The 67,518-nt window shown below is 59.5% G+C and overlaps 4 protein-coding genes across 17 annotated transcripts; 2 read left to right on the top strand and 2 right to left on the bottom strand.

The window, feature by feature from the left end:
* Positions 1–37,876: 37,876 nt before the first annotated feature.
* On the bottom strand, positions 37,877–41,848 carry LOC105607199 (uncharacterized). Its single transcript, XM_042245431.2, has 4 exons — positions 41,210–41,848; positions 39,978–40,188; positions 38,889–38,947; positions 37,877–38,805 (listed from the first exon to the last, which is right to left on the bottom strand). The coding sequence occupies exons 2-4, from the start codon at positions 40,059–40,061 to the stop codon at positions 38,319–38,321; spliced, it is 630 nt and encodes a 209-aa protein (XP_042101365.1). The 5' UTR covers positions 40,062–40,188; positions 41,210–41,848; the 3' UTR covers positions 37,877–38,318.
* Positions 41,693–50,220, top strand: PPP1R26 (protein phosphatase 1 regulatory subunit 26). 12 transcript variants are annotated; one of them, XM_027966116.2, is made up of 4 exons: positions 41,693–41,904; positions 43,304–43,381; positions 43,941–44,064; positions 44,874–50,220. In XM_027966116.2, the coding sequence occupies exon 4, from the start codon at positions 45,307–45,309 to the stop codon at positions 48,808–48,810; it is 3,504 nt and encodes a 1,167-aa protein (XP_027821917.2). In that variant the 5' UTR covers positions 41,693–41,904; positions 43,304–43,381; positions 43,941–44,064; positions 44,874–45,306; the 3' UTR covers positions 48,811–50,220. The 12 variants fall into 12 exon arrangements, with proteins under 12 accessions (XP_027821917.2, XP_042101354.1, XP_042101351.1 ...); XM_042245420.1 differs by having other exon boundaries at positions 43,742–44,064; XM_042245417.1 differs by having other exon boundaries at positions 43,557–44,064.
* Positions 50,221–54,867: 4,647 nt separating this feature from the next.
* On the bottom strand, positions 54,868–59,990 carry PIERCE1 (piercer of microtubule wall 1). Of its 3 annotated transcripts, none has more exons than XM_042245428.2 (4): positions 59,703–59,990; positions 59,056–59,257; positions 58,036–58,114; positions 54,868–57,726 (listed from the first exon to the last, which is right to left on the bottom strand). In XM_042245428.2, the coding sequence occupies exons 1-4, from the start codon at positions 59,725–59,727 to the stop codon at positions 57,346–57,348; spliced, it is 687 nt and encodes a 228-aa protein (XP_042101362.1). In that variant the 5' UTR covers positions 59,728–59,990; the 3' UTR covers positions 54,868–57,345. The 3 variants fall into 3 exon arrangements, with proteins under 3 accessions (XP_042101362.1, XP_042101364.1, XP_042101363.1); XM_042245430.1 differs by having other exon boundaries at positions 54,868–55,265; XM_042245429.2 differs by having other exon boundaries at positions 59,056–59,220.
* Positions 59,991–60,176: 186 nt separating this feature from the next.
* On the top strand, positions 60,177–63,420 carry MRPS2 (mitochondrial ribosomal protein S2). Its single transcript, XM_060413719.1, has 4 exons — positions 60,177–60,247; positions 60,337–60,432; positions 60,932–61,061; positions 62,382–63,420. Exons 1-4 carry the CDS (start codon positions 60,199–60,201, stop codon positions 62,980–62,982), a joined length of 876 nt encoding a protein of 291 aa, XP_060269702.1. The 5' UTR covers positions 60,177–60,198; the 3' UTR covers positions 62,983–63,420.
* Positions 63,421–67,518: the final 4,098 nt, after the last annotated feature.

Here is a 67,518-nt window from a genome sequence, read left to right as displayed (position 1 = left end):
ATTGGACTCCGGCTCTCAACAGGAAGGTAAAAGAAGAATTGGCAGTCACCTTTAACTGACCCCGAGTAGCTCGGGCAGGCCAGGGTTCCCCGCCCATCAGGGGAACCCCCCAAAGCACAGGAGGGTCCCTGGACCCTGGGCCTCCAGGCTCTCTGCTGGCTTCCCAGCAGCCGAGGACACAGCGCTTTCCCCTCCCACCCGCCGACCTGACCACGTACCTCTCTGGGTTTGTGGAGCAGGGAATCCCCGGAGTGAAGGCCTTGGGCTTCTCCTCTGCTCCCCCCGGGGAAGGAGGGCCTCCAGCCCCGCTCTGCGGAGACCACAACGATTCCCGCCTCACCCCCACACTGCTCAGCACATCCGTGCAGAGGGGCATAGGCATCGCCGCCCGGAGCCCAGCTCCCACATCCACCTGGGCGAGCTGAACTGATAGCTCTAAACCTGGCCCTGCCCGACGGCTCTTTCCCTGCAGAACACCTGTCGGGCTCTCCGAGGGCCCCTAACTTCCCTTCTGCAGACCCGCTCGTGACCCCTGCTATGCCCAGCACGGGGCGCACGCTGTGCCTCCTTCCCGAAGCAGGGCTGGCAGCAGGAGCCAGCAGGGGCCACGCCATGGTCGGCCGAGGCTCTCACACACAGCTGCCTCCCGACAGCTCCTCCACGCCCAGGAGCAGCGCCCACGGTGCACCTGCAGGCAGCGTCCTCGGGCCCATGTCCTCAGGCCCGTGTCCCCCAGGATCCGCTGACCCTGGAGGCATCTTCAGCCACTTGGCTGGACCTTTGCTGCCTGAGACACTCACGCGGGCTGCTCTCCCTTCCTAGTGCCCCTCTGGCCCCTGAGCGCTACTGCTCTTTGGCGAGGCGCTCCCCGAGAGAGACAGGAGGGTGCCCCTTCGCAGCTGGTGCCCACTCTGTGAGGCTGGCGGCTCCACTACACTCCTGGGGATGAGTGCCATCACCTGAATGCCCGTCTGAGACCTGCGACGTGTACACCCTAGTGCCAGACCCCCGGGGCAGGGTCCACCTGGAGGCTGGGGGGCAGCCCTGCTAGCACCCAGCCCTTCCAACCTTGAAAGGGGTTGTGGAGAGTCCACGAGAGGCTGGAGAGGCGGGATGGGCACTTCCCCAAAGAAAACACAGCCCCATGCTGTCTTCTGCCCCCGCCCCCACCCATGGCAGGAAGGTAAGGGATCCTCCCATCACTGCAGGTCAAGCGAGGGGACAAGGGCTGGGCCCCTGACCGTCCCAGGTGAGGGGCTATGCCTGGAGCATCCTGGGGACAGACGGGGAGTTGGCCCATGTGTGTCGGGGCCGTGGGGCAAGGACTCTGGAGGGCTTCTCTCCAGGAGGGCAGCTGGGCTCCGGTCATCTCGAAAGAGACCCCTCCTAGAGAGACCACTTGGAGTGGGGACAATGATGATCGGCTGGCCAGCAGACTCCCTACTCCGAGAGATGCTCAGAGATGAGGTCTCCAGACCCACACAAAGACTGCGAGGAGCCTGTCGTGGCCGACCGGCCCCGGCAGTAGTTACGAGGCACCGTCCAGGGCACTCCTCTGCCTCTGGTCCCTCTGGACTCAGCTGAAGCCAGGTGGGTGGGGGGGAGACCAGGTGGGGCTCAGACAGTCAGCTGGCACCCCCTCCTCTCTCAGGCAGCTCACCCGCGAAGACAAGGGCTTGACGTCAGATAAGGGTCTGGACGGACCGCTCGTTACCGTCAATCCCTCGTTGGCGATGAGAAGCAGGGCAGGAGAGGAGCACCCATGGGACAGAGTCCAGCCAGGAGGAGAAGGAACAGAGTGCCATCTGCTCCCCCTCCCGGCCCCGCTCCTCCCACAAGCCCGTGCCAGGCTCCGGCGGCCGATGGCGGATGAATGCAGAAGCTAGGCGTGGCCCGTCTGTGGCAGGAAAGTTATTCAGCCTTGCAGAATGAACTTCCGACCCAGGAGACACACCGCAGGTGAACCGTGACGACACTGTGTTCAGTGAAACGAGCCAGTCAGAGAAGGGCCAGCCCTGCAGGCCCCGCTCACGTGAGGTCCGAGAGGAGCCGGAGCCAGACAGCCAGGAGGCAGACGCGGCGCGGCGGGGAGGGCCGTGAGCGTCCAGCGGGCGCGGCGCAGGTTTGGGAAGGAGAGGGAAGCCTGGAGATGGGTGTGGCCGTGGCTGCGCCGCGGCGAGCCCCGCACGTGGAGGTGCTTGAGCCAGCGTCTGTCAGGCGGGCCTCACATGCTTTCATGGAGCTTCATGGAACTCGTGTTCAGAGTCAAACCAGCAATTCAGCCATGGTTTGACAGAATCAGGATGTGTATAAACGCTTGTGCCGTGTTGCGCTCAGTCACTTCGGTCGTGTCCGACTCTGTGCGACCCCACGGACTGTGGCCCGCCAGGCTCCTCTGTCCATGGGATTCTCCAGGCAAGAACACTGGAGTGGGTTGGCATGCCCTCCTCCAGGGGATCTTCCCGACCCAGGGATCAAACCCACGTTTCTCACATCTCCGACACTGGCGGGTGGGTTCTTTACCGCTAGCGCCACTTGGGAACCCCTTAAATGCCTGATTATTCTCCAGTGCAGCGAAGAAGGCGCTCATGTCTCTGAACAAGTGAGCACAGTTCCAGTGTGAACGTTGCTTGATATTTTCACTTGTTAAGGAGTAAGACAAAAGAGAAGCCACAAAGACGTGTATCAGAGCTTCGTCTGTTCATCGGGGACAAATTCCTTTGCTGGAACCGGTGGTGGTGTTTGAATGCTGAAAGGGTGTGTCCTCAGCTTTTTGCACCCACCACAGTGCCACAATTGTAAACACAACACGTGCTCAGATTCAGTTCAGTTCAGTCGCTCAGTCGTGTCCAACTCTTTGCAACCCCATGGGCTGCAGCATGTCAGGCCTCCCGGTCCATCACCGACTCCCAGAGCTTCCTCAAACTCATGTCCATTGAGTCGGTGATGCCGTCCAACCATCTCATCCTCTGTCGTCCCCTTCTCCTCCCGCCTTCATACTTTCCCAGCACCTGGGTCTTTTCCAAAGTTGAATCTGTAGTATTAACATTTTCTCCATCATTTTCTCAAGTCTCTGTGAGCAACAGTCCCCATGGTATAAATCCTCCCGCCATGGCTGACTTCAATCTACCGATGTTAAGTCACTGAATGTGAAGCTGGGAAGGGATGCAAGACAGCAAAACATTACATATAATATTTCCACCAAACAGACACAATAGACATGACTAACCTCAAGAGCACAGATGATAATAAAATGTAGTAAATAATTAGAAAGTGATGAGTTTTGAGTATATATTACCTTTGGTTTTATATAATTTGTTTCAGTATCAGTAAATAAAATTTTTTTATTTTGGCCATGCAGCGTGGTCCTCAGGGTCTTAGTCCCCCGACCAGGGATCAAACCCATGCCCCCTGCAGCTTATTTTACCACAGTTTTAAAAATTTTAATAAGCCTATTACATATGTATTTATTTTTATCAAAACTTCTGGGAAGTTCTGGAACTTCTGGAAGGGATCAAACCCATGCCCCCTGCAGCTTATTTTACCACAGTTTTAAAAATTTTAATAAGCCTATTACATATGTATTTATTTTTATCAAAACTTCTGGGAAGTTCTGGAACTTCTGGAAGGCCAGACACCCAGCCCATCTCTGGCTAAGATGCTGACAAGTAGCCACTCTTTTTTCATCTCAAGCACTTGTTTCTAAGTTTTGGTGGAAAAAAGTTACGTGAAGCCATCGACTCGGTGGACTGGGTAGGGGTACAGAAAGCCAGGCTGTCCGGTGGGATTCAGAGATGGAAGCTGGGGGACCGAGAGCACTCAGCCCGCAGGCTGGGGTCAGGTTTCTTCTGACTCTGGGTGTGACTCAGCACTTGCAGCAGAAGCGGGGAAGGTGGTTTCTGGTGTCAGAGAGCACGGTGAGGGGCAAGCAGCCCGGCCAGAGGGCAGCCCCCCGCATTGCTCTGTTCCCCCCCGCCCCGACCCCGAGTCAAAGCAAGAGTACCTGGTGCAGAGCCCACCACTCAGCAAGCCCACCAGTGGGAACAGAATCAGCAGATCACTGCCAGCGATTTGAGCAAGTGGGTTCTCAGGCCATCAGTAAATGATGAGTGGCTGCCACGGCGACAGCCCTGTCATATTTCGTCCCCTGGAGGCTCCGAAAGGCTCCCTCAGTGCTGCAGAGAGCTGGGCTGGCAGGGAGGGGCCTGGGCCCCCAGCCGGCCGCTGGCCCGGGGCCCTGAGCTGGGGGCAGGGTGGCAGACGCTGCGTGGATGAGGTGGGGGTTGGAAGGAATAGGAAGGAAGGGTTTAAGGCAAGAAGAGTAGTGAGCCACCCAGCTAAGGGGTGAAAGGAGCCAAATTCAGCTCCAGGTGGACTCTTGGTCTTTGCTGTGTCGTCCAGGTCATGTGACCTCTCCAAGCCTCAGTTTCCTGATCTGCAAAATGGAGAGGGAACATGGAATGTGGTACAATATGTGGAGGGCTGGCTGCAAATAAGTATTCAGTAAAAGGCATCTGACATCATCATCTCAGGCAAATAGATGCAGACTGTGTTTACACACGAAACTACCATTGTGGGGGGCCTTTGTTCCTCTGTGTGAATCCATAATTCCATTTTGCATCTCTTATTCCTGAAAAACAGCCTTCAGTGTTCCTTGTCGAGTGGATGGTTGGTGATATATTTTTAGAAAATCTTTTACTTCACCTTAGTTTTTGTGGAAAATGCTTCTGTAGGGTATAGAACTCTAGACTGACGCTTCTGTTTTCAGCACTTTAAAGCTCTAGCCCGTGTCTTGCTGATCCAGGGAGAACCCACTGCTCCCTTCGCCACTTTTCCTGAGTGTAACGTGTCCTTTTCCTTCGGCTGCTTCCCCACAGGTGCTGAGTGACTTTATTAAAACGTGCCTTCCTCTCGTCTTCTTCATGCAGTCTGTGCTCGGGGCTCACGGAGCACCCGGATCTGCAGGTTTACAGCTTTATTTAAATGTGGACGTGCATGAGCCGGCACTTCTTCCAGTGTTTCTCCGCTCTCCCTTTCTCTCCCTCAGGGTTCCGCGGGCTCACGTTTTGGGCTGAAATCTGCTCCGGGGCCCTCAGTGCGCTCCTCGACCCTGTGACGCTTCCTCCTCGGTGCGTCTCACTCCGGACATCGTGTAACGCTGTGTCTTCAAGGTCACATTTTGCTTCTGCAGTGTTTACCCCCATCCAGTGCATTCTCATCTCAGACTCTGCAGTTTCTCATTCTCACCCCTAGTAGTTTGACTTGGGTCTCTTTTACAGCTCCCATAAAGGAGATCAGTCCTCAGTGTTCATTGGAAGGACTGACGCTAAAGCTGAAACTCCAGTACTTTGGCCATCTCACTCGAAGTGCTGACTCATTGGAAAAGACTCTGACACTGGGAGGGATTGGGGGCAGGAGGAGAAGGGGACGACCCAGGATGAGATGGCTGGATGGCATCACGGACTCGATGGACGTGAGTCTGAGTGAACTCAGGGAGGTGGTGATGGACAGGGAGGCCTGGCGTGCTGCGATTCATGGGGTCGACTGAGCGACTGAACTGAACTGAGCTGTGCCTGCTAATGCGTGTGATTTGCGTGTGTGCATTTTGCGCAGTTATGGCACCTGTGTGAACACCCTCGTCTGCCAGCACTCACGTCTGTGCTAGTTCTGCGCGGCTTCAGTTCACTGACTTTCCTCCTCGAGGGTCGTGTTTTCCTGCTTTTTGCGTTCCGGGTAATTCTCTGCCGAACATCCAGCCTTGTGACGTTCACTTTGTTCGGCGCTGAGTCTTTCTTACTCAGGTGAGTAGTCTTGATCTTTGTCAGATGTTTTGTTTTTCAGACACTCAGTTGTGTCTGACTCTCTGTGACCCCATGGACTGCAGCTCGCCAGGCCTCCCTGTCCATCACCAACTCCCAGAGCTTGCTCAAACTCATGTCCATCAAGTCAGTGATGCCATCCATCCATCTCATCCTCCGTCGTCCCCTTCTCCTGCCCTCAATCTTTCCCAGCATTGGCATCTCTCCAATGAGTCAACTCTTTGCGTCAGATGGCCAGAGTGCTGGAGCTTGAGCTCCAGCATCAGTCCTTCCAGTGACAGAGTTCCAAAGTTCATAGTTGATTTCCTTTAAGATTGACTGGTTTGATCTCCTTGCTGTCCAAGGGACCCTCAAGAGTCTTCTCTAGCACCACAGTTCGAAAGCATCAATTCTTCAGAGCTTTGTTTGCGGATGAACTTAATTTGAAAGTTTTAACCTCCTGGGTCTTGTTTTTAAGCTTCATTATGCAGGACCAGACAGCGGCTAACCTGGTGTTAGTTATTCCTCGTAACCGAGGCCAGACCCTGCTGAGCGCTCCGCCCCCCCCCCCCCCCCGGCCCAGGGACCCGCGAATCGTGGTTTCTCCTCTGGTTGGTGGGAAGGACGCCCCTCCCAGCTCTGCCAGCCTGAGGACTGTTTCCTCTTGTCATTTTGGGTGGCTGGTCCTCTCCTAAACTTCAGGAGCCCTCCTCACTTGTGACACGAATACTTGGGGGCCCACATCTGCACCAGCTCTCTCCTCTGAGGCTCTGCCCTGTGACTAAATGCCTTGGTCTCTCTGGGCTCTTGGGTTCCTGAACCCAGGGCTTCCAGGATCCTCCCGCGGCCCCCTCCTGGCCACAGGCTGGGAGCAGCTGTGGGGCTCGCCCCGCCCGCCTCCACCTCTCAGCCGTCCTGTCCTCCTTGCCCTCGTGTGCAGGGTCCCGGAAACTGGTTTCATAGGTTGTGTCTAGATCTGGGGAGCAACAGAGGGGAACGCGAAGGCTCTGGGCAGACGTCCACTGGGACCTCAAGGCTTTGGGCAGACGCCCACTGGGACCTCAAGTGGGCCCTGAGCCCGAAGCAGGGGCACTGAGCTGGGCCCGCGCCTCGGCGGGAGTGCCAGCACCGTCATCGTCATCCTACGTTTAAGGGGAGACAAGAAACGGGAGGCGCCATACCCGCTGGGCCTCACCTTCCAGCCTCAGTCCCCACTGGTCAGTAGGAAAGAGAGCCCACAGGAAGGACAGAGCCCCACGGAGAGCTGGGCATCCCCCCCCCTGTGCCCCTGGGGTCGCAGCTCTGGGCTGGATCAGGAGCCGGGGAGAGTCTGGAAGCCCAGAGCGAAGGGAGGGGCTCCGCCAGGCTCTCGGGAATGTTCTTTCATCATCCTCAGCATCTTTGCCTGAGTATGCAGCCGCTATCACAAAAGGGCCTGCCTGACCTCCCCTCCGACTCCCGGCCTGGTCCCCACCTCTGCCTGGTCCGCAGAGTCGGGTCCCAGAGGCGGCTGTCTCAGAACAAAGGATCCCCCGGCTCTCCCTGGCTTCTCTGGGTCCCAGGAGAGACAAACGCAGCCAAGCCACTGACCTCCAGCCAATGGGCCTCTCTCATAAACATTTACCACCAGACCATGAAACATTTAAACACCATATTTCTCTGCTAAAAAAGGGGGCAGAAGCCAGCACCTTCTGAGCCAGGATTTTACTGGGGACAGACGGGCATTTTATAGACCAAAGTGACAGAGCAAGATAGAATGACTGTCTGGCTGTGAGGCCAGGAGCTCTGCCCAGGAGAGAGCCCAAGAGGTCAGCCCCTTGTGGGGGACAGGCCCCCAACACGTCCTGGCTCAGAGCGGGGCCCTTCAAGTCTCCAGTGCCCAGAGGAAGAGCCTGAGGTCCTAGAGGTCCCCTGACTTGCCTGGGCCCCAGCACCCTGTGGTGGAGACAGGTTTGAGCCTGTGTGAACCCCAACCCTGCCCCCCTCTTCATGAGCCCCACACCACCTGCTCCCAGAACGGTGCATCCTCGTTGCACACACAAGGAAGGCAGGGAGTGGGGTAGAGACACAGCGACCCTGGAGAGACACAGCAGCTTGTGGCCTGGGGATGGGGGGTGCTGGGCCGGCCCCTCCCTGCTCTGCAGGAGGGAGGAAGCCCTGAGCCTCTGTGGCTTCCACACAAGCAGGAGCCTGCAGTGGGTTCTCCCAGCCTCCCCCACCTAGGGGACCCCCAAGGTCTTCCCCAGCCCCTGCCCTGGGTGCCCCAGCCTCAGGGGTGCCCCAGCCTGCCGCAACCTGCTGAGCTGGGCAGGGTGGGGGAGGATTAACAACCAGACTCTTGCACCCAGGGCACACCCAGGGCACCGCCAGGCCGGACACAGCAGGAGGGGCCAGTCTGAGGGGCCAGTCGTCCACCCCTCCCGTCCATGCACAGCCACGCCCTGCACCTAGTGTGCCCTGGGGCACACAATGGGCACAGGGGTGTTCGGGGGCATCTGCAGGCAGTGGGCCCAGCCGTGCCCTGACGCACAGACCGGTGAGGGGCCGCATGACCAGTGGCCGCCATGGAAAGCCTCAGCCTCCAATGGGGTGAGAATGATGACGGACGAGGCTGCCTACTGGCCTGTGCCTTAGACAGTGAGCCCTCTGAGCCTGGAGGGCTTGGGGTTAGGAATCACGGGGCTCGGCCCAGAGTCGTGGGACCCCGACATGGGGGCTCCTGGCCCCTCCAAGGGCCACATCAAACTGGCTGACACAAGCCGCTGGGGTTGAACCCAGCCTCAGCTCCCGGGGACCCCCATCCCTCCCGAGGCCCAGGAGATACCCACTCCTGCCAGAGGCTCGCCTGCACGCTTCCGTGCCAGCATTTTCTGCTCCAAGTGGCTTCTCAGAGCCGCTACCGAAGCAGGTGGTCCCTCCCAAGGGCGCTGCTTGCCCTCCACTGTGTGTCTTTTACAAAACCCTAGAGCACCCCAATCAGCGAACTAAAATGGACTGGAATGGGTGGATTTAACTCAGATGACCATTATATCTACTACTGCGGGCAGGAATCCCTCAGAAGAAATGGAGTAGCCATCGTGGTCAACAGAAGAGTCTGAAATGCAGCACTTGGATGCAGTCTCAAAAAGGACAGAATGATCTCTGTTCGTCTCCAAGGCAAACCATTCAATATCACAGTTATCCAAGTCTATGCCCCAACCAGTAACACTGAAGCTGAAGTTGAAAGGTTTTATGAAGACCTACAAGACCTTCTAGAACTAACACACAAAAAAAAGATGTCCTTTTCATTATAGGGGACTGGAATGCAAAAGTAGGAAGTCAAGAAACACCTGGAGTAACAGGTAAATTTGGCCTTGAAATACGGAATGAAGCAGGGCAAAGACTAATAGTGTTTTGCCAAGAGATCGCGCTGGTCATAGCAAACACCCTCTTCCAACAACACAAGAGAAGACTCTACACATGGACATCACCAGATGGTCAACACCGAAATCAGATTGATTATATTCTTTGCAGCCAAAGATGGAGAAGTTCTATACAGTCAACAAAAACAAGACCAGGAGCTGCCTGTGGCTCAGATCATGAACTCCTTATTGCCAAATTCAGACTCAAATTGAAGAAAGTAGGGAAAACCGCTAGACCATTCAGGTATGACCTAAATCAAATCCCTTATGATTATACAGTGGAAGTGAGAAATAGATTTATGGGCCTAGATCTGATAGACAGAGTGCCTGATGAACTATGGAATGAGGTTCGTGACATTGTACAGGACGCAGGGATCAAGACCATCGCCATGGAAAAGAAATGCAAAGAAGCGAAATGGCTGTCTGAGAGGCCTTACAAATAGCTGTGAAAAGAAGAGAGGCGAAAAGCAAAGCAGACAAGGAAAGATATAAGCATCTGAATGCAGAGTTCCAAAGAATAGCAAGAAGAGATAAGAAAGCCTTCCTCAGCAATCAGTGCAAAGAAATAAAGGAAAACAACAGAATGGGAAAGACTAGAGATCTCTTCAAGAAAATTAGAGATACCAAGGGAACATTTCATGCAAAGATGGGCTCGATAAAGGACCTAACAGAAATGTTCCAGAAATGGTCTGGACCTAACAGAAGCAGAAGATATTAAGAAGAGGTGGCAAGAATACACAGAAGAACTGTACAAAAAAGATTGTCACGACCCAGACAATCACGATGGTGTGATCACTCACCTAGAGCCAGACATCCTGGAATGTGAAGTCAAGTGGGCCTTAGAAAGCATCACTATGAACAAAGCCAGTGGAGGTGATGGAATTCCAGTTGAGCTATTTCAAATCCTGAAAGATGATGCTGTGAAAGTGCTGCACTCAATATGCCAGCAAATTTGGAAAACTCAGCAGTGGCCACAGGACTGGAAAAGGTCAGTTTTCATTCCAATCCCAAAGAAACGCAATGCCAAAGAATGCTCAAACTACCGCACAATTGCACTCATCTCACATGCTAGTAAAGTCATGCTCAAAATTCTCCAAGCCAGGCTTCAGCAATGCGTGAACTGTGAACTTCCAGATGTTCAAGCTGGTTTTAGAAAAGGCAGAGGAACCAGAGATCAAATTGCCAACATCCACTGAATCATGGAAAAAGCAAGAGAGTTCCAGAAAAACATCTATTTCTGCTTTATTGACTATGCCAAAGCCTTTGACTGTGTGGATCACAATAAACTGTGGAAAATTCTGAGAGAGATGGGAATTCCAGACCACCTGACCTGCCTCTTGAGAAATCTGTATGCAGTTCAGGAAGCAACAGTTAGAACTGGACATGGAACAACAGACTGTTTCCAAATGGGAAAAGGAGTGTGTCAAGGCTGTATATTGTCACCCTGCTTATTTAACTTCTATGCAGAGTACATCATGAGAAACGCTGGACTGGAAGAAACACAAGCTGGAATCAAGATTGCTGGGAGAAATATCAGTAACCTCAGATATGCAGATGACACCACCCTTATGGCAGAAAGTGAAGAGGAACTAAAAAGCCTCTTGATGAAAGTGAAAGAGGAGAGTGAAAAAGTTGGCTTAAAGCTCAACATTCAGAAAACGAAGATCATGGCATCTGGTCCCATCACTTCATGGGAAATAGACGGGGAAACAGTGGGAACAGTGTCAGACTTTATTTTGGGGGGCTCCAAAATCACTGCAGATGGTGACTACAGCCATGAAATTAAAAGACGCTTACTCTTTGGAAGGAAAGTTATGACCAACCTAGATAGCATATTCAAAAGCAGAGACATTACTTTGTCGACTAAGGTCCATCAAGTCAAGGCTATGGTTTTTCCAGTGGTCATGTATGGATGTGAGAGTTGGACTGTGAAGAAGGCTGAGCGCCGAAGAATTGATGCTTTTGAACCATGGTGTTGGAGAAGACTCTTGAGAGTCCCTGGAACTGCAAGGAGATCCAACCAGTCCATTCTGAAGATCAGCCCTGAGATTTCTTTGGAAGGAATGATGCTAAAGCTGAAACTCCAGTACTTTGGCCACCTCATGTGAAGAGTTGACTCATTGGAAAAGACTCTGGTGCTGGGAGGGATTGGGGGCAGGAGGAGAAGGGGACGACCCAGGATGAGATGGCTGGATGGCATCACTGACTCGATGGACGTGAGTTTGAGTGAACTCCGGGAGTTGGTGATGGGCAGGGAGGCCTGGTGTGCTGCGATTCATGGGGTCGCAAAGAGTCGGATACGACTCTAACCCTAACTGAACTGAACTGAGAGCACCCCAGGGTCCCCACGAGCCAGACTCGGTCATGGTGAAATTCAACGACGAAGAGTCCAACAGGCAGAGTCAGTTAGCAAAAGAAACCCCGGCCTTTGTTTTTGCTTCTGAGAAAAGACAGAGCTGACCCAAATCAGAGCACAGAGACTCCTCATGGAGCCCTTCACCTTCTTCCTTTTCTGCCACAACCTACGGATGCTCCAGAAACTCCAGGAATGCCCATCCCTGAGTGAGACCTACCGCCCTCCTCTCCTGGGTCCCTCGGGGACCCAACCAGAGAAGGCCGTTTCCTTCTCTGTGTCCCCTCAAAGACTTTCAGCTCCATGAAGGTGGCAGGTGTCCCCTGCTGTGGACGAAAGGCCCCCAGGGGACCCTCACGAGGCCGGAGACCCTCGGCTGTGGCACTGCTGGGGGCGCTGCTGGTGGGCCGCATACCGCAGAGGAGAGGGCTTGGCCCTGCCCGGGGCTCTGTGCCCCGGGGTGGAGCACCGCCTCCCTTGAGCCTCCGTTTCCAGCAGTGACCAGCGCCTGGCCGCCCCCCAGGACGGTTCCGACAAAGGGCCGAAGCGCGGGCCCGGGAGCACGGTGCAGGGAGGCGCCGTGCCCCAGGAAGGCCATCGCTCCCGCCCCCTTGGCTCTCCAGGCCCAGCGCCTTCTCCTCCAGGGCGCCACCCCTGGGCATTTGTGCGGCTGGACTTCCAAGGCCCACATGTGCAGCTAGCAACCACGCGGGAGCCAGGCAGCCCACGGGCTCCAGCACGTCGCTCGGAGAAGGCAGGAGCCGGCAGATGGCTCGTGGGCAGGCTGGGGGCCCCACCCGTGTGGGAAGGCAACGCGGACGTCTGTGAGCTGCCTCCCCCACCCCTATCAGGAGACACGTGGGGAGAACTGGTCGGCCCGGGAGACAGGCCTCCAGGATCTCAGCCGGGCTGCCTGTCCTCCAGGAAGCCTTCCTTGATCACCCCTGCTCCCAGCAGGCAAGCTCTGTGGTGGTCTGAGCAGCTGAGCTTCCTCACCCTGCCCACTCCCCTCCACGGATGCAGAGGGCTTACCCATCGTCACCCTTCGGCTCCATGAGCGCAGAAACTGGTTTTCCCCTTTGGATCTCTCCCCGCCTGCCTGCTCCCAGCTTTAAACTGACTGTGTGACTTGCTCAAGGAGAGTATTTATAAAACAGGGGATGGATGGACGGATGGATGGAAAGATGGATGGATGGATGGACGGACGGACGGACGGACAGACGGACGGACGGACGGATGGATGGAAAGATGGGTGGTTGGCTGGATGAGTGGGCATATGCCTGGACAAGGAACACACCCCACACACCACTGGAGGCCTAACCAGAGAGGCAAAAGAGCAGGTGTACAGAGGCTGGGAGCCGAGGCAGGAGGCCCGGGGACAGCGGGCCTGGGGGAGCAGGGCTGCTTGCTGGGCCGAGCCAGGAGTCAGGGGTGGTTAAGTCCCCGGAGCCCAGCAGCCCCGCCGTCCTAAGGGTGTTGATCGAGGATGCCCGTGGGGGAGTCTGAGGTCTGCACGGCTCCCAGCCCCCACCCCGATCTTGGGGTCTCCCCAAGGTCCCAGGGTCACAAGCCCACCGAGAGTCTTCAGGAGACAAGAGCACCTTGAGCCCACAGACCCTGCTGAGGACGATTCCACCGACACCTTGGGGCCCCCACTTGCCCCTCCCTCCACCAAGGAAAATTCAAGGACCCAAATACCAAGGGCTTTAAGCTTCACCCAGCTCAGGCGGCCCGCAAGCACTCTAGAGGCCTCGGCCCTCACCCACAGCCCAGCCCCCCGTTTCTCCTTCCCGTCTGATCAGCTCGCCCTTCACATGCCCCATTCGCCCGAGCCCACACAAGGCTGTTTGTTCAGCCTCTGTCTCTCAGTCCCCAGAAGGGAGACTGAGGCTCCGAGGGGTGGGGTAACCTGCCTTGGCTCAGAGGGCAGAGGCTGGAGCTGACCCCAGCTGTGCCGTGGGCAGCTGAGTAACGTCCCTGCCTCCAAGCGCACGGCCACTGTGGAGGATCGCACGTCACCCACTGATGAACCTGGACAATCCTTTAGCCGAGGAGGCGGGAAGGAGGCTCAGGGACCCTCCAGAGCCGAGGGTGCGGTCCCAGAAGCCAGTGGGCAGCAGGAACACGTGGTCTCCCCACACTGGCACATCTGAGACCGGTGCGGTCAGCCCGGGACACACCCATCCTGCCCAGAGAAGTCTCAGTACCTGGCAGGGGAGGCTCAGCTCCAGCACCCCAAGGGGTCTCCACAAGCCCTCCGACTCTGCACCCCACCGTCATCTCCCCAAGAGGCAGGAGTGGAGACGACCCCCTCCTGAGGGCAGAGAGCTGCCTTCCTGGGCTGCCCTGCAGCTCCCCAAGGCCCGGCCATCTCTGGACCACCCTGAGCCCCGCGGGGACCGTCAGCATGCTAACAAGAACAGGGCCCTCGTGCAGGAAGGCCGGGGAGCTGGAGTCAGCCCAGCACGCCTTTGCTGGCGACCCAGTTTCTCGAGGTGGGGGTGGGGATTCCGTGCCAAGTGGGGACGAATTAAAACACATTCGTCATCCATTCGGAAGGCGTCCAGCCGGCAGGGAGGCCAGGCGCCACCTTCCTCCAGGTTGCCTGGAGCCACGTCAGCTGCAGGAGCCGCCCTTCTGGGGCACAGCTGTGGCGGATGGTGGGGGCTCCCCTGCCCCAAACAGAGCCCTGGCCCCGCCACCCGGGAGCCTGGTCCACACTCGGCCCTCGGCTAGGATGACACGCTTTCGGAGGACCCTGCCCGCTCCCTGGAGGCGCCTCCTGCTAAGGGGGCGAGAGCTGGCGAGGCCTGCAGGGGCTCAGCCCTGGTAGCCTGGGCGGCGGGCGGTGGGCAGCAGTCAGCTGGCGTGGGGGCAGCGCTGAGGCCCTGTGTGGGGGCCGCACCCAGACTTCTTCCCCAGAACTCGTGCACCTTCAGAGCAAGCCCATTCCCATCGGCATCCACCGAGCGGGCCCTGCTGGTCTGCCCCCTCAGGGTGGTGATCACGTCACCCTCGAGGCCACAGGCACACAGGTGCTGGCAGAGCAGGGGGGCTGGGACCTAAGCCCCGGCAGCGGCCCTAAGGCCGTGACTGTAGAGACCAGCCCCCAGGGCTGCAGAGGCCGGAGGGCCGGGAGGGCCAGGGGCCGCCAAGACGGCCGACCCGGGGCAGGACCAATGGCGGGGGGTCCTCAGGGTAAACCGGGGTCCTGGTGCAGGGAGCCAGGGGAGGGACGGGCTCGTCGTCTCCGAGGACAGGCGTGCCCCCGGGGGCCCTCCCCACGCCCTCAGCTGGAGAACACCCGGCCCAGCAGACCGCAGGCCGCACCCCGGCGGGCACCTGCGGTCACTGCTGCATGTGGGAGGGCCCTGAGCCTCCCGGGGCAGACCCCAGACCCGCCCCGAGGGTGAGCCCGCACCCCCGCCAGCTCCCAGTGTGGCCCCACCAAGCCTCCTCCACCCGATTCCCAGGGGCCCGCCACCCCTCACCCCCAAGCTCGCTCCATCTCACACCCACGGCCCCAGCGCCCTCGCCAGCCCCCAGCCCCCAACCCTCCGCTCCCTCAGGGTCCAGCTTCCCTTCCTCCTAGGGAGCTTGGTCTCAGCCCCAGAAAGACGCCCAGGTCTGCCTCTCACCTCTCTGCCCTACCCACCCCCACACCTTCCCAGCCCGTGTCCCCCTGGACCGTCCTTGGACGCCCCAGCCCTCCCCACCAGCTGGCCACCCTGGCCCACCACCCTCCTGCTGCAGAAGCCCCTCTACCCTCCTCACCCCGGCCCTGCCGTCTGTGTAGACGAGGGCACGCCTGCACTAGCCCACTCACAGCCGTGTAGACGCTCACAGCTGGGCCTCAGTTTCCTGCTCCCTCCTCCTGGCCCCCTCCCCAGGCCACCAACCACCTGGAAGGTCCCTGCACCCCCCGGGGACAGTCACGGGCTGGCCGTCATCCCCTATCCCAGGCGGAAGGCAGTGGTAGGGACCCCTCCCTTCCCCCCACAGGCAACTGGGTTACGAAGACTCTGGCCTCAGGAGGGCAGACGGAGGTCCGCAAGGGGACGCCACCCCCCGAGTGAGCCCGCCCTGCAGTGAGCTGCCCAACAGAGGCAGAAGCACCTCACAGGATGAAAGGTCAGGACCCCACTGAGGGATGAGCCCAGAGGTCCTCATCCAGGAGCAGCCGCTCTTCTGACCCTTTAGGGCCCAGGGGCTACATCCACTTACCTGCTTAACCCCCGTTTCACTGAGCGCCAACGTGTGCAGGGACCCCGCCAGGGCCCGGCTTGGGGGCCCGGCTCACGGAGCGCCCATGGGGGTGCTCACTAGTGACAGTGAGCCAGGGGTCTCCCACAGAAGGATGTGCATGGGGCCCCCCGGCCTGAGGAGGGGAGTGTCCCACAGGGCCATGGGCAGGGCAGGGGGCAGCAGGCTGGGCAGGCTGCAGGGTCTGGGAGAGGGCAGCTGGGGCCACTCTGGGCAGGCCTGGGCACGGCAGCTGAGGGGCTGTGAACAGAGGGCAAGCGTGGTCAGGCTGGCGAGGGGGAAGAACCCTGCCCGGGAGGGGGCTGTCCCAGGGTCCAGGGCAGGGTGGAGGCTGACCGCCTGGGGCGGTGGGAGGGGCAGGAGCAGACAGCTGAGCAGAGGCCGCGTGGGCAGGCCCAGTGACGGGGGACGCGGGGTGAGGGGCAGCTGGGGCCCCAGGCTGGCGGGGGGGGCCCAGGAGCAGAGATTTCTGGAGAAGATTTCTAGGGGATCAGGGACTGTTTGGGGGGCTCTGCAGTTTCGTGGGGGCTGGTTCCGGCCACCGGCGGGTGTGGGGGTAGGCACACCAGACGTGGCCAGAGGGGCCCCAGAGTGACCTGGGGGACATCAGGGCCTCAGCCATCTCCGCCTCATTACTGCCGGGTCACCCCTCCCTGCTGAGCACCCCAGGGTGAGGCCGGGCCCGCGCCTGCTCTGGGGCCATTTGGTGAAGGAAAGAGCAAGCTGAGAGAAGGCATGGGAAAGTCGTGGGATCCTTCCTCCCACAAAAGCAATGCTGTCGCTTCTGGTCGTTTCGCTTCAGCAAAGACAGAGCCCCCTCACCTTCAGGCTCTGGAAGCGTTTCCAGATCTTACAAAGGGACCCCCAGGGTGGATATGACCGGCTCTGTACCCTCCCCACCCCTCACTCACCTGTCCTCAAACTCTCTTTTCTCTGTTCAGAGACAGGAAATCGACTGACGAAGACACTTAGAGCCGTGTCCACGAGTAGGTCAGAACCAGATGCTCGCAAAATGGATTTTCTAGAAAGACAGAAGTTGGCAGTCTTCCCTCCAGCTCACATCGGGCGGGAAGAGCTGTGAGCGATTTCAGTAATGCCCGGAGAGGAAGCTCGCCAGCACCCCGGCTCCCCTCCCCGAGGCTGAACAAGGCCGAGCAACCCCGGGGAGACAACGCTGCCTCTCCGCCCAGCGCCTCTGCGCCCAGGAACTCACCACCGTCTTGTAAAGCAAGCGCAAAAGCAGCCTGGAAGGGCCAGGCAGGCGACCCCGGTGCGGCCTCAGGCCCCCGCCCACAGACACTGAGCTGGACTCCGGGAAACTGGGAAAGACGCACAGCAGGGTGGCATGGGCACGGCCTAGGTGACCTTGCTGGGAGTTTTAACTCTAAGCAGGTGCTTGCTTTGTGGGGCGGGGCGGGGCGGAGGGGGGGTACTTGTGTCCATTCACCGTCTGGACTCGGGCTCAGAGCAGATGAGACACACGCATGACGCGTCCACAGGGGCCCCCGCTACCGTACATACAGATCTCAACCACAGGAGTGTTGAGAATGCAGGGAGCACCCGTACCCCGTACCCCAAGACCTCACAGGCTCCACCCACCCTCGCTCCGCGCCTGCCTCCCCACCCCAGGGGTAACCACCAGCCTGAATGGGCCAGTGCTTGTTGCCTTTGCTGCTGCTGAACAGGACTGTCCACCCGGACGTGTGCGGAGGCCATCCAACACCCAGCCCGCAGTCGTGTGGATGACATGCCCGGGGCCCCTCCGCTGTCCCAGCGCCACGACCGGCCCGTCTTTCCCTGGGTGCTCAGCAGCACCTCACAAGCCGTGCTCCTGCGCGTGTGGCCTGCTATGGGACACATCAACGCTCAGCTTTACAACATGAGCCAAACTCTCCCAAAGTGATTGTCCAAATCTTTCCTGGTGGCTCAGACAGTGAAGAATCTGCCTGCAATGCAGGAGACCCAGGCTCGATCCCTCATCGGGAAGATCTCCTGTAGAAGGGAACGGTAACCCACTCCAGGATTCTTGCCTGGGAAATCTCACGGACAGAGGAGCCTGGTGGGCTATAGTCCATGGGGTCGCAGAGTCGGACAGGACTGAGCGACTAACGCTTTCCCTTTTGTCCTGCCCCCAGTGAGAGAAGGTCCTACAGACCAACCCCGTTCACCATCCGGCAGGCTCTAGACTGCATGTAAGACGGAGTCAGGGCTGTCAGCTGTCTCCCATGTCTGAGAGAGGCCGCCCACGGCTTCTGCACATCTTGCTATTGAGGCGTGTGTCCTTTTCTTCTCGGTCGGTCAGGACTGTTTACACATGCTGGGTCCCCATCCTTTGTCCGTTATCTGCAGCGAGAATCTCTTCACTCACTAGCTTGCTCTTTGTTCTCTTTAATCTGTCTCTTCATAGACAGGATTCTTTTTTTTTTCCACAATTGATTTATTAGGCTGTGCGGGTCTTAATAGCCGCACACAGGCTTTCCGGTCTTTGCTGTAGCGCGTGCCATGTTTAGCTGCGGCATGTAGGGTCTAGTTCCCTGACCGGGGATCGAACCAAGGCCCCTTGCTTTAGGAGCTCAGAGACTCAGCCACTGGCACCAGGGAAATCCCCATAGACAGGATTCTTAACTCTGACATCTTCCAATCAGCCCAGCTTTCCTCTAATGGCTAGTGATTGCAGTGTCTTGCCTACGAAATCTATCCCCCTCCTCCCACCCCAGCAGGCTGGGAGAGCTTGGGCTCTGAGAGGGAAGAGAGAGGATTCTACAGATGGGGTAGTCCAGCAGGCAGGAAGCTGCGGGGACCCTGAGACACCCCAGGGTGATGGGAGGGCTCTGAGCAGAGGGGCTTGGGCCCGGCTCTGGGCCGGGAGGGAGCAGCGTGACCCGGTGGACCCGCACACCTGGGCACTGGGGCCTCCATCCTCTCGGGGTGAAGCAGGTTGTGCCCACAGCTGGAGGGGGAGCAAAGGACTCATGCCCCGGCAGATGGGGGCAGACAGCAACTGGGGACTGCCCGCGCCACGTCTGAGGCTGGGTGACCCCACACCCCAGAACGCCCGCCCTCAGGAGAGGCTGAAGGGCAAGGGGAAGAATCGGCCTCAACGTCTCCCATCCCCATCTCCCGAGGAAAAGCCACCGGGAAAGGGCACGATTAGGCTCCCCAGCCCAGGCAGGCATAGGGACTTCAGAGCCCGGCGCACTCCCGGGGACACACTGAGATCCAGGCTTTCCGGCTGAAGTGTCTGCCCCGCGTCCGGGCCTCAGCCCCTGGAAGGGCCCCCAGCGGGTTTGCAGGCCGACGTGCTGGGCTTGCCCAGGGGCTGGTTTCTGTGCTGATTCAGGGCACCCGCAGCAGGAAGGGGCCGGCCAAGGGGTTGGGGTCCACGCCGCTCATGCGCAGAGGGCCCAGTGTGGCGACGGTGCTGCCAGGCCGGCAGCCAGGCAGCAAGAGTGGCCAGAACCCCACGGCCCCGGCAGGCGCCTGGCATTGAGCCCTGCAGCCAGGCCAGGAGGCCGAGGTCTCCACCAGGCACACCGTCCCACAGCCACGCTCCACGCCAGCTGCAGGCACAAGCCTCCCGTGCCCCCCAGACTGACAGGGGCTGCAGGGCAACGTACCTGCCCGAGGAGCGGAAAAAAGCCGCGCTTGAAAAGGCAAAGAGAGACCGGTGAGGATTCCGATCAGATGTCTCACTTAGCCAAGCCTATCAACTGTCAATTTCAATGTGTAACCAACACAAAAATTATGGATGAGCTCTTTGCATGTTTCCCTACTAAGCTGTCCGCATCGGGGTACGTCGGTCACTCTTAATCCGGAGGGCCGCATGGGGCTCGGAGGGGCCACGTGGGACTTAAAGGCAGAAAGGGTGGTGGGCGGCGGGTGAGAAAAAGGAAACCTCAAATGCACGTTTCAGAAATGAGAGGCCGACGGTCGGGGCCGGAGCTGAGCAGGAGAGGCCTCCCACTCAGCTTCCAGGGGGCCTGGCGCGGCCCCGGCTCCCCAGGGTGGGCTGAGGGCTGAGGCTGCTCCCCAGGGTGGGCTGAGGGCTGAGGCTGATTCGCAGCGTCTCAGTGCTGGCAACCTGCAGGCACGGCTGCCCCCTGCTGGGCACGCTGCCCCCTGCACCCGTCTCTCCGGTGGGGTAGTCCTGACACCCAGCGGGCCCAGCCGGCACCTCTGCACCAGGGGCCTCCCCGCGGCCGGCTGGGCCTCGGTGGACAGGAGCACGCTTCCAGCTACAGAGTGACATGGCACACAGCGTGGGAGCGGACTTGACGCCACTGTGCCGCACCTGTGCGAGCTGCTGAGAGAATCCATCTTAAAAGCGCTCATCACAAGAAATTAAAATGCCGTAACTATGAGTGCTGATGGGTGATAACTAGACTTAATGCAGTCACTAAGTCTGGTTTTTCCAGTGGTCATGTATGGATGTGAGAGTTGGACTCTAGAGAAAGCTGAGGCCCGAAGAATTGATGCTTTTGAACTGTGGTGTTGGAGAAGACTCTTGAGAGTCCCTTGGACTGCAGGGAGATCCAACCAGTCCATCCTAAAGGAGATCAGCCCTGAATATTCATTGGAAGAATGGATGCTGAAGCTGAAACTCCAATCTTTTGGCCACCTGATGCAAAGAACTGACTCATTGGAAAAGACCCTGAAGATGGGAAAGACTGGGGGCAAGAGGAGAACGGGACAACAGAGGATGAGATGGTTGGATGGCATCACCGACTCAATGGACATGAGCTTGAGCAAACTCCAGGAGTTGGCAATGACAGGGAGGCCTGGCGTGCCGCAATCCATGGGGCCACAAAGAGTCAGACATGACTGGGCGGCTGAACTGAACTGACCTGTCACCACTTCACAATATACAGAAACACTGAGTCACTACACTGCACAGCTGAGACTAATATAATGCTCTGCGCCAACTATCGTGCAAAGAGGGGCACAGTGAAGGGCAGAAATGGCGAGGACCTCACAGAAGCAAAGAGAGTAAGAAAAAGTGGCAAGAGCACACAGAAGACCTGTACAAGAAAGGTCGTAAGGACCCAGATAACCACGATGGTGTGGTCACTCACCTAGAGCCAGACATCCTGGAATGTGAAGTCAAGTGGGCCTTAGGAAGCATCACCATGAACGAAACTAGTGGAGGTGACTGAACTCCAACTGAGCAACTTCAAATCCTAAAAGGTGATGCTGTGAAAGTGCTGCACTCAATATGCCAGCAAATTTGGAAAACTCAGCAGTGGCCGCAAGACTGGAAAAGGTCAGTGTTCATTCCAATCCCAAAGAAAGGCAATGCCCAAGAATGTTCAAACTACCACACAATTGTGCTCATCTCACATTCTAGCAAGGTACTACTCAAAATCCTTCAAGCGAGGCTTCAGTAGTACGTGAACCAAGAACTTCCATATTTTCAAGCTGGATTTAGAAAAGGCAGGAGAACCAGAGATCAAATTGCCAACATCCGTTGGATCATAGAAGAGGCAAAGAAATTCCAGAAAAACATCTACTTCTGCTCCATTGACTGCTGGTTAGGGTTAGCCTTTGACTGTATGGGTCACAGCAAACTGTGGAAAATTCTTCAAGAGATGGCAATACCAGACCACCTTGCCTATCTCCTGAGAAACCTGTATGCAGGTCAAGAAGCAACCGAACCAGACACGGAACAACTGACTGATTCAAAATTGGAAAGGGAGCATGTCAAGGGAGATTTTGCTAGAGGATCTAGACTCCTTTTCCCACAAAAGTGAGCTGGTTGCAGGGAAGGAGGGTCTGGCTCACGGCTTTCCCTCTAAGAAGCATAGCCAGAGGTGGGCTTGGGGAGCTGCCCAGAATCGAAACAGCCCCCTTCACGACCATTCCCTGCACTGACCGTCGGCTCCTCTCTCTCTCTCTCAGCATTTTCCAAAAAGAATTGAAACTCATTCGAACAAAAATTTCTATGCGAAAGTTCACAGCAGCCCTATTCACAGCAGCCAAGATGTGGAGACAACCCAAATGCCCCTCGAGTGACGAATAAGCAAAACGCGGTCCGTGCTCACTGGGCAAAGCATCACTCAGCCTTAGGAAAGAATGGCGCTCTCCTGCAAGGATGGAGCTCAAAAACACGATGACACAGAAGAGCACGTGTCACGATTCCTCCTGGCGAGAAACCCACAGCACGCACATCCAGGGAGGCAGAAAGCAGAGGAGCGGCTGGGGTGGAGAGGCCGGGGGTGCCTGCCCCAGGGACACAGGGTTTCCGTTCACAGTGATGGAAATGCTGTGGACGTTGGATGCTGCCTCATCAAGAGCTTTAAGACGGTGGGTTTCGTGTTACATGAATTTCACCTAAATTTTTTTGAAGTGCTTGAATCCCTGCAGGGCGCTCTGAGCCCAGGTATGGAGCCTGGGGTAATTTAGAATGTGGGGAGCTCCAGATTTGGGGGGATAAAACAGTTATCATACCGTGCATCCACCGTGCCCCCACCGTGCCCCCAGACAGCATGTCAGAAGGTGCCTTCATCAGAGCTCGCACATGAGCCTGTACCCCAGCCTCGCAGAGGGCGTAGGGACTCTAAAGGCCACTGTGAAACGTGGCCCCGAAGCCGCGGACCCTCTCCCCACTAAGAGGCGGGGTCTCTGTCGCCTCCTTCAAGCTGGACGAGGGCTCCTCCAAGAGAGGAAGGAGGGAGGATGTCTGCTCAGAGACCTGTCGGCGGCTGCCCGACCGGCTCCCTGACCTTCCCGGGCAGAGACTCCCGCTCCGAACCCGGCCACCCTGGAGGCGCCCAGGCCGCACGGACCAGCCGCAGGCAGGCGCGACCTCGGAGCCCTCGGGGGCTGAGGCTCGGCGCCGGCGCCACCCGCGGCGGCCCAGATGACCAGAGGCGAAGCCGCCCCTGCCCCCGCTCAAGTCCTGCCCCCCACGCCCCCCGGGAGCCCACAAAAGCAGGGCCGTCTTCTCCCACACAGTCAGGCTGAGGCGGCGTGTCTCGCAGAACTAGAAAACCAGAGTATCAAGAGAGCTTTGAGGGGCGGCTGCCCCGGAGCTTCCGATTTGAATGACCTCAAACTGGTATCTTTTGTATCTAAAAACTCACCTTTTGCAGACATCAGAGCTCGCCCATGTAAAGCTTGGTGAACGGCGGTGTCTCGGAAAGTCCGAACCCCGCCGCAGAGCTCTACTGCTCAGAACCTTCCAGCAGGAGGAGCAGAGACACGGCCCAGGCCAGCTTAGCCCAGGAAGGCGGGTCCCGGCGCGGCGCGGCAGCCGCAGGCCGGTCCGGGGGCCACGGGGAGGTGGTGGGCGTCTCCACGCCTCTTGGGTTCGCAGCCTCTGAGGGCCTCTTTCCCTCCTGAACCTTCCGCTGAGGCCAGGAAAGGGCAGACGTGGCCACAGAGCCCCAGGTGGCCAACGTCCCACATCAGCAACCCGGAAAGAAGCCGTCCTTCAGCGTGTCACCCACGCACTCACACACGTGCACACACTGCACACACTGCACACACGTGCACACGCGTGCACACACTGCACACACGCGCACACACGCGCACACACGGGAAGGACTCATCTGTGAGGCTGCGGCGCGTCACTTCCATTTCCCTGGAAGCTGCACTCTCATGCACACATACCCAGACGCACAGGGTGCGTGTGCACACACACACTCACGTGAGCACACGCGCTGGGTCTCCTGACCTCCCACACTCACAGCGGGGCGCCTGGCCCGGCCCAGCTCTGCCGCGGCCACGGGAGGTTTTCCGAGACCAGGCGGACGGTGGAACGCGGGCTTCCTATCTTTTCCGTGAGGAAGGCGAACAGGCCTTCTCAGCAGCCACCTAACAGAGGGACGTGCTTGCGCTGAAATGTAAACTGCTCTTCCAAAGAGCATTTTTAATTACCTCTTTGAAGCTGGAAAGTGTCTTGGGAGGGTGCGCACCCCAAGGCTTGTTTCTCCCTTTTCCCCTGCGTCAGCCTCCTCGGGAGGGGCCCTGGAGGCTGGCCTCCCGTCCCGGGCCCGCAAGCTGACCCCCAGGCTCCCTCGCGGCGCCGGGCCCGCCGGCCGCGCAAGGCCTCCCGCCTCGAAGCCTCGGCCAGCGGGGTGGGGAGGGAGGTGCTGCTGCGGGCTCCATCTGCCGCTCGCCCGGCCAGCCGCCCCCTCCTTTATTTATTCCACAAATATTGACCGAGCGTCTTCGTGCCAGACGCGTGCATCCACCAGCTGAGACCCGCCCTCCGGCTGGAACGTTCAGACCCGTCTGTTCTCCTGCGGCCTCAGGTCACCCAGACAGGCACCGCCGTGAACGGCCGAGGTGCAGGCCGCTCCAGAAGGGCAGTTAAGTGGGTAGCAGGCTCTGGCCTTTCTAAGAGAGGCAGATTTTTACACAAACTCTAAGACCTCCTGATATTTGCTGCAAAATGCAGACTCCCACTTCCCTTCTCCAGAGAGCTTCGTCTGAAGCAGGGCCGCGGCTCCGGCGGGGCTGCCGGGGGCGCGGGATCGCCCCCTGTCGCGGGATCACTTCCTGTCGCGGGATCGCCCCCTGTCGCGGGATCACTTCCTGGTCGGGCTCGGGATCACTTCCGGGTCGGGCGCGGGATCACTTCCTGTCTCGGGATCACTTCCTGTCGCAGGACGCCAGGGGTGCCCACGGTGTGAGGCAGAGTGCCGCCCTGCCAGCCCCTCACGGCGACGGCTGGGGCGTCCCCGGACCATCATGTGTCCCTCCTGTCCAGCACCACTGGCCAGAGGAAATACTCCTGGATTTGACTCTTTTTGAGCCTCATTAGAGAAGATAGCAGCTTCCTATACCTGCGGGGACAGTCCTTTGGCCGAGAACACCTTCTCGAGGAAGCAGCTCCAGTGAGCAGGACGCTTTCCTGAACAGACCCCCGGATGGCTGGCTGGGCAGCCACCTGCCCTCCAGCTCCACGCCTCCCACCCCCGGCACTCTATTTCTGGCTGAGATTTGTCTCTCCTGATACATCTCGACAGCCTCCCCCCACTGAACACGGCTTGAATGAATTTCCTGTGAGGGAAAAGTTAACCCGGAGCCTTTCATCTTGAATATAAACAGCCAAGGAGCCTCCCTACCAGAGAGACAGTCGCTGAAACGCTCCGAGCATGATTGCTTCAAAGGAGGCGCTTGGGGCTGGGGCGGGAGCCAGGGGCCTGCGGCTTCTTTTGTTCTAACTTTTTGGCCTCATCGAGTGGCCCGCAGGCTCTCAGTTCCTGACCGACCGGGGCCACGTCCCCCGGCGCTGGAAGAGTGGAGACTTAGCTGCACCAGGGGAGCCCCAGGGGGTCACTTCTGAGGACACAGCCCCAGCCCCAGCCCTCAGTGCAGCGCGGCTGCGCTTCCTGAGTCCTCATCCCTGGGGGCCGGCGCCCCTCTGTCCCCACCTCCCATCCTCATTTGGGGGTGGGGTGGGAACTTTCCTACTCTAACTCCGTGAGCTGCTGGGAGCATCCAGAACCTTCCATACAAGGCTCAGATTCTCCTGCCAGGGCGAGATGACCTCTACACTTTTCACTCCGTCAAGTATTGTCAAATGTAGCCACGCGTTCCGGGAAACAAGGTCTCTCAGAAGGGCAATGCAGAGAGTGGAGTGCAGTTGATTACACCGGCCGGCCCATCACAGAGTCTCCTCTTAGCCAAGGACCTGGGCCAATTTTTGTGAAAACCTTATTTATATACCTTAAGCAAATGTGCCCAAACCCACCTCCCCAAATTCCCTGAAACTAGTCTGAACAAAGGAAAAAGATACAATCAGAGTTAACCTGTGATTTATGTGCTTTAAACCTAGGTAGTTAACCGTGGACAATTATCAATAGGCTTGTGGCCATTCCCCAATAAGCATAATAGAATGTATGATTCTGTTTGGGTACACAGATAATTAGGCCCTGGGGCTCTTCCTTCCAAGGGCCCGGTTTCCCAGTTCGTGTGTTGTTTCCGTAGATACTGGACATAAAGCTCAAAGTCCACAGCCTGGCCCAAGATGGAGTCCTGCTTTCAAGATAGAGCCTGTTCTGTTTCCTCCTTCAGTATCAGAAAGGAAAAGTCATTATTCCCCTCCAAGGCTTTTATACAAATAAGCAAAATTCTAAGCAAGGAAGAGAGAAAGGGATGTGCCCGGTTATTTTTAATTTTTTAAATAAAATCCAGAGAAAGTTGTCCTCTTCCTACATTTTGGTTCTACCAGAAGCGTTTGCTTAAATTATTGAAACTTAATCATAAAATGTGTTTTTATCAAGCTAAAGTGCTGCAAAAGATACTCCTGAAGCCAAGATGACTTCAAAAATTTCTTTCAGGAAAAATGAGTGCTGCCTAAAAATAAGCCAGAACATGGGACTTCCCTGGAAGCCCGGTGGCTAAGACTCTGTGCTCCCCATGCAGGGCCCAAGTTCAGCCCATGGTCAGGGAATGAGATTCTACATGCCGCAGGGAAGACTGAAAATACCACATGCCCACAACTATGCCCTGGGGCAACCAAATAAATAAACCAAAAAAAGAAAATTTACTTGAAAAGCATGAGTTTGCGCATTTTACTATGAGGCTGGCTGTGTGAGCCAGAATGTATGCCTCCGTCTACCTAGATATCACGGTAAAACAACAAGATCTTTTTCAAAACTTCATTTTTCAGGAACACTAGGAGCGAGTGTAAAGCACAGACCCTGAAAATGCACGTGGGAAGGGTAGCTGACCCGGGCAGGAGGAGGGCAGCTCTGCAGCGGCCGGCAGATCCCAGAGGTCAGGAGCCCAGGAAGCGTCAGCGGAACGCAGACCTCGGGGGTGGAAGGGGTTCACTTAGAAGGGAAACATCTACATGTAACCAGTGTGGGAGCCACAGGAAGAGGAGGAAGCCCACAGTGGGTAAAGTGCCCCCACGCCCAGGCTGCTTCGAAGGAAGGGGACATGCATGGAGCCGCAGACCAGCGGCGCGAGCAGGGAGAGGTGCGCAGCAGAGGGGCAAGCCTTGGGGCTGGGAGGCTGGGAGGTCCGCTGAGACTCCTCCAGAGCATCCACAGAAGGAACAGGGCAAAAGTCAACACAAGGATGGCGCCGAGGGAAAGCGCCCAGCAAAGGAAACCATCCGCAGAGGAGAAGGCAACCCCCGGACAGGGAAGGAAGACGTGCAAACCATACGTCTGAGAAGGGGGTTAATATCCAACACAGATAAGGAACTCATACACAGTAGCAAAAGACCATCCGAATTTTGAAAGGGCCGAGGAGGGGAACTGAAGTTTTTCCAAAGAAGACGTTCAGATGGACAAGAGCTCTGTGGCAAGGTGCTCCACGTCACTGACCCACCAGGAAACCGCAAATCAAAACCACAGTGAGCATCAGCTCACCCTCCTCGGACGGCTGCTGTGAAAGCAACTGGAGACAGCAAGTGTTGGTGAGGATGTGGAGAAAAAGGAAGCCTCGTGCACCGCGGGTGGCGATGCAAACTGGAGCGGCCACTACGGAAAACTGTATGGAAGGTCCTCGGAAAGCTAAGCACAGGGCTACCGGTGACTCAGCAGTCCCTCTCCTGGGTGTCTCTTCAAAGGCAACGAAAACAGGATCGAGACGACACTCATGCCCCGCCGTGTTCAGTTCAGCGTCGTTCACAGTAGCCAGGACATGGGAACAGCTAAGTGTCCACCACCAGGCGACGAGGTAAGGAGGACGTGGTGCGTGTTTGCAACGGAACATCGTCCATCCAGGAGAAAGCAGCACGTCCTGCCATTTGTGACAACAAAGCTGGACCCTGGGGGCATTATGCCGAGTGAAATCACACACACAGACAAAGACAAACGCCCTAAGACATCACTTATACACGAAATCTGGAAAAGTGGAACTAACAGAAAACAAACTGGGAGAGAGCTCTGGAAAACTCTCATGCATATCATTAAACATAAATGGATTTAGCTTGCTATTAAACAGATTTTCAGGTTGTACCTCAAAGCAAACCCAGTTTTATGCTGCTCACAGAAATACCTCTAAAATTACCGTCAAGTTTGAAAATAAAAGGTTGCCAATGGCATGTCAGGAGATGGAAAAAAGCAACTGCATCTGTGTGTTAGAGGATTATATATTAAATACTGTCTACAGAAAATGAGGAACAAAGTTCAATATCTAGAGTTCTAATAATAAAAGGAAGAGTAACACAAACATTCAAACCTTTCTAAGTATCAAGGCTACTCAGATGGAGGAGGACGAGGTGAGGAAAAATGAAAACGATAAATACGCAAGTAAATGTAAGTGAACGTTAAATGCATAAAACAAAAGGATCGGAAAATACGGAAGGGTGTGAGAGGCACAGTGGATGGAGACAGGAACGCACATGTCACCAGGACCCCAGCAGAGGAGGGGAGACAGCATGAGAAGAAACAGTCAAAGAAGTGATGGTTGAGAACTTTTGCAAAGCTGATGAAAGACATCAGTCTTTGGATTCAAGAAATCTTGTGAGTCCCAAGGAGAGGCCATCACTTCCATTCAGCCACTCAGTCGTGTCCGACTCTCTGCGACCCCATGGACGGCAGCACGCCAGGCCTCCCCATCCATCACCATCGCCCGGAGTTTGCTCAAACTCATGTCCATTGAGTCAGTGATGCCATCCAACCATCTCATCCTCTGTCGTCCCCTTCTCCTCCTGCCTTCAATCTTTCCCAGCATCAGGGTCTTTTCAGATGAGTCAGTTCTTCACATCAGGTGGCCAAAGTATTGGAGTTTCAGCTTCAGCATCAGTCCTTCCAATGAATATTCAGAACTGATTTCCTCTAGGATGGACTGGTTGGATCTCCTTGCAGTCCAAGGGACTCTCAAGAGTCTTCTCCAACACCGCAGTTCAAAAGCATCAATTCTTCAGTGCTCAGCTTTATAGTACAAATCTCACATCCATACATGACTACTGGAAAAACCATAGCCTTGACTAGATGGACTTTTGTTGGCAAGTAATGGTTCTGCTTTTTAATATGCTGTCTAGGTTGGTCATAGCTTTTCTTCCAAGTAGCAAGCATCTTTTAATTTCATGGCTGCAGTCACCATCTGCAGTGATTTTGGAGCCCAAAAAAATGAAGTCTGACACTGTTTCCACTGTTTCCCCATCTATTTGCCATGAAGTGATGGGACCAGATGCCATGATCTTCGTTTTCTGAATGTTGAGTTTTAAACCAACTTTTTCACTCTCCTCTTTCACTTTTATCAAGAGGCTCTTTAGTTGCTCCTCTTCACTTTCTGCCATAAGGGTGGTGTCATCTGCATATCTGAGGTGATTGATATTTCTCCCGGCAATCTTGATTCCAGCTTGTGTTTCTTCTAGCCCAGCGTTTCTCGTGATGTACTCTGCATAGAAGTTAAATAAGCAGGGTGACAATATACAGCCTTGACGTACTCCTTTCCCTATTTGGAACCACAATCAGATTGATTATATTCTTTGCAGCCAAAGATGGAGAAGCTCTATACAGTCAGCAAAAACAAGACTGGGAGCTGACTGTAGCTCAGATCATCAACTCCTTATTGCCAAATTCAGACTGAAATTAAAGAAAGTAGGGAAAAGCAAGAAGAATAAATCAGAATAAATATACAACTAGACATTCACAGTATACACCTCTTTAAAAATCTGCAATAAAGAGAAAATCATAAGAAGCCACAGAAATAAAGAAGGCTGTTGGGTTTTCACACAAAAAACAATGAAATGGTACCTTTGAAGTGCTAAAAATAATAATAGTAACATTCTACTAGAATTTTCAGATAGATGAGGTCGGGTATTAGGAAACTATATACTCTTTAGAAGAAATACACCTAAAACATAAATCTACTTAAAAGTTGAAAGTAAAGAACAGATAAACATAGCATAAAATACTAATTGAAGCAAAGCTTGGGTAGCTATATTAATATCAGAAAAATTAACTTTAAAGCAAAAAGCATTACTAAGGCAATGGCAACCCACTCCAGTACTCTTGCCTGGAAAATCCCATGGACAGAGGAGCCTGGTGGGCTATAGTCCATGGGGTCGCTAGGAGTTGGACACGACTGAGCGACTTCACTTTCTCCTTTCACTTTTATGCATTGGAGAAGGAAATGGCAACCCGCTCCAGTGTTCTTGCCTGGAGAGTCCCAGGGACAGGGGAGCCTGGTGGGCTGCCGTCTATGGGGTCGCACAGAGTCAGACACGACTGAAGCAGCTTAGCAGCAGCAGCAGCAGCAAACATAGAAAGAAACACTTCCTATTGATAAAGTAACCAATATATCAGGAATAACAATGACTCTAAACTTTCTTGTACTTAATAAAGTAGCCTCAAAATACATAAAGCAAACGCTTTCAAATAAACGAAGAAAAGTAGACAATTACGCATCATGGGAGATTCTGACACTCTCTCTGGGTAATTAGAGAGAACAGTCACCTGGAAGTCAGTCTGCATATATAGAATATTTTATCAACATGGCCAACAAAACTGAGAGTTGGTTGCTTCTTACAACTCCACACATTCTTCCCAAACGCACTGAGTATTTATAAAAATTGACCATATACTGAGCCAGAAAGGAACTCTCAAAAATGTGAAAGGGCTCACATCATGAAAGGTATAGCCTCTGACTCTAGGGAGTGGAGCAGGCTGTATTAAAAAAAAAAAAAAGCTACAACAGTATTTCTGTCTCAAGACACCCAGAACCTTGGCACCCCTCCCACCTGTGAAGGGATGGAGTCCGGTTCCCCTTACTTGGAACCTGGCAGGTCTTCACCTTCAAGGACCAGACCTAGTGGGACTGGTGCTGAGACACCCGGGGCTGGGTTGCAAAGCTGACGCTGCCCAGCTGGCTCTTTCTCAGACCGTCTTGCCCTCAGAGCGCAGCCTCAGCGTTGTGAGGAAGAGAGGACGCACAGCCAGGTCCCATGACGGTGTTCAGACCCAGCTGAGGCCCTGACTGGCACATTAAGTACTAGCTATGTGAGTGGTGAGGCTTCGGACAGTTCCGGGCTTTCCGTGGTGGCTCAGTTGTAAACAATCCGCCTGCCCATGCAGGAGACAAGGGTTTGATCCCTCGGTTGGGAAGATCTCCTGGAGAACACTTGTGCTGAGTCACTTCAGTCATGTCCAACTCTTTACCACCCCATGGACTGTAGCCCTCCAGGCTCCCCTGCCTATGGGACTTCCCAGGCAAGAATTCTGGAGTGGCTGACCATTTCCTTCTCGGGGGATCTTCCCAGCCCAAGAATTGAACCTGCGTCTTATATGTCTCTTGCCTTGGCAGGCGAGTTCTTTACCGCTAGCACCCCTGGAGAAGGAAATGGCAACTCACTCCAGTATTCTTGCCTGGGAAATCCCATAGGGACTGGACAGAGGAGCCTGGTGGGCCACAGTCCTTGGGGTCACAAAGATAAGGACATGACTCAGAGACTGATCACACACACACACACACACACACACACGTCAGACAATTCCTGCCCCCACCCTGGAAAACTCCCCACAGAGCCCGACCTGGATAAACACCACAAGTGTTGTCATTTTAAATCTCTATGTTTGGGGTGGTTTCTCGCAAAGCAATATGTAACTGAGACAACTTAAGCTAGAAATCAATAACCAGAAAAATTAGGAAATTTTCATGCTTGGAAATTACCATTAAATTGTTATGAGAATATTTTAAAATAATCATCAAATTACAAATTAATATATCATAACTTGTGCATCTTATGGCTTAGAAACAGCCTTAAAAGGTATGCAAAATTAATAAGAAATGCTAAAAAAAATGCTAAAAACTAAGCATCCATCTTAAAAAAAAATACAGAGAAAGAATAGTAAGATAAATCCAAAGAAAATGGAAGGAGTAATACAGACACAAACTGTTTGCCAAATGAGCAGTGTCCTTCCAAGAGACCACCTTTGTAAGTTGCAAGTTTACCTGAATAATGCTGCTCTGGCCCAGATGCTCTTAACTTCTCTTTCAGAAATAACTGCAGAAACAGTTTAAAAGTTGCACTTTGTCGGTAACCCAGCGTGGAAGTGACCCGCTCAGTCCCTCCATGCCCTTCACTGGACTTGGCTTTACAGCCCTCCTAGCTATTTCCAAAATTTGAATCCAAAATCTCAAAAACATAAGGATATATGACTACGGAACTTGGCAAAATGTATCCAAGGCACAGAGGCCAATTCCAAGAGTTTCAAAAGTTACTCACACCTGTGTCACTGTGGTAAGTGAATGGCACCCCGAATATGAAAAAAAAAAAAAAGTGTACAGCTCAGTGACTTTTAGTGAAGTCACCACCTGGGCAAACAGCACGTTCAATGAGTTTTAGTGAAGTCACCGCTTGGGCGGCCTCCACCACGGCTGACTTTAGGACGCGCTCATCAGCACAGCACCCCAGGCCCCTCAGCCGTCACCCTCCCCCCGTCCCCCAGCTCCCTACCTCGGCCCCTGGCAGCCACCGGACTACCTGGGTCACTGTGGATTCCCCATAGGTGACTGGCTGCTTGGCTATTTTTATTTGCTTTCTGAATGAGTGCCATCACTCTGCCGGGCTGCCCTGGGTCTCCCAGGTAGAGGCAGAGGACGTGCCCTCTGAGCCTGGACGTCCCTTCCACGTGGCCATGCTCACACCAGGAGGTTTGCCTTCCAGATTCTCTCTGACATCGGGGGAGCCCACACCTCCTGGGTGTGTCCTCCAGAGAGTCCCAACTGTTGGTCATCAACCCACCCTCAGAAGCCACCATGGGGCAGCGTCAGTAAAGAAGTGGCTGGTTCGAGCTGCTCCAGCCTGGCCCCAGAGGTCAGTCACCTGACAAAGCCCACCTGGCCAGGTCGCGGCTGCTGCCTGGGGCAGCCGGGCGTCTGAGGCTGAGGCCAGGCTGGGAGGAATCAGCGGAGAAGGCCTGCTCACCCAAGCTCCTAGCATTAGAGCGTTCAGACCCAGCACAGAAGAGCGCTCCCCATAAGGGGCTCTTGCTCGTTAGATGTCAGGTCTCCTTGACTTTTTCTCCTCTACTTTGACAGCTTTACAGGAACCCCAATTATTTCCTAACTCTTTGCAACCCCATGGACTACAGCCAGCCAGGCTCCTCTGTCCATGGAATTCTCCAGGCAAGAATACTGGAGTGGGCTGCCATGCCCTCCTCCAGGGGGTCTTCGCGACCCAGGGATCGATTCCGGGTCTCCTGGACTGCAGGCAGATTCTTTATCATCTGAGCCACCAGGGCAGGAGGAGGGGCTGACAGAGGATGATGGTTGGATGGCATCGTCGACTCAATGGATATGAGTTTGCACCAACTTCGAGAGAGAGTGAAGGACAGGGAAGCCTGGAGTCCACGGAGCTGCAAAGAGTCAGATGCGACCGAGAGACTGAGCAACAGTAACAAAGGGGCAAACAAGAGGGAATGAGGGCGTGGATCCAGGCGGCGCGGGGCACGGGCTGCAGCGGGGACACGTCTGGTTTCGGCTCAGCGCCCAACGTGTAGCGCGCCGGAGGCCGTCCGCCCATCCTCAGGACAAGGAGAGCTGCACACGCAAAGCGGCAGCTCCTCTTCCACCCCCTGGAGAGCTGAGATTCGGGTTAAACGGCCGCCTCAAAACCTGTAGAGACGGGAATTCAGAACCTGCATGAGAAGGGGCCCCAGCCACAAGTGGGCGGGGGGCGCCGGGACAGGGACGAGGGCGGCTGTGGTCAGAGGAGCGTGGGGTCCTGAGTGAAGAACTCCCGGGGGCCACAGCCTGGGCGGCATAATTTCAAGGGCTCTCGCTCTAGGACCCCACCAGGTGCTCCTGGGGAAGAGCTGACGAGACCCCAGGGGTCCTCAGGGTGGGGAGGAGGGACACGCCAGAGCCTGCTCCCAAGCTGCCCACTTTTCACAGCCGATCAGGGAAGACTGATCGCCGGGCCAGGTTCTCCGTGCGCTGGGGTGCTGCCGGCCGCCTTCTCCCTGAGCTCGGTCAGCCCGCCCCCATCCAATGAGTGGACCCCTGCAAGGTGGAAGCCTCCATCCCCTCAGCCAGCCTTGGGCACAGAAGGTCTGGACATCCCCTCTTAGGGACCAGTGGCTGCCATTCCCGTTAACTCCCTGGGAGCTGAAAAATGGTGATATGTTAATTCTGCGTCCCCCTTTCCTTTGTTACTCGGAATGCTTTAATTAAAAAAAGACTCCCTCTATACTGTTGGCTCCCCAGGGGCAGAGCTCACTCAGAAAGGCAGGGAAACGCTGGATTTCTCCTCTTCACACCCTCAACGCACGGAGCTGATTCCTCTTCTCCAAGGGTGACGATTTGGGCTATTTAGAAGTCTTAGAGTGAGCTCGTGGGCTTTGACTTATTTCCAGGCTCTACTGAGTTGTTTCTTTTTTGAGTGGCCAGCAGGAGGGCACCCACAGCTGTCCCGCCAGTGAAGGAAGACAGCAGGTCCACGTCCCTCAGGGCAGAGGGCCAAGCGGGCAGCTCCCGGGTCTGGGATGGGAGGCAGGCGGGCAAGCCCCCCAGCGCCAGCTCCTGTGAGGGTACACGGAGTCCAGAACCAGAGCAGGTTCTCCCTTTAAAACTGACCCCTCCTCCCAGGTCAAGGTCTCAGGTTCAAAGGTCAATGTTATTCTGTCCACTTGAGGTCTCCAATTAAGTCTTGGCACCAGTGGTGGGAAAAACGAGATGGTACTGTCAAGGTTGAGGCTGCAATACATTTACTAAAATTTTAGCGTATTTACCGAGATGGATGAGTCTGGGTGTTAGACAAAGCTCTCTCTGCCTCTGGCCTGTCCTTGAAGCCTGGGGTCTCCAGCCCCCCGGGATGGGCAGCCCTGTCTGGTTTCCGGGACCTCCAGCTGAGAGTCGGGGTCTGCCCTCGGACCCTTCTCTGGAAGTGACCTCCGGCACCGAGCCGCTCAGTCAGCTCTGGATTCTTCAGGAAAATGCCCCCAAAGCAGCTCTCTCCTTTTCCAGTCACAAATGTTCCGGCCTCAGTTCCCCGGTCTTCGAGGCCCAAAGCAGGGGTCCCCAGACCACACGGCGGGACACTATCCCCAGCCACTGCCACCACCCTCCACGCCGATGGCAAGGGCAGCGTTCGGCGTGTCGGGAAGATCTAGCCTGCTCACAGCAGAGACCTCTCTCCTCCAGGTCTGGTGCAAAACCAAGCTCCGCCCTTTTCCCCCGAAGTTCAGCCACAGGCACAAGAGAGGACTCAGAGCAGAAAACAGTTGTCAAACGTGCGTTCTCTCCTGGGCCTCAGCTTTAAACACCTGGGCTCCTTCTTTGAGGTTTTAGGTTGAGTCCCTTCTCCAGTTGGCCTGGTGTCCAGGGTGGCTGACAGAGCAGGGCTGTCACCGTGGAGCCCACAGCAGCCCCTCAGTCCCGAAGACCTCAGGCTGTGCCTACGTGCTCCATTCCAGGCTCCCAGAGCAGAGCACGGTGGCTTCTTAGGCAGAGGATTTGCACAGTGCTCTGGCCCTTTCTGTACCTGGGGACGGAGGCTGCAGAGACAGGCAGTGCTGGGGATCCCCTGGGGCCTGACCGCCCCTCCCCGCCCCAGACAATCCGCTCTGAGCCTGCCTCCAGTGGTCTGACTCCTTTCCCTGAATGCCTTTAAAAGATGCTGAGCTAAACGGAACACGCACATGTCCCCACTATGTCTGTGTGCATTAGGATGAAGCTAACCCACGGTGTATGCTCGGTCGAGTCCAACTCTTTGTGACCCCATGGACCTGCCGGGCGCCTCTGTCCGTGGAATTTTCCAGGCAAGAATTAGAGTGGGCTGCCATTTCCTACTCCAGTGGGTCTCCCGACCCAAGGATCAAAGCGCTGTCTCCTGCATCTCTGCACTGACAGGTGGACTCCTGATCGCTGGAAAGCCCAACGCACTATGTCCTTAGGCTACAAGCAAGCGGCTGCCAAGGGTGACACAAAAGGTCACCTCTGCCCGTGTCATTCACGTAACCAGCCAGCCTGTCCCCCGGCGAGTCTCTGGCATAAAACCCCAGTGGTGCTGGGTGGCCCAGGTTAAAGCCTCCTTCTCCGCGGCTCCCACTCTAGGAATTGTGCTGCTTTACATCTGTCTTACTGGTCAACCTCCTTCTGCCTCCTAGCAGGCGAAACCCTTGTTTGTTGTAGCTGGAGACTGCGGTTTCTGCACACAGGGTAAAGTGCATCAGCTGCTTTTCATAAAGGGGCTCGTCCTGCTTTATAAACAGAGAGGAACATGCTGGGGGTCCTCCTCTGTGCACTCGCCATGGTGCCCACCAGCTCCCCCCACACACGCCATCTCCATGGGGGCGGGGAGTCTGCCCTGCTGCCTGGGCACTGCGTGGCCTACAGATGACCTCACCACGCCCCCTCAAGGCGGAACAGACACACTCAGTGGCCACCCCCAGGGCAGTGAAACATCGCCACTCAGAAACTAAGAAAGTAAAACCCAGGCTCCCGGGGAAGCTGAGTCTGATGCTCTGATCTCAGGGAGGGGAAAACCCTGCACTGCCCCCAGCTCCATGCTCAGGCGACCGGAGCCACCCTCCCATGGAGCTGCTGTTCACCCAGGAGCACTCACCTTGCCCAGGCCCCTCCCAGCGGGTCTCCACCCACCAGCAGACACCTCACGTCCTTTCCCGGCCTGCAAGTTCCTGACGTTTTCCCCAACTATGTCTATCGCTCGATATACTCTCAAGATGGACCACACAGGGTGTCGTGGAGGGGATGTTTCTTCAAGCGGCTTTAGCGTGGAATTAGACGGTACCTTCTGGAAGGGGGTGGGGGTACAAGGGAATGCCCAACTGTCCTCTAATGGCACCAAACTAGCTGGGGTGGAGAAACCAGGACACCAGGATCCTTCCTCAGCCTGAGGACACGCGTCCCCCTCCCACGTCCTAGGAAGGGAAGACGTGATTCAGGACAGAAGGAGATTTCTGTACCGAAAAAGGTCGAGTTTTCCACACTGCCTTTCCCAAACTCAGAGAACGTGCAGTAGCTTCCTCTTCTTTCTGCCAAAAGAAAGCTGAAATAGAATCATTTTTGCAGACTTGGGGAGATTTTTGAGCCTGAAGTGTGAACTCTCCCGTTTTTACTCTGCGCCAAATCATCTCCCAGGAGCACAGAGGCATCCTCAGGACAAGCTCCGCCGGAATCGGTTTCCTCTGCGACATCTGCCATCCTGCTCATCCTGACGTTTAACACTCCAGTTCAGATTTTCACGCCCCAGTCTTACCACCTTGTCACTGCTTGACCAATTTGGAGCAGCCTCCTCCTCTGAACAGAGCTGGAATAAAACTCCTATAAGATGTAACAAGTTAACTGACCCTTGGCTGGAAACAGGGGCAGGCAGCGACATTTCTGATGTACAGGGTTCGAGGAATTGCTTGTGGCGGACACAGAACCGCTGCCCAGACCCCTTCAGGGCGGAGGCACCAAGATGGGGCCCGCGCTGGCCACGCTCCTGACCGAGGTGCCCCCTCCCAGGGGCCCCCGTGTAAGGAGCATAGAGGCCTGGCTACTTCCTCAGCGGGCAGCCTGAGGGGTCATCTTGCCCTCGGCCTCCCTGTACCCACGTTACGACCAGCTCCCCTCACCCAGGCCTGTGTCCAAGGACACTGCAGCCTGACGCCTCCTCACTTCTGAGTGGACCGTCCTCAGGGGTCTCCGGCCAGAGCATGGCTGGACTAGAATGTCCGGCTCCTGCCAGCCTCCGTTGCTCTGCCTTCGTCCAGAATGTTTTCCTGCTTTTAAAGGGGTCTCCCCACTTTAATCCAGCCTGAGCCCCCGTCCAGCCACCTCCCAGCACCATCCCAGTGCCCCCAGGCCCCAAGCAGAGGCGAAAGCAAGCTTCCCAGAGTTGTGGAATGAGGGCCTTCATCCAATTTATTTTCTGCAAAGAATCAGAGAGAAAATTTCTTTCTCTCAAACCTGGGGTTGGAAAATACCCTGCTCTTCTGAGAATAAATTGGAGGTAACATGTCTTCATTCCATTTGGGACAAACACTGTGCCCTCAAGGGCCTAATTTCTGCCTAGTTTAGCTGCCTTATAAACGGATGACCTTAAAGTCAAGTTGGTCACTACGATGGTAAATAATAAATTGGGTGAAAATCACACCGGGAAAACTCTAAAAAATCTGGCACTCAAGAAACACACTGAGTAAAAGTCGTTTCTGAGGCAGGAGACCTTTTTATTGACTTTTATTGGCATTTAGTTGCTTACAATGTCGCGCCAGTTTCTGCCACACGGCAAAGTGAATCAGCTGTTTGTGTGCACAGGCCGCTCTTTTCCGGATTTCCTTCCCACTGAGGTCACAGAGCAGAGTTGCCTGAGCTGCACAGCAGGTGCTCACTGGTTACCTATTTAGTGTACAGACGTCAGTCCCAGACTCTCGAGGTGAGTGATTTTAAAACAGTTTTACAGAAATACTTTCCAAGGCTGAATTGAGTGGGCAGAGTTATCACATGGACCTGGTCTGGGTGGGGTGTGTGTGTGTGGCTGCGCTTACACGCATGAACTTTCACATAGCTCCATTCCATACGTTACGAGTTGGTCTTTGTATGTACGAAAGCAATGCCCACGGTCAAAGCTGGAATAGTAGGAAGAGGTCAGCAGGAAGCCCGCAGCACCCCGGCCAGCCCCTGCCCGGGGCCTCTCCGCAGAGGCCCTGCTGCTAAGGGTGGCTGGCGCGTCCCGAGGTGAGACGCCACTCCGTCATCTCTTCTGCTGGCAGGCCGCCCCACGGGAAGAGCCCGCCTGGGCTCCACGCAGCCCCGCCTCGTCCTCTCCAGCAGAGACTCCAGGCACAGTGCGGTCACTGACCCCACCCCTCCTAACAGCCGGAAGAGGGGTGCTTTGCTAAATGAAGGATCGTCTTTGCGGCGATTCACCCGCATGGACTGTGGCCGCAACCGCGGGACAGTCCTGGAGCGGGACCAGCGAGCCTCACGTTTCCCACGTGTCGAGGACACACCCCTCATCCTCACACCAGCTGCCTGGAGTGCTGTATCCCAGGGGCCGTCAGAGCTCCTGGTGTGGGGCGGGGGCCCGTGCCTCCTCATTTGAGTTTCTCTCATCGTGAAGGCACTCTTCACTCTTTTAGGGAAAACAGACAAGTAAGGGGGCGTCCGGCTTCCGCCACTGGCACCAACCTCGGCCCCGGGAGCCCAGCTGCCTACCTGGAGGTCACCTCCGTGCGGAGAATAACAGAGACGGCCTCTAAGAACTCCCTGCTCCCCTTGACAGGAGGACAAGCGCGGGGTCAGAGGCCAGCAGCGACCACGAGGGGCCCCGGAGCCCGACCAGAAGCCCGGCCACCGCCCCAGCCCCTGCTCCCCCCACTCACCCACCCGCGGGACAGCAGAGCTGCCGGCTATCCTTCTAGAAACGTCGGACTAGGCTGAGCAGAGATGCGTGGGGGACCCCTGCCCTGGGGAAGGGAGCCCACTTCACGGTGCCAGGTGGGTCCATTGCAGGAACCAGGGGAAGGTGGCCTGGAGGCTGATCCCAGGAGACCCTGAACCCGCAGTGAGCAGCCTGACTGGGGAACTAAACACCAAGGTCGGCACCTCTTACAATAGGAGAGTTTCGATACGACCAGTGCCCTTCCTCCAATGATGACCTACCACCACGCAGGAGACAGAGCTTCCTAAAAGTTCAGTGCAAACGCGTGCACATGTGCACTGTGCGTCCACACGCGCGCCTGTGCTCCTGTGCACAGATCTGCGTGCATACACAGATATCTGAAGGTTGGTGGCTTCGAACAAGAAGCGAAGAAAGCCTCTCCCCTTCCAGAGTTTGTTTATTACCCGTCACATCTTGGGCTTCTGCTGGCCACAGGAATCTGTAATTCACACCCCTGCAGGTATTCAGTAGTTCTTATTTGTAAGTTTAGCCATTAAATTGGCAAACGGGTTAGGAAACCTCAGGGTTAGGTAATAGCCGCCCTGGAAACCATAAAAGCAACTTGACAGGTTTGGCTACACAAATTGAAAACTCAAGCGTCACCAACACAACAAGCCAAAAGCTAAACCCAAAGTTCAAAGAAAAAGGACAAAGATGACAGAATAAACGTGACGGAGATGGGCTCAGTCCTTGATGAGGAAAGCTCTGGGCAAGAAAGGGACAGGTGCCCCAACAGAAAAGTATTTAAAAGTGCACACAGAACACACAGGCAATTTTCCAAATGGCCAACAGTAAAATAAAAAGATGTTCTGCACCACCAGGAGGTAGAGAGATTAAGCTCCAAGTGGAAAGGCTCGTTCTACCTGTGAGATTGCCAGAGGCGAACAGAGGACAGGAGCCAGCCCCACAGGGCAGACGGTACTCAGCCGGGCCTTTCCGGAGGGCATTTTGGCCAAAATACATCCCAGTCCTTGGCCCGGCAGTGTCTCTTCTAGGAATTTACTCTTGGGAAAACTGAGCCGGCGGCTTCCAGGGACAAATTGGCAAAGATGTTCATCACGGCACGAGTTAAACCTGTGAAAACCCAAGCCAAGTTATGTGGAGTCCCTAGTTCTGGCTCATTAGATACTTTTCCAAACTTTCGGTGATAAAGAAGTATTACTCTCCTAATGGGAAGACAGTGTTTATTAAACAATTTACTGAAGAATTAATTCAGTGTTCTCATGGGTTTCTTGACACTTGGCCCCAAATTCCCCAGGCAGATAAGAAACAGCCCCCTTCTCATCCCTGTAGGAATAAAGCCTCTGATTTATTTTCTCCTGTCCAGTTTCTAGTACTTTGTAGACAGGAAACAAAACCCCAGTTCACCCCGAGAGATGTCTAGGTCGGGGCCCGGAGGCTGGCACGGGGGGCACAGAAGCACAGTGTCTGCCTTCCTTTCGATGTGCCCCTCGCACGGGTCAGAGCCCGCCACACCTGCCCCAGGTCCCTGAGGGGCAGTGGGACACCCCAGGCCTTGAGTGAAGATCTCTGAGCTGTTAGAAAAATCACACAAACCGGGAGAGAACTTCAGGGCCACACAGTCAGCGAGGACCAGAGGCCACCTGCCTTGCTGCTTGGGGGGGGGGGGGGGTCCTAGATGACAGCGCTCCCTCCCCCTCCCCAAACGTCAGGTGTGTCTTAACAGGCTTTCTCCTGCAGCGACGCCCATGCAGCCAGGCCCGGGGTACCCCAGCCTCCACCCGGCCTCCCCAAGGCCAGCCCGGCAGGCTCAGGCGCTCAGAGACCCTGAGTGCTAGGTGGGCCCTGCCCTGCCCCGCCCTCTGCTGCTCTGGCCCTGGGCTTCCACTGCACAGCAGGCCTGACCCCTGCCACCCAGCTTCCCTGCAGCAGCACTCTCGCCCCTGGGGAGCTGCTTATCCATCCGCGGCCCCTGTTCCTTCTCCCGAAGGTGGAGGTGAAGCACCAAGCACACACAGCGGCATTTGGCAAAGGCAGCTGGAGGCCTGGGCAGCTTTCCTGGAGAGAAGGCTGGACGCGCAGCCCAGAGCCCGGGGTGCTGGCAGGGGAGCGGGGAGCGGGTGAGGGGACGCACAGGGGCCGGCGGCTTCCCGGGGGGGCCAGACTGGAGCTCTGTGCAGACTCGAGGAACCCCCTCCGCCAGCGCGGAGGAGGAGGGGGCACGGGGCTCGGCACACGGCGGCGCCGGGCCGGGCAGGAGTTTCCGGTCACCGCGCTGACCACAGGAAGACCACCAGCCGCAAAGCAGCCCGTCCGCGCGCCCGGCGGGGGCCCACGCCCTCCCGGCCTGCACGTCCCCCGCCCCGGGACCGCGGCGGCAGGGCGGTGTCTGCCGACCCGGCCGCCGACTCAGCGCCCAGCAGCTGGCGGCCCCCGGGGAGAGGGGCCCCGCAGCGCCGGAGGGCCCCGCCTCTGGCCGGGAGCGGGCGGGGGTCAGACCTCAAGCCGGCTGCTCACTCCGAGCGCCCCGGCGCCCTCCGGGGCCCGGCCGGAGCCGGGAGGCGGGGGGCGTCTCCCGAGGCGCGGGCCGCCTCCGGGCGGGGCCGGCGCGGGGCGCGGGGCGCCGGGCGCGGGCGCCGGGCGGGCGCGGGGGCGGCGCGCGGCTCCCGCGGCTCCTCCGCGGCGCGGCCGGCAGGTGGGCGCGCGCTCGCCGGGCGGGGGTCCGGCCGGGCCGCGCGCCTCCCCCGGAACTCGGCCGTGCCATTCCCATGATGCCCAGCCACCGGGCACGGCTTCCGGAGCGCGGCCGCCGCCGCCCCGCCGCCGCCGGTAGGTCCGGGGATGGGGCTCCGGGGCCGCCCCGCCCTGCGCGCGCCCCGCCCGCCCGCGCGCCCCCGGCGCCCGCAGCCCGCCCCTCGGCCCGGGACCCCGCCGCCGCCCCGGGGCCGACGCGGGCGAGGGCTGGGGGCCGGCGCAGGGCCGAGTGCGCGGCGGGGGCCGGGCCGGAGGGCGGGCGCGCAGGCCGCTCCGCGGCGCCGGGCCGCCGGGGAAGGGGCCGCCGCGGGCGGCGTGGACTCGGCCGGGCGCCGGCTAGTCACCGCGGCCCCAGAGGCAGCTCCTGGCCCGGGCCCCCGTCGGCGCGCGCCCGCGTTCCTCGAAGCCGGCCGGGCGCGGGGCCCAGGTGAGGCCAGGTGAGGGCCGGCGGCGGGGAGGGCGTCCCGCGCTCAGCCCTCCCGCAGAGATCGCGCCCCGCGTCCCGCCCCACGCAGCTTCCGGGAGGGTCCCCTCCCCCGCCCCGGCTTCCCGGCCAGCCCCTCGCCCCCAAACCACGGAGCCCAGAATATAAAGCCGGGGCGCAGCCCAACCCCTCCCTGCTGGAGGACCGGGTCGCTGCTCCGGTTACAGGGATGCCTCCTGGCAGAGGCCGCGCTGGGGGTGAGCGCCCCTAGGCCGGGAGCAAAGGGCGGGCAGGGCCAGCCGAGGGTCTCTCCTTGCCTGCGGCCCTCCAGCCACAGACAGCGGCCCTGCAGCTTTGCTTGGAGCCGTCCTTGCTGTGTTGTCAAGCCTCGCCTTCTGGCAAGCCCGGCCGAAATTCCAGCCCACACCCACTTCAGGCCAGCAATCCGGAGAGGCCCTCCTGGGCTTTGTAACCCTGACCCTCAGCTCCCTACCCCAGGGGGTCAGCCAGGGGTGCACAGCACTGTGGGGAACCCAGGGCTGTGCTGGGCATCCATGCAGGGAACCAGGCTTGTCCAGGGATAAGCATTAGTGAGGTTCTGCTCTCCTGGAGTGGAGAAGGAAATGGCAACCCACTCCAGTGTTCTTGCCTGGAGAATCCCAGGGATGGCGGAGCCTGGTGGGCTGCCGTCTCTGGGGTTGCAGAGTCGGACACGACGGAAGCCACTTAGCAGCAGCAGCAGCCCTCCTGGAGACAGGAGGTGTCTGTCTAGAGAGAGAGGTCCAGGGCCCCCAGCACGGTTCAGACTCTGGCACCACGCGGCTTTGGGGCCCCCACAGTCACCCTCCAGACCTGGTTCCAGGGATCTTGGGGTGCAGGCTAGCAGTCTGACAAAAGTGGGAGCCCCCTGGCTTCAGCCCGCAGTCCCCCAAAGTACAGTTGAGGGGGTTTTCCAGAATGATTCATCTTATGTAGCCCATTGTTTTAAAGCCACAAGCCAAGCTGTCGCTGGAGACACCCTCTGAATTTTTAACCTCATTCTTGGGCTAGATAATCTGACAGTTCAGAAAACCACTCCCTGGGAGTCCGAGCTGGAGACCGCATTTCGAAGCAGTGACCACAGTCAAGGTGAGGAGCAGAGAGGAGCGTTCCCTCCCGTGCTGTCTGTTGCCTGGAGTAGAAGTCACTGGGATCCGTCCCCAGGCGCTTCTTCAGACGGCAGTGCTGTTCAGCAAGTAAACATTCCTGGTCTAGACTCTCGAGAAGGCCTCTGGGAATGTCTTGTACGCTGTTATTTTACCAGGGCAGCTTGAATAATACCAGGGCAGTGAGGTGGACACAGCCCAGTGGAAGAGCCCTCCCCCTCGGCGTTGCCGGCTCCCACTGTCCTTAGCGGGGGATCTCCTCGGAGGGTGGTGTTGCGGGAAAGACCACCTGCTGTGGTGGGGCTCCATCTGAGGACTTAGAAGTGGCTTCTCACGTCCCCAGCTATGCATGTCCTGGTACATCAGACCGATGGCTCAGGGCAGTTGGAACTATTGTGGTTAACTGTATTTGGCCTCAGGGTAAGTTCTTCCAAAATTGAATTTCGAGCCCTTAAATTAATGCACTTTCTTTCCCCCAAAACATTTACCAGCGATAGTTTCAGCCTCTGAATTAAGTCTCTGATTCTTTTTAATCCTGACAGTCAAAAGTCTTTTTAAAAAGTGGGCCCAAGACGCTACAGAGTACACGTAGGGAGATGAAGACCCAGTCCTTGAACTGTTCTGCAGACGTTACACTGAACCTGGACTTGAAGGAATCACACACAGGTAATTGCAGCAAAGTCTTTGACGTTGAAGTCTCACTTTTTGAGCATAAATATCCGTAGCAAAGGACTTCCTTCTGAATTGGTCACGCCCTCTGGTTAATTGCTCGTCACACCTGTTTGGGCACGCCTGTGCCTAGGTGGCCGGGCCAGGCTTTCTTGGAAAGGACTGTGGTGTGTAAACACAGGACTCTGTGCTCGTCAGGAAGGAAGCTCCTCCGGGAGAAGGAGCTGCAGGGAGCAAAGCAAACACCCAGGCCACTTCCGGCCACCCCCACCCCCAGGCTCCCAGGCAGCGACAGCCTTGCCCGGCACTGTTTGGGGTTGGAACTCAATTTCCCTGCTTCCAGGAGCGCTGCCAAGCTCTCCTCTTGACTCTCGGTCACTGTGCGTTCCAGTTTGGGGGGGGTCAGGAGAGGTCGGAGAGACGTGTTCAGAACTGATAGTGGTGGTGTATCTTGCGTCTTGCTAATCCTCTGTGTACAGCCTGCTCCATGTGCCCGCCATGGTGGTGGTCCCAGACCGCCAAGGCCTCTGGGAGCAAGTCCGCACTGTGTTCCCAAGGGCAGCCCAGCGGTTCTGCCAGCCCAGCCATGCTTGGACTGAGATTCAGAAAGCAGAGAAGCCACACAGCGTGAGGAAGGGCACGTGACTGTTTGGGGCAGTGTCTGTGCTAATTACATGCAAATAGCCGTACGGTCCCCTGAGATCATCTGGCAAACACACATCCAGGCTTCTCCAGTAGAAAGGCTTTTGTGTCCATAACTCTCCAAAGGCGCTTAGGTGCTCACATCTCGTAACTTCTCTTTTCAGGAGCTGCTAGTTTGTGTCAAGAGCCAACGAACCCGTGATGTGTCGCTGAGCCTGACTCCCACTAGTCGGCAGTTCCACCCGGCCAGAAGCTTTGCGCCTTCGTCCCGTCACCCCCTCTTGACGACTTCGGAAGGTAAACTCCGCCTCTGCTCCTTCACCGGAGAAGATGGTCGGGGGGATGATGGAAGGACACCCGCGTCAGCTTCCACGAGCTCGGCCCAGGGGGCTTGGAAGCGTTTTCTCATGAGTCTCCTCGGCCACCCGCCCCGTACAGCCGAGGAAGCTGAGGCCCGGGGGCCCACGGCCGGCCGGACCTTCGCCAGGCCCGTGGCTCCCGTGCGACCTGACCCGGGGCGCCCGCCCGGCGTGCCCCCCCGCAGGATGTGAAGCGGGCAGAGAAGCAAAGCCCCACCTCTGCGCGCCGCCCGCTAGGATGTTTCTCATGAACGCGCCTCCTGTGCTGGCCCTGCGGTCCGCGTGGGAGGCCTTCGGCCCGCCCGGGAGCTGTAGGTTTCCCCGATGCTTCTCAGAGCCCAGAGAGGGCAGCTCGAGAGCGGCGGCGAGCGCCCAGGTGCAGATGGCCATCAGCAGGCTTCAGGGCGACAAGGCAGCCCTGGGCATGAGTGGCGAGCATGCCCGGCCGGGAAGCCAGAGGGCAGAGAGGGGCCGGGGTGCCCTGCTGGCTGCCAGCCCCGCCTTTGCGGCCTGTGGTCTTGCTGTGGGTCTTGACCCCAAGCGGGAGGAGGAGGCCTCCAGCCTCGGGCCCCTGGTGCCAGATTCGGACAGCGACGACTCGGTGGACCGGGACATCGAGGAAGCCATCCAGGAGTACCTGAGGGCCAAGAGCGGGGCCGCCCCACCGCCTGCAGCCGGGGACGCAGCCCGTCGGTGCAGACCAGAGCCACCTCTGAGCGGCGCCCCAGCCACCCCGTGTCCCCCAGACCCTGCAGCTGGCCCCGGCCCTGTCCGGGGCTCCGCCTCCCCGCTCAGCGTGAGCAGCGATGACTCCTTCGAGCAGAGCATCCAGGCGGAGATCGAACAGTTCCTGAGCGAGAAGAGGCTGCACGAGACCCAGAAAGGTGGCCTCGCTGCCAGCAGAAAGGCAGACCCCAGTGACAGCCTGGCCAGAACCACCTGCAGGCCTGGCGGAGAGCCGCCACTGAGGGCACCGCAGCAGGACCTGCCGGGCGCCGGCAAGGAGCTCGTCTTCCGGAAGCTGCCCAGGTCCTCGAAGGCCACCGCACTGCCCAGAGGCCTCAGGTGCAAGGTCGCCACCGAGCCACCTGCTGCTGCCACTGCGGGGCCCCCTGCAGAGGCCGCGCCGGGTAAAGGTGGGGTCCGCAGGGGCGCGGGCTCCACGCGGAAGGGCAGGCGGCCACGGAGCGCCGCCCTGGTGCATGAGGAGCCTGACTCGAGCAGCGACGACGGCATCGAGGAGGCCATCCGGCTATACCAGCGGGAGCAGCGGAGGGAGGCCCGGGGCCAGCAGGGGCCCCTGCCCACGGAGGAGAAGGGGCCCCACAGCCTGAGGGGGCCCTGGCCCGAGGCCCACAGCAAAACCCCCGGCAAGAAGAAGCCAGCGGCCCCCAAGGCTACGGACCTCGGCCCGGGCAGCCCAGACCCTGAGCACCCGCCCAGGCCCCCCAGGGAAACCACGGCTCCCGTGCCTCCGGGGAGCGTGGCTGCTGAGAGCCTGGGCCTGGACGGGTCCCCACGCCGGGCAGACACGTCTGCCGAGCTGATGTGTGCCGAGGCCATCCTGGACATCTCCAAGACCATCCTGCCAGCCCCCGTGGACGGTGGGGAAAGGCCCGCACCCACCAGCCCGCTGCGCCAGGGCCCCGACAGCGACACCAGCGCCGTGGACAGTGATGACAGCATCGAGCGGGAGATCCGGACGTTCCTGGCCCTGAAGGCGCAGTCGGGGGGCCCGCTGCCCCACACGGAGACCTGCGCCCGGCCCGCCCACAGCCCGCCACCGCCCAGCCTCAGCGCCCCAGCCCCTGACACTCCAGACCCGTCCCCAGGCTGCAGGAGGAGGCGCAGCAGGACGCCCTGCACGCCCAGGCGGCCCAGGGACACGGCCGAGACGCAGGATGCCCAGGACGCCGAGCGCGGCCAGGGCCGGGTGCAGCCTGGCCAGGGGCGAGCCCCCGAGGCCCCCAGGAGGGAGAGCGAGAGCCGAAGCCAGCCTCTCCCCTTCAAGACGGGCGGGCCGGGCGATGAGCTCGGGGCCCCGGACTCACTGGGAGCCGCACCACCTGGCCCCGGGCAGACGGCCGAGGGGAGGCACGGGGACAGACAGGCGAGCTCCGAGGAGAAGAGCAGCTCGCTGGATAGCGACGAGGACCTGGACACGGCCATCAAGGACCTGCTGCGCTCCAAGCGGCGGCTCCGGAAGCGGTGCAGGGACCCCCGGGCTGGCTGCAAGAAGAGGGTCCGTTTTAGCACCACGGAGACACAGTTCCTGGACAAACTGGGGGGCTTCCAGAAAGACTGGAGAGACCGAAGCCCCCATCTGCTGAAAAGCTGTCTCTCCAAGTCCAGAAGGGACGGCAGGGAGAGCCCGGGGAGACCCCTGCACGTCCCCTGCCGGGAAACAGCAAGGGCGAAGGCGGACGGCTCAGGGCCAGAGGACGCGCCCTCGGGCCCCTCAGCACCCTGGACCCGGGGCAAGGCTGCGCCCGGTGGCCCGTTCTCCAGGGAGTCGGCAGCCCGCGAGCCTCCTGGTGCCACCGAAAGCCCCAGCTCCCTGTCTGATGAGAGCAGCTCCGTGGACAGCGACGACAGCATCGAGCTGGAGATCAGGAAGTTTTTGGCCGAAAAGGCCAAGGAGTCCATGAGCGGATCAGAAATTCCAGGAGGGGGCCCAGCCGCCCTGGGAACACTGACTGGGGCCAGGCCAGAGCTCCCGGGCAGGAAAGCATTGCCCCATGGCCCTGCTGCCCAGCCTGGCACGTGCACGAGGAGCCAGAGGGTCAGGGGGGCCCCGCTGCTGGGGGCCGAGGGACCCCGGGGGCCAGGAACAGCCCTTGCTCCAGGCGGGGGGAGCAGCCTGCACCCTGAGCAGCCCTGTCCCCCGGCCACCTTGGCCCGGTGCGAGTTGGCGCCACCCAGAAGCACCAGCGGGCCTGCCCCTGCCAAAGGGGCGCCGGCTCCAAGGAGAAACATCTGTGCCCCCAGAGACCCGGGCCCCAGGGGGCCCGACGGGGTTACAGGGGAGGGCACGTTCGGCCAGCTCCCTAGCCGCGTAGAGGCTGGCGCCCGGGCAGAGGGCCGAGGCTCGCTGGCACAGACCCTGGGCTCCCAGCGGGACGGGGCACCCCGGGCCGGCCTCACCCTCCCCTGGCCTGACCTCACCCCCCAGAGCCGGCTGCAGAGCACCTGGGTACTGGGCCCGGAAGGCAGGGACGTGGCTGCGTGGAGAGGGGGCCTTGGCGGCCAGAAGGAGAAGGGGCCAGGGGGCCAGGCCCGGGGCTCACCCAGCCTCGCCACAGACCCCCGGAGGGGCCTGCCCTTTGCCGGCTTCTCGCCGCTGCTCTCCACGCAGCTATTCCATTTCGGGAAGAGCGTGCCTTGGGGCGCCAAGCAGACCGGCCTCTTCAGCCCTGGTCTGGGCCTGCCGCTGCAGGGCCCGTCCTTCTCGGCCTTCCGGGAGGCCCAGGCCACCTGCAGCCCGGTGTTTGGAAGCCCGCGCCTGCTGGTGAAGGAAAGCAGCCGCTGGCCTTGTAGGAAGCCCCGGGCAGGGCTCGGCCTGTCCGACAGGAGGGGCTCGGGGCCAGAAGAGGGTGTCCTGGACCTGCGGTTTGGGCGCAGGGGGCTGGACAGAGACGAGGAGGAGCCGGAGGCCTTGGGCAGCGACGCCAGCGAGCTCAGCGACACGTCGGTGGAGGAGGGCAGCGGGCCCGCGGTCCAGGGCCCAGTGCTGCAGCTGTGAGCGCCGCGTGCGTGCGGGCCCTGCAGCCACGGTCCTGGTGGAACAGGGGCCCTGGGGGTCCCTGTGCGGCCTGTACATGTGTACACTAACGTGAAACCGTGTTTTTATTTAACAGATGTGTCCTGGTAAATATGATTTTTGTAGCCTTTTTTGTAAATTATTTAAAGTGCTGTAAAAACTATTTTGGGTGAACGCCGCTGTTGGATCCTGCAGGGCATTCCTCGCAGCGGTTTTCCGTGGGCTCCGCACAAGTCTTGGATGAGCAGACCCGGTTCCGCGCATCCCCGTGCTCAGGGCCGACCGCTGGTGGACGTGGCCTGCTGCGACCGCAGTGCCAGCCCTGGGAAGGCAGCCACCAGAGCCCTGCCCGAGACTCACCAGACGCCCCGGCCGTCCCTGTCAGGGCGCTGCGGGCAGCACTCCTCAAGTGAAAGAGCCCCCGCCTCCCCCGCAGAGGTCCGCCGGGGTCCTCAAGCAGAAAAGCGTTTCTAAGCACAAAGGCCGGCGAGCAAACCAGCCCCCCGGGGCGCACACCGAGGCCCCCAGGGAGACCGCCGGCCAGCCGTTCACACCTGGAGCCTCTGTTGCTGAGTGTCCAGGCCTCCTCAGTTCTGACACAAGTCCACCAGCTCAGTAAACCCCTTTTTATGCGGAAGCTGCCATCCTTCACGTTCAGTCACAGCTCCAGATGGTCTCAGCCAGCCCGTGTGTGTCCACTGTCCTCATCCTCATCGGTGCCCACAGAGCGGCTGGTGCCCGGAGTCCTGAGGACCAAGCCCGCCGGGGGCGGGGGCTGGGCGGGCTGGGGGTGGGCTCCAGCAGCGGGCCGGGGCGCCCGTCCACCCCGTGTTCTCGGTGCCTGACGGTGCCGCGCACAGCTGGGACCAGCCTGGTTCCCTGTGCCTTCTGCTGCTCAGCTGCCGCGGGGCCCACGGCCGAGCATGGACGTTCACACACCATTGTCCAGCGAACCTTCACCGACCACCCCGGGCGTCACAGCTCATCGGTGCAGCTGCGGCGGGCCTGGCGCGAGGTTTAAGTTGCCGCTGACGTTGGTCGTTACTCTAACGTGCCAGTGAATTTTCACAGGTCGTGCCCCCGCCCTGGGTCTTAGCGGGAATACCCACTGGGGACGTGTGCGGCACCTACAGTGTCCGGGGTTGACGCTGTGATGAACAGCCCTGTGGATCCCGTGACCCCCTGGTGCCCACGTGGTGTGAGTCTGATGTTTCCGTTGGCAAATATTCATTCACTGAAGTGCTTCCCAGGAAACCAACTCATTAACCCATGCTTTAAGCTGTATTTAATTTTAAAGGAGTGCTTTTAACACTTGACAACAGAAATCAGTTTGTTTTGTATATATGAACTGGGTTTTTTAATGCTAATAAATCAAGCACTGCTCACACCTCAGTTGATGTGGTCTGTCCTGTGCGGAGTGGCCTTTGCAGGATGTTGACGTGAGGACCCAGCGTCTGGGACCTGCCAGGCTTCCACCCTTGCCATCGAGGACAGCCGCGGGCACCTCTCTGCTCCTGGCCCCATCGCCGCCCCCCAGACCCTTCCCACCTTCCTCCCCCTCAGCCTCCCCACCCCTGTTCTGGCTGCTCCCCGGGCACTGCAGGCATGCCTGGTTTTCACGACCTGGACATAACCCTGATAGCGTGGGCCCATCCCGAGATTGCCCGCAAACCAGAATGCATAAAAGCTTTTGTTTTCCCACTTGCCGCCCCCCAACATGGTCAACACTGGTGCACCCTGGGGCCAGGGTGGGAGGTGCCCTGCAGCCTGTCCGCAAAGGGGCTGGAGTGGCACTTGCCTGTTGGAGCCCGCCTGCCAGAGCAGAGGACACGGGCTGGAGCCCGCGCGTACAGCTCGAGAAAGCCCGCACACAGCCACGTGGGCCCAGCACGGCCCAAACCAGTCAGCTTCTTTCAGGAGGGGAGCCGCAGTGGGGGCGGCGGGAGCACGGCTTCATCCGCAGCCGCAGTCCAGCCCCTCCACTGGTCCTGGCCCCGCCTCGCGTCCAAGGGTCACAGAGCTCCGGGCGGCCGACGCACCCCCACCCGCAGGAAGAGGCTGGGGAGGGCGTGTGGCCAGAGCAAGCCGAAAGCCCCGAGGCCTGCCGAGGAGGGCCTGCCAGTGTGGGGGACACGGACCCACTCCCTGCTCTGGGGGGGTCCGGAGCAACTAAGCCCGGATTCCACAGCTACTGAGCCTGAGCTCTGGAGCCTGGGAACCGGAACGACTGAAGCCTAGAGCGCCCTAGGGCCGGTGCTCAGCAAGAGGAGCCACACGCGCAGCAAGGAGAGGGCGGCGCCCGCGCGCTGCAGCTGGAGGAAAGCCTGCAGGGCAAGGGAGACCCGGCACAGCCAGAGAGGAATGACTGAATACGGGGGCCCCTCTCGCTGCCCAGCTGCACGCTGCGGCCACATGTTCACTCCCCTTAACGCCAAGGACGGGGGGAGACCCCACCCCACGGCAGAAGCCCTAGCAGCAGGGATGGGGTGGGAGGCGGGGAGAGCCCTGGGGGCGAGCGCCTGACGTTCACCACCTGCGTGTCCACAGAGGACGGGGTCTTTGAGAATCCGAGCTGTCAGCAGGCTCACCCTGGCGCTGAGTTTGGCTGCTCTTTCTCATCACTGTTGTCGTTTCGGCTCTGCCGGGTCTCCCTTGCTGCACACGGGCTTCTCCGGTGGGGGCGAGCGGGGTCTCCCCTTGGTCGCAGAGCTCGGGATCCTCAGTGCGGTGGCCTCTCCGGCCGTGGCGCCGGGCTCCAGGCGCTCCGGCTCAGTCACTGCAGTTCTTGGGCTTAGATGCTCCGTGGCGTGTGGGATCCTCCTGAACCAGGGATCCGACTTGTGCCCTGCAGTGGCAGGCAGGTTCTTCACCACGAGACTGCCAGGGACGCCCCAGATACTCAGTTTAAATAACAGCACTTTGCTCATATAAAAAGCACTGCCACCTTGATCCCACCCCTTCCTCAAAATTAACTTTAGGGCCGGTGTTGACACGGAGAAACAGCAACAAATCCCACCCTCGCTGTCTGCAGACCACCTCCAGGTCAGTACCAGGCTGCCGGGGAGGGAAATACATTATTTCTGTTTTGAATCTTTGAGATCTCTGGTGTTTTGTGTACTGGACAGAGGGATTTGTCTTCCCAACATCAACACATTTTACTATGTATTTGAAACCATTTATTCTAATTAACTAAATAAAAGGTGAAATATCACTGAAGAAAAATAGGGAAATATGAAAACACACCTCTGGAGTAAGGAGTTCCTAGTTTTAGGCCGACTCAGCAGCTAAACTAAGCGACGAGAAAAGTGCTGTGAAGCTGTCAACGTCTCATTTAAGAGAGGAGCAGAGCGGCCGGGCGCAGGTCTCGTGAGTGGAGACAGGGCTTCTCTATGGCCGTGCGTTTAACATAATAATCAGTGGAAACTGGTGTTTGTTACCCTGAGTGTTTCGATCGCCTTTCCCGTAACTGCTCTGATTGGATTTAAGATTTTGAAAGATCTCAGCGCGGTGGTCAGAAGACTGATGGGTGTGATTTTCTCCCCATTTTTCACGGAGCCGTTCTGTGTGCTATTACCCCGCGCTGAAGGCACCGTCTTGTGCCGAAAGATCAGGCTGTCGATCCAAACTCTCCTCCCTCCCCCCGCACATAGAGATTGCAGTACGGCCCGTGGTCGCAGAGTCGGACACGACTGAGTGACTGAAAGGATAAATTCCATGAGAATCACTGGAGTTCCTGGGGGACTCGTGCAAACACTGAGAAGTCAGGGCGGGTCTATGGGGTGGGACGCCGATGACCTTGTCCCTCCAGGCCCCCCTCCACCACCAAAGCGGGGGCCCAGGGCCTGCCACAGGGCAGCCCCTCTGGACCCTAATTCCCCGCCCATAGAGGGATGTGGAGTAAGACTTGCCGCGGCGACGCCGTCGAAGCCCTCTGAAGACCGTGAGACAGCGGACAGGTGGACACGCGTGGCCGACGGGTATCCGCAGGGGCCCGGCCCCAGGAGGGCGTGGGGACTGGGAGCCTGCGCCAGAGGCGGCGGGTGACTTCTCAGGAAGACGGGTGCACGTGTGATACAGAAGGTATTTCTGTCGTCCACTTTCCATTTATTCAACGTGCAAGAGTCTAACTTCCCATTAACTCATTAGCAACTGGCACAGAAACACTGGTGGCAGGCTATGAGGGGTACTGAAAGCGCTTCACTGCCTGATCCTGAAGCCGGAACTAACTCGCTGAAGCTCACCCGAGCACTCAGCACCTGCTGTGTTTGTGGGCATCGGCTTGACTTATGGGCCCAGCCTGGGCCCTGACCATCACACGCTGTCCCGCCCCGAGTGCACTGCTCAGCCAAGGCTGCGGGGCAGACGGTCCTGGGGCTTGACAGCCACGGCCGCCCTGAGGACTCCGCGTTTCCGGCCAGTGCTCTCTTCTGTCGAGTTTCAAAACTGGGCTGATAACGCGTCCTTGTTTATCCTCCCTTCTGTATCTCAATAGAGGGTAGAATGCAGACGCATTCTGAGTATTTTGGTGTTTTTAGTGACAAGCTGTGAAACATGCATTTTCAGTTTGATGCCTGGAGCCTGTGCTGGTTTTCCAGCGAATGAAAAGGATTTGATCTATCAGCAGATCCTGGCTCCAGCCTCAGCTTTGTATCACTTCTGTTAAAGGGACTGGTTTTCTCTAGAAACCACGTCTCTCGCAAACGGAACCTTAAGGATGTTGCTGAAATGTTTACTTTTGCTTCACAAAGTGTTTAATGAAGAGCTAACCGGCCATGGTATTTCATTTCCTCCCAAATTAACACGTGAGTAAAAACTCTCTTTGGATAAAAACCCCGGTAAACAAGCAGCGTCGACAGTCTCTAACCATCTCGTCTCTCCGGTCCCAACGCCTCCCAGGTGTCCTGCAGCCGGGGGTCATAAGGGAAGCGAGATCGATGTCTGGCACACACATCCCGTCGGAGAAAATGGTTTTCATGTTTAGCTATGTGGCTGCTTCAGGTCTTGGTTCTGGCGGGGTTGTTCGCAGAGCCTCTGATTCTGGTGTGTGGGCTCCAGGTTGGGGCACACCAGATGGAACCCGAGCCCCTGCACTGCAAGGGGGACTCTTAACCAGTGGACCGCCAGGGAAGCCCCCGAGAACGCTGAGGACAGTCTAAATCATCGAGTGTTGGCTGAGAAGTAACCACATAGAGACAGGGGTCCACTTCACGCAGCCACTGCTCAGAGGCTCAGTCGTGTCCGACTCTGCAGCCCCATGGACCATCGCCTGCCAGGTTCCCGTCCGCGGGGTTTCTCAAGCAAGGATCCTTTTTCTCCTCCTGCGGGTATTCCCGACACAGGGATCAAACCCGCGTCTCTCACACCTCCCGCTTTGGCAGGATGTTTTCACCATAGAGCCCCACCTGGGAAGCCCCATGTTTATCACACCCAACGGCCTTCCCCGGATGAACACAAGCAGGGAGCCCCCTCGCACACATCGCCCCTCAGCAACGCGCGGCACTTGCCAGCCTTCTTTCTGCCTCCACCTGGGCCTTGTTTGTGGCCAGGGAGTGCTCAGGGTGCAGGGAGTGCTCAGGGTGCAAGGAGTGCTCAGGGTGCAGGGAGTGCTCAGCAAGGAGTGCTCAGGGTGCAGGGAGTGCTCAGCAAGGAGTGCTCAGGGTGCAGGGAGTGCTCGGGGTGCAGGGAGTGCTCAGCAAGGAGTGCTCAGCAGGGAGTGCTCAGGGTGCAGGGAGTGCTCGGGGTCACTCCGAGCCTGGCCTGGGCTCCCCCGGTCCTGCCTGGAGCCTTCCCCACTCCGGAGCACCCCTGCTCCCTCACCAGCTCTTGTCATACCCAGGGCAAGGGATCCAACCCTCCCCCTGCGGCCCAGCAGGCTACTTGACAACAGAAAACCCCCACAATCTGTCATGAGGCTAAAAACAAAGATGCGTCCAGATTAAGACACAGGTGGAGCGCTGCAGGCCTTCCCAGCCTCCAGGCCGAGCTCGGGGTCTCGGAACACCCAGCGCCCTGCGCCCAGATTACAGATGAGTCAGGGACTGACGCCGTGGCAAGAGTTTTAATGGAAAGTCAAGCCATCTTGATCATCTCAGGTGTAAAACAGAGAAAGCAGAGCACCGCTGCCCCGTTTGCCTGCTTATCTAGAGAGGAAAAGTGTTTTGGGGAAAAGTGGTAAAACACGTCCCTTTACACCTGGGCGAACCATCAAGAACTAGGGCAGACAGCGGCCGGAGGAGCCGGGAGGCCCCTCAGTCGCAGAAGGACGGCCTGCAGACCCTGTAGCTGCGGTGGAAGTTGAGCCGGTCGAAGGAGGTGATGTAGTTGTCAGGACCCGTCACGATGCTCTTCTCCATGTAGACGTTGAGAGTGTTGTTCTGGAACATTCCACCCACTGCAACTTGTCTAGAAAACTTATACGAATTTGGATAAAACACCTTCTGGAAGTGAGAAGGGGACACTGGGGTTAGTTACGCGGGATAACACTCGAGCAATCGGTCACCAGGCACCTTTGGAGTAAAAATCAGCATCTGTGAGAAAATGCTATTCCTAAAGCCAGAAAACAGAGAGGCCGAGGGGCGGGCGTGCGGAACGGCCTCGTCTACCCTTGGACTTCGCAGGTGACTCGGTCGGTAAAGGATCTGCCTGCGATGAAGGAGACCCAGGTTCGACCCCTGGGCCGGGAGGATCCCCTGGAGGAGGAAATGGCGACTCACTCGTGCCCTTGCCCGGCGGGCTGCAATCCATGGGGGCGCAAGAGTCGGACACGACTGAGCGGCTGAACCGCCAGCACCGCCCCGGTTCACGCCTAGTGCCGGGGGTCCTGACGGAAGGCGCCTCCCTCCACGGATACGCGGGCTCTAACAGCCGGCGAGGCAGTGCCATCTGGGTCTGGTTACAGGGGGTCAGGCCGAAGCCGTGCCCAGCTCTGCTTCTGCGTAACTACGGCAAGTCACCGGGCCTCTCTGAGCCTGAGCTTTCTGCGGAAAAGAAGTGGCGTGAATAGGTTTCGGCCTTGACAGGGAATCAGAACCTTTTGCGGAACCTCAGAACCATTCTGAGGGCCCCACCCCACCCGCCGAGGGGGCTCGGGAGGGGCTGCCCTCATGGGGCAGGGCTGCCGTGAGGACACGGGGGGCTGCTGGTGTGTGCGGGCACCCGGGGGTGGCGGTCCTTTCAGCAACCCAGCGTCGCCAGGTGACCTGGGCGTCTCTACAGAAGGGGCCTGGACCGCTGTGGGACAGGTGACCTGTTCTAGAGTCCCCTGTGTCAAGAAGGCCACCTGATATTCTGTCTCCTCGACAGGAAGCAAATGCAAAGAAAAATGGCCTTCGGTGTATTTTGGAGGGTTTTCAGATGTTTTGTCTGTTTTGTGTGTGTGTGTGTGTGTGTGTGTGTGTGTGTGTGTGTGTGTGTGTTGGTGTTTTGTGTTTTCTTTTGCTTTGTTGGTTTTTGGAGGTTTACGGGCCATGCCGTGCAGCTTGCCAGGATTTGGACAGGGATCAAACCTTCGACCCCGGCAAGGGAAGCGCGGACTCCCAACCACCAGGCCTCCAGGGCACTCCCAGTGCAGTCATTTCTCAGAGCAGCAGTTCCCTCTCGGCCCCCGCAGCACACACGCAGCTGCCGTGGTGTGTGTGCGTGTCTCACAGCGCAGAGCGTGCAGGGTGACCGATCCAGTGTGGGCGGGTTCTCATTAACCAAGTCAGCAGCACACGCTCAGGTCCACTTTCCGAGCTGTGCGTTCTGGGCTCTAACAAATGGATAAGGAGTGACACGCATCCACCGTTAGTGTCAGGAAGGACAGTTTCCTTCCGTATATGTTTTAAAGCGCAAAACACGCATTTTTATTTTCTGTTCCCACACGGGGAGGAAACAGTCCTGCTCGACGAGTCCAGCAGCCACACTCAGGCCGGAAACTGGAAACCAGGCTCCTGATAAAGCAGGTCGACAACGAGCAGGAAAAGCGCCTTCTAAACCTGCCTCGGGAGAACCCCGTGCTTCACGGCCCACTGCCTCTGCCTCATAAGACCAGCACATGGCCTTTGCACGAAAGCAGAACATCTGGGCTCGTGTTAGTGAGCACGGCGGTCTTTTGCGCGGAAACACCTGATCCCTTGGTTTGGGAGCATGATCTTTAGTGCTCTGGAAACTCTCTAGGTAAACAATCTCTTTTCTGCTAAGAGCTGTACTCCCTCACGCAAGACAAGTAAAGAAGTGATCGTCCAGCTCTTTTTAAATGAGGACCGTCTCGGGGCTCAGCGGTAGAGAATCCGCCTGCCAGTGCAGGAGACACGGGTTCACGCTCTGGTCCAGAAAGACCCCACACGCTTCAGAGCAAGTGAGCCCGTGACCCGCAACCACTGAGCCTGTGTCTAGAGCCCGTGCTCCGCACGGAGAGGGGCCGCCGCCATGAGCAGCCCCCGCTCGCCGCCGCCAGAGGAAAGCCCATGCAGCAACAAGGGTCCGGCAGAGTCTAAGGCAAATACATGATCCACAACGCGTCTTAAAAAATGAGGGCTATTTTGGAAGAAAACCAGGTGGTCCACCGACTGGGGTCCCCACGGATGACTCACACCAGCACACCGGCCCTTCTCCTGGACGCAGCAGGGCCGTTGGAGGACTCGAGGAGGCCCCCGCCATGTGAAGTCGATCAGAAAGGACTCCGCTTCCCCAAAGGCGCAGAGACCACAGTCCTTTTGGAACCTGAGCTTTCACCACCCAGTGCTGCCTCCTAGGGTCGCAGGTTAATCTCCAAAATGGAAGCAGTCCTTCATTCATTTGCCCAAACCTACTGCCTACAAGAGCTGGCTCCTCGTAGGAGTGGATGGGGCCAGTCCTCAGGGAGGCTGGCAGGAGACGCAGAAGACCCGGGCTGGATCTCTGGGTTGGAAAGATCCCCTGGAGGAGGAAATGACAACCCGCTCCAGTGTATTCTTGCAAGCAAAATTCCGAGGACAGAAGAGCCTGGCAGGCTACAGTCAATGGGGTCCCAAAGAGCTGGACACAACTGAGCAAGCGTATACACACAAGCAAGCCTACCAGGCCCCTTTCCCAACCTTTAAAAACTGTTTGCTACGTTCATGTCCTGTTCCAAAGAGATGTGAGGTAACCCCTTTCCATTTGTGATGCTGGAACTCCGGACACACACACACACCCCGTACACACCCACGCACCCCCCTCCAGAGCCTTTCCTTGCTTCCTCCTTACCGGCATCTCATGCACAGTGGGGGCTCTGCTACCATAAACTTGGTTACTGGTCCTGTACACTGAGGGGGGCTCCTTGGTCCTGGCAGATGAAAAGAACACTTTATTTTCCACTCATTTGTTCTAAGTCTGCCCAAGCCACAGCTTTACCGTATTAGGTTGACAGAGCTTTGTAGGCACACAATGCAGCCGTAGACCCGGGCTCCTGTGGGGTTCAGGGCTGGCCTTCCTGGCAGGTTCATTCAGCCTCCCTTGACCCCTCTGCTGACCTCTGTCAAAGCCATAAAGAACCCCCACGTGGAAAGTGCTGGCCCTCAGCCCCAGCAAGCCCTGGTCCCACGCTGTCATTTCCTGGGGGGGTGTGGAAGTTGGGATCTGTGACTCAGCCTCCAGACCTGGGGGGCGGGGCGCCCCTCCACTTCTGAGCCTCCAGGAGAAAATGTTCCTGCTGTCTCCGGCCCTGATCTCAGCTAGTGGTACAGCAGCGTCAGCGAGGGACTGTGGGTTCCCACACCCCAGCTCTGCCTCTTACTAACTATGGGCAAGAGCGTATCCTTCTATCTCCCAGCTTCATTTCCCAGCTGAGCCGATCCCGGGGGCTTGTAGAGGAACTAGGTGGGGGTCAAGAAAGGCACGCAGCCTGCGCCTTAGAGCCCGCAGGGCGCGCGCCCCTCGGCAGCCCGGTGATGGGCGCGTCGTCCGCGCGTCTCCAGCGGACCGGCCCTCCCCTCTCGGACAGGACAGCAGGCTGGCCTCGCCCTAGGCGTGTGGCCACGATCCCCTCCCCCAACCCCGGCACGCCCCGCCCAGCGCCCGGGCGGGAGGCCCGCTGCCTCCACCTGCACCTCCCCGCTCCTGTGATGGTGAACCGCTGACCCGGCTTTTGACTCGGGGGTCAGGCTGGGGCCTGTGGGCTGAGCCGAGGCAGGCCCAGCTGGGCACCTGGCCGCCCGCCGGACCAGGAGCACTGGTCTTTCCTCCTTGCACGCAAGGCAGACCCTCAGCGGACTCCCGGGTGCTCACCTGTAGCCCCGAAACCAGGCCGGGTTGTTGAACCTGGCCGGCAGGTCCTCGCTCACGCGGTAGCAGTCGCTGGTTTTCTCCGGCGGGGGCCCGGCCTTGGGTTCCTCTGGCTCCGCGCACGCTTGGGGGTCCTCCTCCGACATCCCGCCTCGGTTGCCCCGCGCTCTGGGGGCACAGAAGGCGCGGGCGGCGGCGCGGCGTCCTGTTACTAAGCGACGGCCCGCCCGCCCCCCCCCATGCACGGGCGGGGCCCTTAAAGGCGCCGCGACCCCCGGGCGGGAGCCACCCACCCCCCGCCACCGCCGGCGGGTTGGGCAGAAGTCCTAGTTCTAGAAGCTTCCTTGGCAAGCCCCGAGGCCCTGGACTGCCTGCGAGAATAGGGGTCACTTGCTGGGGCCGCAGTGCGGAGGCCCCTGTGCTCTGAAGCCACCGGCGCGAACGCACGCCACGTTTCCCCAAACGCGGGGCGGGGCTCGGGGCACCGAAGACCCCGGCCCAGGATCACCAGTGGGGCTCGGTGCTCCGAGGCCGCTCTGCGGCGGGGACCCGGCGCCCACCGCGCGGCAGGGCTGCGCCGTGACCTCGCCACTCCGCCTGCAGACTCGGCGGTACCCTGGGTCTGAGGCTGGACCGCACACTGGACTAACCTGATGGAGCCCTTCTAAGCCACATATTGCTGGAAGAACTGGCCGGGCGGGAGCGCGGCCCCCCTGCCCGGCGGGTACCGCGGGGCAGCGTGGGGCTCCTCGGCCGCCCGGCCCCGTGCAGGGAGGGGGCGAGGACGCCGGGACGGGGGACGGGGCGGGGAGACGGGCCCCCAGGCCCCGCGCCCGACCGGACCACGGGCCCTGGCCGCCACGCCCTCCCTGCGGTTCCGCCCGGGCGGGCCTGGGGTACGGCTCCCCGGGGACCGCGCGCTCGGGCTCGGGGCGGCCGGCGGGGGCGCGCCGGGCTTCCGGACGGGGCGGCGGCGGCGGCGCAGTGGCACCTCCGGGCCTGCGGGCGGCGCTGCGGCGGGGGCGGCGCGGGCCCCGGCGGGAGGAGGAGCCGCTCGTGCGGCCGCGCCGCCGGGCCCGTCGTGCGTGCGTGCGTGCGTGCGTGCGTGCGTCCTCCCTGCGCCCGTCCCCGAGGCCGTCCGCCCGGATGCGCGCCATGGCGCCCGGCGCGGTGCTGCCGCGGCTGCTCGGAGCGGGTGAGGGGCCCGGGGTGGCGCGCGCGGCGGGCGCCCCTCCGGGGCGGGGCGGGGGGCGCGGGCGCGCTCTGAGTCCGCTGTCTGCGCAGGTGTCCGGGCGGCGCCCCAAAGCCGGGCCGCGCCGAGAGGCAGGACGCTGGGGAGCGCCGCGCCCGCCGCCGCCCGCGAGCCCGAGCGCGGCAGCGGTAAGGGGGCCCTCGGCCCGGGGGTCGGGCGCCCTGGGTCTTCGTGCGGCCCCGGGGGTGCGGGCGCCCTGGGTCTTCGTGCGGCCCCGGGGGTGCGGGCGCCCTGGGTCTTCGTGCGGGCCGGGGGGCGCGGGCCCCGGGAGGGGCTGCGGGTCCGGGAGGGAGAGCCCCACGCGCTGCCGCGGCCTCCGAGTCCCCGCCCCGCCACCGAGGCGGGCCGAGGCCGGCCGGCCCCGAGCTGCTGCCTTGAGGGAGTTTCTGCGGGCGGCCGGCGGGACCACGGGGGCCGCAGACACAGACATCAGCCGGCTGCCTCTTCGCCGACTGGGGACCTGGCCGGGTTTACCCGGGAGCGAAGCCATGGTCAGATCCGGTCTCCCGCCCCGAGCCTGCGCAGAAGGCCCCGGGTCCCCCCAGCATCTGCCGCCGCCCTCCGCAGGCCCCAGGCTCTGGGGGAGCCGGGACCCGGGGCCTGCATGCTCTCCGCCTCCCCGCCCAGATCTCAGCGCCCGGATCCTGAGCGAGCCCCTCAAGCACGCCGACTTCTTTAACGTCAAGGAGCTGTTTTCCGTGCGAAGTCTCTTCAACGCCCGCGTGCACCTGGGCCACAAGGCCGGCTGTCGGCACAGGTGAGCGTGGGCCTGGTGGCTGTGGCTCGTCCAGAGCGCTTGGGCCCCTGCCTTGAGGTCCAGGCCCCCCTCTCCAGTTTGTTTTCAGAGTGTGTACCCCCCTTTTCCTCCGTATGGGATTGTGGAGTCTCCGGGAGGGATGGGTGCTTATTCTCACGATCAGCTTGCTTCTCTCCCCCCAAGCCTCCCGTGGGGCTCATGGTCCTCGCAGGGGCAGGCCGGCTGGTCTTGTAGGTCCTGTAAGCCGGCGATGGGACGGGGGCTGGCAAGGCCACCCCCTTGGAGGGACATCCCAGTGGCAGGCTGAGGAGCGGTGACTGGCCGTCCTTTCAGGTGGCCATTGTGAGGGCCTGGTTGAGAGTGGACTGGGGGGCGGAGGGGTGGGGGCGGTGGCTGCTTGGGCAGAGCCGCAGCAGTGGCTGGGCCTGGGGTGAAGGGGGGGAGCCGAGCAGAGCGGGTGTCTGCGTTCTTCACATTGGAAACTTAGGTCCCGAACGGGTGACGCTTTGGCCACCCCAGGACAGTGTCACACAGGTGCCCTCGGAGGAAGCAGCCTGGACCAGGGGCGCCACACCAGGGCCTTCAGAGGGCATGTGAGGCAGAAGGGCAGGGGCGGCCCTGCGCAGGAGCCCGGTGCCGGCATCCCGGAGTCTGGGGGCGGGGCCGGGAAGTGAGAGGGTGCGCTGCTGGGGGTTCTTCCCAGAAGTCTCCCGCACTGAGGGCGCTGGGCCTGTGGGCCCTTGGCGGCGTCTGTGAGGAGGACAGAATCCAGATGGCAGTGAGCAGGAACGTGAACGGAGTGGGAGGGGATGGACCACGAGGGCACACTCTGGCACCCGGCCCCTCTGCCAGGCCCGCAGGTCTGGGCTGCAGGATTTCCCTCCAAGGCCTGGCTGGTTCCTGCTCCAGCCGGCGCCCCCGCCCTGCTGGTCCCCCGGCCCTGGGTGGTCTCCGTGGTAAAGCCGTAATAACGAGGGTGGCTGCCACATACGCAGCCCTGGGCGGGACACTGGATGTCACCTATGAGCGTCCAGACATCCCTGTGGGGTCCTTTCTGTTAGGGTCACCACGCGACGAGGTGCAGGTTCAGAGAGTAGAGTCTTCTGGCCCGAGACGTGGACACAGCCTGCAGCCCAGCCTGCTCTGTTGGTCCAGCCCCCTGACTGCCCCTGGTGGTCACTCCTGGGGTGGGGTCCTCGCTGTGTCATGGGGAAGGCTGCAGACGGTACCGGCCCCAGGGCGGTGGGGTGTGGGGAGCAGGACAAGCGAGGGCGGTGGGAGGTGGCCTCGGGCGGCTCACGCGGGCCACGCGTCCGGTAGGTTCATGGAGCCGTACATCTTCGGGAGCCGCCTGGGCCAGGACATCATTGACCTGGAGCAGACGGCCACGCACCTGCAGCTCGCCCTGAACTTCACGGCCCACGTGGCCTTCCGCGGGGGCATCATCCTGTTCGTGAGCCGTGCCCGGCAGTTCTCACACCTGATCGAGAGCACGGCCCGGAGCTGCGGTGAGTACGCCCACACGCGCTACTTCAAGGGCGGCCTGCTGACCAACGCACCCCTCCTGCTGGGCCCCCGGGTCCGCCTGCCGGACCTCATCATCTTCCTGCACACGCTCAACAACGTCTTTGAGCCCCACGTGGCCGTGAGGGATGCGGCAAAGATGAACATCCCCACCGTGGGCATCGTGGACACCAACTGCAACCCCTGCCTCATCACCTACCCCGTCCCTGGCAACGACGACTCGCCCCCGGCTGTGCAGCTCTTCTGCCAGCTCTTCCAGACGGTGGTCACCCGGGCCAAGGAGAAGCGCCGGCAGCTCGAGGCCCTGTACCGGTTGCAGGGCGCCCCGGGCCCCCCCCCAGCCGACCCCACTGCCCCGGGAGCGCAGGCCGGGCTGGGCGTGGACCACTCCCCCTGACCCGCCCAACCTCCTGGCGGGAAGGAGCAGCCTGTCCCGAGCTGGGAGCGCCTCTAGACCTTCCAGGCTTTGGGCCCCTGCTGCTAGGAACTACGCTCAGCAGCAGCCCGCCTGGGGGGCTCACCCGGCAAGGGGCCCGTCCGCAAAGGACCCCTCAGAAAACACTGTGTCCCCAGAGCGTGAAGCCCTTGCGTCCACCCTGAGACAGGCCCCTGTGTTAGGCACGTCCGCACGGCAGGCCGACTCTTCTCACGACCCGGGTTGGGCTGCTCTGCGGCCTCCCGGTTTCGGGGGCTGGTTTGTAACGTGAGGCTGCAGGGTGAGCACTGCAGAGGATCTCATCTGGGCTGGGCCAGGCTGAGCGAAGCAGACAGCATGGTTGCCGCAGAAATAAAGCTTGGATCCGGGCAGGGTGGGCCCCGGGCCCCTGGTCCTGCAGTCTGTTCTGTGTGGTCTCTCTCCATCAGTGCCCACAGGGCACGCGAGGCCCCTGCCACCCCCGGCTCTCTGAGCCTCCGTGGACCATCGGCTTGTGGCCGTGGGCTCAGCAGGGCAGAGAGGCCTGGTGACCCCCCACTCCCTGGACGGGCCTCCTCCACATGGGCGGGGTGGGGGGCCCTGTTCACAAGGACCTCCTGATGCTCTTCGTCACGGGACCCTCCTCGGCAGCACTCGCATTCCCGGACAGGGTGTGGGCCTCCCAGGACCCCGCCTCAGGGCTCCCAGGATACCTGATGCCCCAGGAACCTGTCTGGTGGGGTGGACGGTGCATGGGGGCAGCGAGATGCCCCAGGGCCCACTCTGTCTTTGAGGTGGGGGTGCACAGTGGAGGTCCCAGTGTTTTCTGGAAGGGTCTCCTGTTCAGAGGGTGAGGGAGTTGTATGGTAGCCTTAGAGCAGGCGCTGCTTTAATTTGGGAGCACAGGACGGAGACGTTCAGAGGCTGGCAGACTGAGGGGCCCCAGCGGGCTCTCCCGCCTCAGAGTGCGAATGCACGTGCCCGAACTCGGTGGTGGAACTCCGCACGGATGGTCCCCCTGCCCCCGGGGGTGCCAGCGTGCACAGCCGAGGCCCTTGGGGCCAGTGCGGCGTGAGGCGGCTCACTGGCTGTAGATGGGCCTCCCCAGGGCAGAGGGTCCCCACACCCTTCACAAGCAGGCTGTCTAGGGAAGGCGGCACAGGGCAGGGGGACGGAGGACGCTCGGGGTCACAGGCAGCTGAGATGCGGGGCTGGGCCAGGGGGAGCAGCCCTACCACCCCCGTTTCCTGGCGGCCCCAGGCGCCTTTCCCCCGAGAATCCCCTGGAACCTGTGCCAGGTGGGAGTGTCTGGGTCGCTGACTGTGCAGCCTGCCCTGGGGCACTGGGGGCCGCGGGCACGGGTGGTCGCCCTGAGCGGGGCACTCGCCAGGCAGGTGGACACGGGTGAGCTGGACAGCCTAGGCGCACAGGCCCAGCAGGGAGGTTCGGAGCTGGGCTGAGGGCCTGCCCGGGCCCTCCCGGGGGGCGCGGCACAGACTCCCATCCTGGTTGGAGGTCGGTGTCCCCCCAGGCAGCACAGCTGGCGGTGCCTGTGCCTCCCCACGGCCGCCTCTGCGTAGAGGCGGCCGCCCTGCAGGACGGACCCCAAGAGTGCGGGAGCTTCGAGGCTGGCGGTGAGGGCCTCCCCTCCCATTGCCCATCGAACCTGCCCTGGCCGGCTGGTGTCCCGGGGCCCAGGAGAGCCGGGTCCGGGGGGACCTGGGGCCAGAGCGGGTGAGGCAGGCGCACCGCGCCACCCCCTGGGCCACAAAGGCTCGGGTGGGCGTGGAGCTCCAGCTCCAGGCCTGGGGATCTGGGGCCAGACGCCACCTGGCCCCGCTCCCGGGTCCAGCACAGACCTTCGCCTCCAGGCCCAGGCCCAAGCCGAGGAGCTGGACTCCTCCTTCACCCCCCGGCGCCATCCACGCCTGGCCCTGGTCGTGTGCCAAGGCAATTCTTTGCATTTCAGGATGTGAGCCCGAGTATTCTCGCTGTTTGCATTTTGAACTGTCCCGCTGTTTGAAAATGAGCTCTGTGTGTAAATGGATCCTCCTCGAAGCTGGATGAGCCCCTCGGGATGGGGATGGGCACAGCAGACCCCTTGGAGGAGCCGCTGGAGCACTTGGTGCCCGCCTTCCGGGTCAGCGACCCCTCATACGTCACCAGCTTCCCGTGAGCCTACTAGCCTTCCTCTCGCCCAGCAGGTCCGGGACCCGCCTTCTCCCCGCCCTGCAGGTCCTGGGCCCGCCTTCCCCCCCGCCCAGCAGGTTCTGGACCCGCCTTCCTCCCGCCCTGCAGGTCCGGGACCCGCCTTCCCGCCGGCCCAGCAGGTCCTGGACCCGCAGTTCAAGAGGCGAGCGCCCCGCCCCCCCGGCCCAGCGGCCCAGCGACCGGCTGTGTGGCTTGGGAAAGTCTCTTCACCTCTCTGAGCCGGTCCATACGCGTGGACGGTGCGGCCTCGTGCCTGGCCCGGCGGAAAGGGCTCCCGAGGGACCGGGTTGTTTTCGTTGAGCTTTTCCTCCCCCGTGAAGAAGCTCTCTGCCTCCAGCCCTTGGGCAGAGCCGTCTTCCCATTTGTAAAGGAACCTCAGGATCCTATCTCGGGGTCCCCTCCAGGGAGCAGCCGGAGCAGGGATCGCTGGGGGCTGGCGGAGAGCCCCAGGGCCCCTCAGGTGTCTGTAAGGTGCTGGTTGGGGCTCATTCATTCAGCAAATCCGTATGCAGCACCTACTGTGTGCAGCGCAGCCAGGCCAGGCCGGAGCAATGAACAGAGCAGGCGCGGCCCTCCCCCCATCCTGCAGTTCCCTTTGGGGGGGGGCGGGCAGAGTGGGGCGGGGGCCAAGAGTTGGGAGGTGACCCAGAGTGGGGGTGGGGGCAGACAGGAGTGAGTCGGGCTCCCCCAGGAAGGGAGAGGTGGTCACCGTGGACAGAGGGCTCCCTCCAGCCGAGACTGCCGGCCCCCCCTGCTGACCAGGCCTTGGCGTCCAGATGGGCGGGGTCCAGAAGCCCGGCCCCCAGGGGGTGCCAGGGGAAGCCCGAGAGGAAGGAAAGGCCAGGCCCTGACTCTGCTGCCCAACCGCGCGCCCCCAGTGCCGTCTCCTCCATCCTGGGCACCCGGCTGGACCAGGGCTCGGAGGACTTCTGTCAGCCCCCCGACCTCCCCTGCCTCAGGCAGCTGCCACTCGACATGCCCAGCTCCAACCTGGAGCGCCGGGCTCGCCTTCTCCCAGCGCAGCTGGAGTCCGTGGACCTCGGCGAGGCAGAGCCGGAGGGGGAGGAGGGTGGAGGGACACGGGGGGAGCAGAGACTGGCCTCAGACAGCCCGTGTGGGGACCACCGTCGGGGACCGCGGTCTGGCGCTTCTGGCATGGGCGGCGGGATGTTTTCCGCCTTTGGAAGGCAGGCTCGGGGACCTCCTGCAGCCTCACCGCATCTCAGGATGTGGAACCGCCCCCAGCAGCAGCCCTGGCACAACCCGCAGACCTCGATCCGGGCGGCAGAAGCGGCAGCAGATGGAGCCGCTCCCGGAGCCGGAGGCGCCCCGCAGCGGCTGGACGGCCCCGAGCAGGAGCACCAGGGCTGCACCGCGGCGGCCCCTGGTCCTGAGGAGACTCCGACCCCGCCCGGACCCACCGCCCCGCCCGGAGGCCAGTCCACCCGGTGCCGGCGCCCCAGACCCTCCACCTCTCCCATAACATCTTTCTGGGTCATCCCCATGCACCAGCCCCAAGCATGCTGCATCCTGCGTCAGACATAGACTGGCGATTCAATTCACATGATAGTATACATGTTAGAATGTCATTCTCCCAAATCATCCCACCCTCTCCCTCTCCCTCTGAGTCCAAAAGTCCGTTATACACATCTGCAATCTTATTGTTTCATTTCCTATCATTTATGGTGTCTTTTGTTTTTCTCGTATCTGTCTTAATCGGAGAATAATTACAATAGTGTGATGGGTTTTGCCATGCATCAGCGTGAGCTGGCCACAGGCACAGTGTGTCCCCCTGTCCTGAACCTGCCTCCCGCCTCCCTCCCCGCCCCCTCCTGCCGGGCTGTCCCAGGACAGCGCTGGCGTGGGTGCCCCGCTTCGCGCACCCAGCTCGCTCTGCCCGTCGACTCTACGTGTGGCAGCGGGCCTCTTTCACTGCCATCCTCGCAGATCATCCCGCCCTCGTCTGCTCCCCGAGCCCAGAGGCTGTCCTCTCCACCCGTGTCTCCCCTGCTGCCCTGCACGCAGAGCTGGCGTCGCCATCTGTCTCAGTCCCTGTGTGAGCATCAATGTACAGTGTTACGCCTTCACAGAAGCAAGTCTGTTTTGAGTTGTGCGCTTCTGAGGTCTACAGCCCTCCCCACGGCCTCGGGCGGACAGGTTTCCTCCCGAGAAGGGAACCCAAAGTGTTCACTGACCCCCCTCTCCCCCAGCCCTAACCTGCTTCCTGTCTGCTCTTTCCCTGTTCTGGATGTTTCCTGTGAAGAGAATCATACAAGGTCGCTTTTTGTATCAGCCACATATTTTAAG

The sequence above is a fragment of the Ovis aries genome, chromosome 3 (genome assembly GCF_016772045.2).
Source record: "Ovis aries strain OAR_USU_Benz2616 breed Rambouillet chromosome 3, ARS-UI_Ramb_v3.0, whole genome shotgun sequence".
NCBI lineage: Eukaryota > Metazoa > Chordata > Mammalia > Artiodactyla > Bovidae > Ovis > Ovis aries.
Note: the sequence above shows the minus strand (reverse complement) of the source record. Positions and strands in the feature narration are given on the sequence as shown.

Bases quoted from the DNA above. Each gene is read 5' to 3' on its own strand.
- MRPS2 (XM_060413719.1), top strand. From the start codon at position 60,199: ATGCGCGCCATGGCGCCCGGCGCGGTGCTGCCGCGGCTGCTCGGAGCG. The intron at 60,248-60,336 runs GTGAGGGGCCCG...CTGTCTGCGCAG, and splicing joins GCCGCGGCTGCTCGGAGCGG to GTGTCCGGGCGGCGCCCCAA. The intron at 60,433-60,931 runs GTAAGGGGGCCC...CTCCCCGCCCAG, and splicing joins CGAGCCCGAGCGCGGCAGCG to ATCTCAGCGCCCGGATCCTG.
- PIERCE1 (XM_042245428.2), bottom strand. From the start codon at position 59,727: ATGTGGCTTAGAAGGGCTCCATCAG. The intron at 59,258-59,702 runs GTTAGTCCAGTG...GCTTAGTAACAG, and splicing joins GCTTAGAAGGGCTCCATCAG to GACGCCGCGCCGCCGCCCGC. The intron at 58,115-59,055 runs GTGAGCACCCGG...TTCATCTGCCAG, and splicing joins GCCTGGTTTCGGGGCTACAG to GACCAAGGAGCCCCCCTCAG.
- LOC105607199 (XM_042245431.2), bottom strand. From the start codon at position 40,061: ATGCCCTCCGGAAAGGCCCGGCTGAGTACCGTCTGCCCTGTGGGGCTG. The intron at 38,948-39,977 runs GTAGAACGAGCC...CCTCCTGTCAAG, and splicing joins CGCCTCTGGCAATCTCACAG to GGGAGCAGGGAGTTCTTAGA. The intron at 38,806-38,888 runs GTAGGCAGCTGG...TTTCCCTAAAAG, and splicing joins CGCACGGAGGTGACCTCCAG to AGTGAAGAGTGCCTTCACGA.
- PPP1R26 (XM_042245426.1), top strand. From the start codon at position 45,307: ATGTTTCTCATGAACGCGCCTCCTGTGCTGGCCCTGCGGTCCGCGTGG.